Below are 62964 nucleotides of genomic sequence, written 5' to 3'. Positions count from 1 at the left end.
TTTATTTATACTTGTACACTATTATACCTATTTTCACTCAGTGCATTTTGACGGAGCCGTTTACCGGTCCAATTGTCTTAGTGAATGAGATCCGTTCCGCCCCCTCACACACATTCTTAGCACATTAGCCGTCACAAAACGCCTATAGAAACTTCATAACCAGGGAAAGTATTTTGTCTAACCACCACACGCCAGAGTACAATCCAGTCGCGAGTATTCGCAGTATAGAATTTGTGGCGTCCATGCCAGGAAAATACGTGCACAATCTGCAGCACTGAATATAATAATATCGTTATTTATACCATTTTGTAATAAGCGCTCTATTTAATAATACTGAGTAATATGCATATAGCATATATTGAGGGGGGCAAGGGGGTAGCTGGTACAGTTTTACGGGAAAATTTACAATTTACAAAGAAAAAAAGACGTTTTTACAGTTTACAGTGAAAATTGAATTTTGTAGTGAATTGTGTCATTTAGTCGTTTTACAGTTTCGAAAATGTAATTTCCCTAGATTATTCTTTACGACTTTTTTTATTTGGATGTAAATTCTTGTACGTACCGAGAACAATTACACATTTTTACAGTGTACGAAAAAAATATTTGATTGATTACGTTATACGTCTAGCCTGTGATTACAGAATTACGGAATTTATTTTTTCAATTTGTGCGAACAAACAAATATTGCATTTACGTTGAACGAAAATAACCCTCCTTGCCCCCACTATATTTCTCGCACTGCTGCTAGTGATTCAAACAGACCATTAGTGGAAGGTGTGGTGAAAAATGAAGGTAATCTGGGGCAGTTGGGGTGCATTCGCGGTTAACCACCTTTAAGGTACGCTTCCTATTAATTCGCGGGTTCTTCGGCCCTTTCCAATATTATAAGAACCCACGAAATACTCGTGATAGGAAAGTAACCATGTTACCTTTGAGCAAACCAGGGTAATATTTTTCTAACCTAATCACACGTGTTGTCACAAGGCATCGCCCGCATAAAATATAATTGTGACACGACTCCAAGTCACCCTCTGCCATTTTCTTGCATCAATCAGCGTTACTATAGCAACCGTGACGTCAAACAACACAGTTGCTTGTAAACAATTGTCTTTAACACATTGTTAAACAGCGAAGCACTGGGGAAAAGGAAATGTGAACCTATCTGGTTTCAGTGATAAACTAATGTACCCTGGAGAAGAACAGAAGGCCCGGAGGTCGTTTCCTAAGTAATATGACGTTCGCAACACAATACCCAAAAACAATAACTAAACTTTTTTGTTTTCCATTTCCATCGCTGAAATTCCTGAAGCGATCTTTTACGAGCCATGAAAAGTTTCAAATGATCTGCCTGGGTGGGTATATAGTTACAGGCAGACACTGTTTTGTCCAGTATTATTTTGTTCACTAGGAAGACAATTGAGAGATCCAAACAAACATGTGATTTGAGAGGCCCGTCGATATGCAACAAAAGTTACGTCTTCCATAGAGATTTATTTTTCTGCTCGTTGGTCTTCCCGAAGAACCCAATTTCACAAAATTCAGTAATTGTCTAAAAAATTAAGTGTGTATGTCTAAAATGTGCCAACTGTTGTTTTCTGGGTAGTAATTATATTTCAACAAAATTGTGCAACATATTTTTATCTGAATAATTGCATCTCATTATTCGGTAATTTGTTGTGTTTGAACTTGAAAGCAATAAATATACACATTTTTTACATTAGGTAGGTACAATTCAGTATGATGGGTCAAAGGTCGACCCAACCTGAAATCCGGGTTGGCAGTGGGCACTTTATTTCCAGTTTTAAAATAAAATTCAACTGGTCAAGTTTGTACATGTACCAAATTTCATTAAAATGGAAATGGGAAACAATGACTAATTATTATACAAATTAGGTAATTAGTATGCACAGATCTCAGTCAAGAAGTAATCAGGTTTGTGCATTATCTAACATCATATATGTAACAAGTTCCAATTTAAATCATCTAAGTGGTTGTTGAGATATCAGTGAGAAACAAACACACACATACATGGTAAACTCAAACACTCCCTTCACACAAGTTAATAATTGTAATACATTTAAAACCCTTATCAAATAAGTTGAGTGACCGAAATGAGATCTGTGTACCATAGATAAAGTAGTATCTGCTCTGCTCTGCATATCATATTAATTACCTTAGGAAGAGAATTATAAATCAATCTTATCCACTAACACAAAGTTTAAACCGCGGGTCCGGATGTATAAAAGGAAATATGGCCGCCAGACAAGTATCTAATCGACAGACCTAATTTATCTATTTTATAATAAATTTGATGAGGTTCATTATAAAATGTCCCTTGGTAATAAAAACTATGTTGCTATGCTATGAATTTTTGCTTATTTTGAATAGATATGAGTACAGCAACTAATTTGTTATGACGTACTTACGAGTTATTTGGAAGGGAAGTTTGACTATTATTTTTATGCAAAAAAATTGAATCTGGAAGAGATACAAAATATGGAGAAAACTATTACAACCTTATCCATTGAGAACCGAGATTGAATAACAAATGTATGAATGGATAACAATCTAATGATGCAATATATTATCTTTGCATGGTAAAAATAAGTATAAAAGTCCTGAAACAATGTAATAACATATAGGCTAAAAAAATAATAAAAAAATAATAGTACAACAACAAGTCTATGGAAAATTTGGCAAGAAAAATACTAGCCAATGTGTTCTCAAATAATACTACATGTACCATACTATAGAATAACATAATTGTATAAAAAATCCTAAAAAAATAGTACAGCAACACAGTGGCGAATCCAGCAAAATGTATTGGATTCCCCAAGCTTCGCTTAAGATATACGGAGCTTAAATCGCAGAGAAGCTATGCATAATCCAGATAATATGAATAGTCATGTGTTTGGGAGGGGCCATGGCCCCCCTGGCCCCTCTCTGGATCCGCCACTGCAGCAACATATCTAACCAAAATTTGGCAAGAAAAATACTAGCCAATGTCTTATTATTACATGCACTGTATTAATCTCAATGTCACTTATAGAATAACATGAATTTTATAAACATATCTAAAATTTGGCATGAATACAAAATACATACATGTACTATATTAATCTCAATGTACCTTTAAACAGCATAAATTGCATTAACCAAACACTATACTCAAGCAAAATAAAGTATTAGCCAGATTTGAAAAAAAGGTAAGAAACACTGCACAGATTTTTGATTTATACTCATTATAACATTATATCTGTTTATTTCTGACAAATCTTAGAGAGCATATTACTAACATCAGGTGCTCATCAGTATAAATGCTTTTATTCTGTCCACTTATTTCTACTTCTAAAAATGTTTCATTTCAGTTAAATTTTACCCCACTTGCACTTGCAATTTATACCAAAATTGAACTTGAACTTTTATACCAATTGATTTCCAATGTTGAATATGATCAGATAAACGTTATTGTAAAACAATTTTAACTCAAATTTATTAAATATCTTGAAAAATATACATAGAACATGTATCATAATCAAACTTGGCAAAGATCCCAAAATGGTTAATATGAAAATTTGAAAGAAATTGGATAAAAACTGTTATTGTAACCAAAAGAAAATGTTTTATGAGGGCGTCAACTGATATTTTTCCATTCCTATACCTTGCCTTTCAATCGATTTACATGTACTGTAAATTGCACACAAATTTACTGATATGGAAAGATATGGTAACATGCATTTTCAACTCCACATGAGTCTGATAGTCACATTCCCAGTCAGCTCAAAGTAACCATAGCAACACACCACGTTACCCTTTATCTCAGAACCCTGCAACCTACATTACAAGCTTGATTCAATTAAGATTTATTGTTCTAATCTCCACCACTGTCAACCATCCATATCTTTCTTCTGCTACAAATCACTACAATTCCATTTTTATTTTATAAACTTTCAATGATTTGCAATTGTTTCAGTTAGATTAAATCACTGCACAGACCTGAAGAGAAACTTGATACATGAATACAGGAATTACATTGGGTGCCGAAATAATTAATTTTCCTTGGACATTGAGAAGAAACATGTTAAAACATTCTCAGCGGCGTTTGCTATAACTTTGCATTTAACCGTTGGAAATTTGCAAATCACACTATATGATGAGGGCGTTTGCTTGTGATCAAATAATTCACTTCGTCCAGGTGAAGAACACTCATAGCATTAAAAAATTCATTTTTTCATGCAATTCCTTCGCTTGAATTCCAATTGAAAAGTTTTCAGAGAAACATCACTTACAAAATCAAGAGCTACAGAGCACCATATTTAACAAGATTCAGAAATATCAGGGGAAAACTACTAGTCCAGTCTGAATATTGACGACAAAATCTTATGATATTCAGCCATAAATTGAATTTGCATTCCCCAATATAACACGTGGGTAAAACGAAAAATTCAAAAACAGAAAAATATATTTTGTATACATGGTCCATTACACCCAGAGCCAAATGATTTCCAAGACTTTTTCCCAAACTTTCTTGCACCTGCCAAAGACATTTTTACCCTTAATTCAAGCCAACATCACCAAAGCTCATAAAGTTCTGAGGATATGGTAGTTCCCTGGAGAAAACAGGCCTTTCTAAAAATGAATTACTAACTATGAAGAAATTTTTCAAAGATTTTTTTATTTTTCCTTTGATTTAAAGACAACTAAAAGACTTTCCAGGCCTCAAAGAATCCAAAGACTTTCAAAGAATTTTCCCAACGCTATGGACCCTGGTATATGATTTTTACCATTCAGCACCACTGGTGAAGGTGCAAATGTCAGAACTAAACAATGCTACGAAAATTCCAAAGGATATTGGAATGTTCCAAGAGAAATAGATGTGGAGATTTTACTTTAGCATCTGCTGCAAGGTGGGAATATTTTACTACTGAGTAGCATTTGTGTACAGTTTCCATGGACAATATATCGGCTTTATTTCCTTCAAAATAGCACTTGTACTTATCAAATGACACACAAATATGATCCCAATAGCAATAATTTTAGACATTTTAGGCATTTTTTCTAATAACTATGTTTGGGTCAAATCGATAAATGAAATTCCGTTTCCAACGAGGTTTGGAAATTGCAAATGTTTTTTTCTACTTTAAGTCAAACTTACTATCACTTCAGCTGTACCCCAGGAAAGATAGCTAAAAACAACAATCTATGTGAAAATTACACAATTTCTTTCCAGAATTTAGTTGTAACGAGCCTGGATAAGTTGACAGATCAGTAATCTCAACCAAATTCATGACTAACACCTCTATGCATTGACTAATGCATAGAGGTGGGTAATGTACTGTGTGGGGTATGTACTTTATTAGTAAACATCTTTTAATTGAGGGGAACACGTGTAGTGGCATGAAGCTAGGCGATTAGGTGCCGTATGCGAGCGCCGGTTCGAGTCACGCACGCAGTACGTGTTCACTATAATTAGACGTAGTATTTACCTTGCCGTTTATTCGGTGTTATTTGCTTACTTTACTTCCTATGTCGACAGCAACTACATGTATGAGTTTTAATTATTAAAAGATGGTTGCAAGTATTGGCTATGGCTGTGACAAAAAAATGTATGCAATAAAGTGAGAACAAAATGAACAGCGAATAGAAGGAAAACTTTTATTTACATGTGCAACGTTACATAGGCGTGCGTGCCTGCCTGCCTGCGTGCCTGCCTGCGTGCGTGCCTGCTTGCCTGCATGTGTGCATTCTAGTCTTAATGTCTTTAATGTCTGCTTTATGTGGCAAAAGCTGGCCAGGTCTTCACTTTCACAACAAAAACCTAGGTACTCGTAAAAGACGACATAATATAGGCAGAGATATGCAAAATATTATTCACTCTCAAACATTTTAGTTTAAAATTATAACTACAAGTTGTATTCTTGCCTTTGTGACTAAATATGTATCACTGATGTACTGAACACTAGAAAAACAATAAATATTTATCTCATAAATGACTAATCACATTGATGTTGGAGAAAGAAAATTCATTTCCGGTTTTGAAATAAACCGATTTTTTACTTTCTGGGCTCCATCTACAGCTGAAGTCTTTGGGGGGTTATCAGGGGGAAAGAAATCCATGTCTTCTCTCTGGTGAAAGAAACTCTTTTTATTTGCTGTGAAGCCCCCTTGGACAACTCTTTGCATCAAACCCAGCTGTCTTGCATCATCCTCTCTGACACACGTGTGCTCAGGTGGATGCTGAAACTCAGGACCAATTCCAAACAGTTTCTTCACGTTGGACTGAATTAGGACTGGTACACATTTCATATTCTCCTCTTGCAAATCATGTCTGGCTCTGTCAGTGAAAATGAAATGCATGTACATTATGAAAGATTACAGAAGATGTACATCCTATTTCATGTATATACACGGGTTTGGACTTCAGATTCTAGAAAGCATCCAATTTCAAGACTAAAATTATTGCAATTGGCTTAGAGTTATATATAGGAATACTATAGGGAATATTTTAAAGATACAAAACAGAAAACTCAGAAAATGCAAGTCCTGTATATGACAAGTTCATATGGAGTATACAATAAGTAAATATTTAGGTTCTACTTTTTGAACATTTCAATCTTTCTGCCAAGCTTAAACACTGATATACCAATGTTTATATGCATGTCTAACTTAAGCCTGTTCACAATAGAATAATTTTATAAAACAAATCTTAAGCCAGCTTCAAACCTATGAGCTGATGTAACAAATATACTCCACACATAAACAACACTAGACATCAGACAGCGAATCACATTTAGTCCAGACACTATGAGATCAGTACAAGATAACAAATTCACGTACATGATTCTGTAGTAAACTGTAGGTCAATAAGATCAATAAACAACAATAACTTGCACACGAGGTAAATCAAAATTGAAAACACCTTGCACACTACATCGACGTCATCACTCTGCACAAGATCATGAGGCTAACCACAGGGGCTTGTCAACTGATGGCGAATCCCCTAGTTCGAGTGGTCAGTTGACAAGCCCATGTGAGGCTGACCAAAGGCAAGAGGTACGAATGTGAATTGGACAAATCAACTTGAATTGATTGTGAATCGGTGAAGCAGCAATGCTTAAAATGCCTGGGGAGGACACACTCACCAGGTAACATGCAATTGTTTCAGTGAAATCTTAGTATGGAAATAACATGCAGCAACCTATAATTACATGTATATATAACCAACCTTAATCTTGGTGAATGCTTTGGAGTGCACACTGGAGATGGATTCTCTGATACTGGAGTTTGCTGCCCACTTGCTATAACATCAACATCAGGGAGCTGAACTTTAGAGCCGTCGGGTAAAGTGACTGTAGCAAATTCCATTTCTTCATCCAAAAGAGGAAAACTATGTTGACGAGATAGAAAACGTGACTGTGTGGCTGGAACAACAGTAACTTCATCCTCAGAATCGGTCACTGGTGGTTCATACATGTGTGCTGTCTCATCACTTGTGGATATCAGCTCATTTTTTAAATCTAGGAAACGTGATGTCTTTTCATTAGTATCATCTGCGCTACTTTTTTGGCTGATCCCGTAAGGCATTACTTCAGTATGCGAAGGAGATGGAGACACATCAGCATGTGAAAGGGATTTCTTTTTCAAGAACTCATCTCTCTGTTTCTCTACCCCTTTATCTTTATTGGTTGACCTGATTCTGCTATCAACAGATCTGCTTCTTGGGGTCTTCCTTCGGACATTAGTTGAGGGTTTACTTTGTTGAAGATCCCTCTCTTCCTCCTCAAGAATAAGTTCATATTTCCGAGGATGTGCTCTCAATATACTGCTAAAATCAAACATTTGCGATAAATTACTACGAGATGAAATTGGCGATTGAACTTTATCATCTATGTCATATCGCTCTGGTCGAGTGATTTGCATTGTTGACTGAAGACTTGGAACATCAGGTCCAACATCATCTGCTGTATCCATTTTGTCAGGAGTTCTCAGAAGTCTGATTTTGCTGAAAGATATTACCAAATAAAATGAAAATAAAAAGCTCATATTTAACTAGCTTTATGGACATGCAATATCAGGATGGAAAACAACCTAATCATTACTCTTGGATTAAACTATTGTGTTCCTTGTAGTACACATGAATATCACGTGCATACAGCCTACATCACACATGAGTTGTATGCACATGTACATGTATGATTATTGGCTGGGCAAAGTCCAATTACCACTCTCAGACAGATTATATCTCAATAAAAAGCACATAATGTAAATAATGTCAGTCACTTTTATTAGATTTGGTTATTTTTAAGTGACTCTATCCAAACTTTGATGGTGTATTTAAAATAACAAAATCCATATCTCAGAAATTCAGTTGTCTCAAATTAGCTTGAACATGTTCAACCCAAAGAGTTCCTTTTGTACTCCCATCCCTAAACCTAACTCTAACACTCACTTCCAGTTACCAAATTCATTTGTATATGCCCTCTAGATAACTATAGATGTCCTCAGGGGCATGTATAATTAAATGGGGAGTGCTGGAGGGTAGGAGTAGAGTTAGGGTTAGGGATGGGGGGTACAAAAGGAACTCTTTCCAAAATAGCAAATAGTTTCTGATCATTTGCCATATTTTTTTATTTAAAACAGGAAATTTAACGGAAAACATTTTTAGGACAAATTTTGGGAAAAAACACAGCAAATTGCTGATGTCCAGTGAGCATCTGAAATCACTTTATCAAAATTATTGCATCATGTCCCTCATAAATTATTCATACACTCTTAAGTACACTTTTGGGTCACTTTTTACCTTTCGTGTGATGCAACTTTAGAGTACTAACGTGAATATCCTAATACATGGGTAAGGTATCAATAAAGATTACTATTATTTAACCCCCCCCCCCCCCCCGCATATTCTCATAAGTCGATGACATCATGGAACTATAAACCATGATGACATGATAGTTCCATGATGACATAGAACACTACATTATGCAAATGAAATTATTATTTTTTCAGGCAGTGGAATGCCAACTAAAAATCACCCTTTCACCTAAATGAGCATACTAACCTCGACAGATGAAATCCACTAATTTCTACAGCATCACAATAATGTCAAAGCAGACTGGGTGTATTTTGAAAATAAATCATCGACATCGTCATCGAGGTGAAAAAAAAGAGCAAACGGTGACACAGTTCACATACAATCAATTGTGAGTACATTTGTGACTTCTCTTCGTTGTGGTATCTCATACTCTATACGTAGACATCGAGGAGATATGTGAATTTGCATTGTTCTGCTAAATTTGCACGAAAAACAAATCACACAGCTAGAAATTCCACCATTACAAAATGGAACTTGGTTGAATAAGCAGCTGTCACGTGATCTCCGACGATTCGGCTGCATCCTTTTTCGCGGAAACAAAAATAAAAACAAAAAATTGTACACAAAAAGATTTTATTTATGTTCAATATTCTATTAAATAAGAAATGATCATATAATTTAGTGTACTATAATTAAAATTGAAATCTATAGAGATACTCCAGCAATCACCACATAACACTCCTGGGAAGAGGTTATTTAGACAATATGGCGGCGCAGTGGTTCAAAAATCTGGGGGTCGCAGGTAAAACTGTTGTTGTTCTCAGCGCAGGCGTAGCCGTTGCTGGTGTAGGCTGTTACTTGTTTCACAGAAATAAGGATTCATCCGAAGATGATATGGACGGTACATTTGAAGTCCTGACGACGGTAATAATTGTCTTACTCACAGTTTCGATTCCAAAAGTTTGTGTATTGATATATAAGTGGCCGCACTCGTTATGCGTTGTACTATTGAAATTACACAAATAGCAATACTAGTAACTAGTTAAGTAAGTTTCTTATTGAAACTCTGTCCTTCTATTAAACCGCATGCCATTCTAGTTGTCCGTGAACTGTCACTAGTTGTTACTCATGGCAACCATATACATGAGAATATTAAGGTATTTGAAAGACATCAAAATTAGAATGACATATACATATGCTATAGAAACAGCAACCAATTAATTAAGGGGGTGTGTGTGTGGAAAAGGAAAATGTTCACGTCAACTCAGAACTGCATAATACATGGTTACTAAAACTTTGCATAATATAATTGGGAAGAATTGAAATAAAAATAGTCATCAGGCATTCTCGCCGCCGAGTAGTTTATTGAATTACTAAAAATAGTACTGATGTATCTAATAGAATGTGTGTGAACTGTGGAAAAAGTTCATGCTCCAGTTGAGCGGAATTCAAGATGACGCAACATATGATTCGTGTGTCACCGCTGCTCAAAATGACCCGAAACAAAGTTAAACCATTTTCAGTTCATTGCCAGAAAATGATTGTCTTATCATTGAACAACATTCCGAAAATATATTATCATGAATGAGCTGTCTCGCTTCGTATAATTTGTGAAACAAACAAACATACAAAATGGCACCACCCATTGACTGGAAGTGCACCATTCTCAAACTCTTGGGGTATACCGGTACTAGTATATAGATTTCTTCCATATTCTTCTATATATACATGTACACATGTTATCTATAGAGCTCACTTTACGAGCGGCCTTCAGTTGCTCTTGCTATTATTGAATTTGTTCAATCTAATCAGCAATCTCTTTGTTTTGCTAATTAATAAGTGGGTGGTTGCAGTTGCTATGTCACTTGAAGGCTTGCCATGAGCATAGAAAATGTAGAGCTTCTGAGCGAATTTGAATTTGAATGAAAGCTGATGATTAGTATTATTCGTGTTCAGGCTACACCTAGTACCGGTAGGGGCTAAGATTTAAGCTAATCTCATATGCATATTGGCTAGACCCAATTGCGTTCATGCACAGGAGGGAAAAACATTTAGCACAGGCTAATGCACAATCAAACTTGTTAAGAATACAGATATATACAAATCTTCTTTTAAGTATTACTCAGTACAGTAAACTGGAAGGTATACATGTTAGTTCTATGGTTATAAAACAATGCCAATTCAGAAAGTGTAGATTGCGAAATAACAGGAAGTAACAGTCCATTTTTTCCCCCCAAGAAATGAATAATGTCTTGATGTGCTCATATTGGATGTCACGTTGGAAATGGGATACCAAAATGAATACTTGTGAATATAATAGTAAATTTGTTTCTTTAAGAAAATATTTTTTCCTTATTTACTTTTCTGTGAATGATAATGTTTTAAAGTTCATGCCTTACATCGCCTTCACAGATTTGTGACTTTTACCTCTTGAAGAATGAGCACTGTTAATTTCACTTTTAAAATCTCTATGCACAACATGGAAAAATGGACGGTATGTCACACCCACAAATATGGACATACATGTAGTTTGTATTATTTCAACTCTTTGACAACTGCAATGCCGATGTTTACACCAGAAATGTTTGCGTGAGGATTACCTATCACTAAGACAACAGTGTTACCCAAGTACTTCCATATATACGCAAATAACAAGATATAAATTACTGTGGAATAATTTATTTTTGTTGGAATTAATTTTCGCTGAAACGGCTTTTTGGGCGTTTTGTATGTAATTTATTTGTATGATTTTTGATGAGTTGAATGTGAAATATAGGAAAAAAGTATATTCGCTATTCGCTGGATTTTATTTTCACTGAATTATCCTTTCAGCGAAAATAGTGAAAACAAATTCCAAGCGAAAATATAGTATTCTACAGTATATGTTTTTGCAGTATTTCAAAAAACAGCCTAGACAACCCAACACACTTAATTTGATATACACAAAGATTATTTTGTAGCAATTAAGAAACATGCCTGCATCAGTGTAATATTTGTTATGTCGGCTGCATTGAGAGTTAGGACAATGTGAGAGGCAACAGCAGCTAAAGTGTTGTAGTGTTTTTTTCATTTGCAATTAAAAATAATAAGACAAATGGACAATAAAGTGTAAAGTCTGTAATTGGTGAAAATCTTTGGTCATATACGTTTGGTCATGATTCATAATTTCTACTATTATAGCAATGACTCGGTCACATGCCCGATGCAACACGTACATGTACATTTTTTTTGTACATGATTCATTCACAATTCATAATTCTTGATATTGCTACAGCCAGTAGTTCTCGCTATTTAGTTTGTGATGTCTTCGATATTACAAAAACAATGCAAAAAGTAAAAAGGTGTGTTAAAAATATTACAAATAAGATAAATACATTGAAATGAAACTAGGAGTTTTTTATTTACCAGTATAATACCTTTTACAATAGTCTAAATTATCATTGTAGATAATCAAATGTGCACTTGAAGATGTCAGCAATTTGTCACAAGACATATCACCACGTCAAATTATTGTAATTATTCATTTTTGTTTAAATTCATATTACCAGACCCGTTTAACAGCATAATTCGTGCAGGGGTTTTTCTGAACAGGGGTGCAGCGCCCTGATACTTTCAGCCGGCGCCCTCTTACCAAATTGCTGATTGACCTTTAAAAGGCATAAATATATTTCTTGAGCAGCGCACTTTTGTGCTACCGTACAACATGCAATTTTTTCAAATCTATTTTCCTCCATGAAAACTTCCCAGCAACACTAACTGACAATGATTCTGGACACCAAATACACTCAAAGTACTCTAAAAATATTTAAATGGCAATAGATACACAGTTAAAACGAAGCAGAAACCTTCCGATATGGTCGACCCGACATGTTGTTTTTGTACTAGCTTGGTCGCTCCGCTTCCTCGCCTGTGTGTGCTCCCTGTTGTTCATTTTTTTCATTGTTTGTAGTCAAAGGTCACAACCCAAAAACATGACATCAAAGTAAAACCTTTTATTTATTTATTGACTTGTGTAGTGACCTTTGAAATAGTACACTGTATGATCATTTGTTTGCCCATTTTACAGGAAGACGATTCGCCAGAAAAAAGAGTTCTTGTACTGGGACTGGATGGTTCTGGGAAGACTAGTATTTTATCATGTCTAGCAAACCAAGAAAATAAAGAAGAAACTAAGCCGACTGAAGGCTTTCATGTTATTGTAGTGCAGTCTGAGGGTGTTACACTCAATGTTTGGGAGAGTAAGTTTTCTTTAGCTTTAAGCATTGAACGGCAGAGGGTTTAAAAAGGGGGGGCAATATTATCATACGTGTACCACCAAGTCTACAACTTTATCGCTGTGTTCCATAGTGAAACTCGAAACATATGTACTGATATTTTCTAATTTATTTTGCTTATAAACATGAATAATACACCAAACTGTGCATATCAATAAGTTTTGGTCATCACCTACCTTCTCACAAGCTTCATTTGAGCTATATTATCATTTATTTATCACATGTAATTTTTTGTACCTCAAAATTCTCTACCAAAACTATGCTAAAATGGCTACCAGAGTGATGCATCAGTTGATCATCACGTCAAATAAACCACAAGTGTGATATGCCAGTAGTTTATGTTTTACATGTAATGGCATACCAAAATGCAAGCCATGTAAATGATTCTCTATTTGAGAAAATTACCTTTTTTTTGTTTCTGTATTTTCCTTGATACTACCTCATACTAAAATTTATATAAATATTTTTGACAGGTATACAACGAGATATTGCGCAATTCACAATATTTATGCCCAAGCCACAGACAAGTGCATGTATGAAGTGAATTCAGTAATACTGTAATTCTGAAATATGGAAATAATTTTAAAGCAAGTGCTTGCTCCAAAACATCGCTCTGATCTTTATCAGCTAAATACATACAGCAGATACTGTATTTGCTCTGATAGTAGTGCATCCCGAATAAAAGTGCATAAACACCAACATTTCATGTTTATTGTATACTGGTTCCTATTTTAACCATAGAAACACCTGTTTAATTTGCGTAAGTGCATGCACTACTAATGGAACTAATAGAGCAAATAGAGCATAGAAAAAGTATTCAACACTTTTCATGGTGATATAACAGCTCCTTGTCAAAACTTACTTACCCATTCACGCTAGTCACAATAAAGCATTGTATTTTCAAATAGGCGTCAACAATTATGAAACACCAAAATTGTACTCTAACTTAGGCGTCATGAAAGATTGACATTTTCCAAACGTGACGCCTAAATTAGAATACTAGCGGAGGTTTACCTCAGTTTGCTTGGCCTAAAATTTTCATTTTGTCCGCAGTTGGTGGTAGAGAAAATGTACGCTCATATTGGGATAACTTCATCCAGGACACACAAGTTTTAACATTTGTGGTGGATTCTACTGATACCAATAGATTTGCACTTGCCATGGATGAACTGAGAAAGGTTTTATCCGATGAGAGGATGGATGGAGTTCCAGTTATAGTTGTCGCAAATAAACAGGTAATCATGTCAACCTTTTGAATTTTTTTTTTAAACCTCATCTGTAAATCTTGATTGATTAGAAAAAATGTAAGGTTAATTATAATAAACATAAGAATACTACAGAATCTCACATGCAGTAAGTTATAGTGTGTACAAGAAAGAAGTACTGGGTAGTGCAGCCACCTTTTCAAACATCACATACATGGAACATGCCTTACTTTTAGGTATTGACTCTATATCTTGCAATAGAAGATAGAGTCTTGCAATAGAAGCCTTTTCAGGAATGCAAATTTCCAGATTTTATTAATTTTCCAATAAATTGTATTTCGAGGCATTAAAAAGGTTGACTGATTATTAATGATGAGGTATGGTTGTCCTAAATTATTTCAAAAATCGGGGTTTTAAAAAGTGTCATAAAATGCAAACTTTCTTTAACATTGTGCTGCATGGAATTATTTTAAAAATAGTGATTTCTGAAAAATATTAGGGACAAGTTTCTCAAAATATGTCACTAGAACACACGCAAGAATGCTTTTTTATGGTGCGATGGGACAATAGCTTAAATATTTTACATAATAGACCAATTAACACTGTCATGTGGTTTATGACAAACTCTCAACAATTATGAGTACCGATAGGCTTCTACATTAACGAAAGTTTGTATTGTGAAATGAAAACCGTCCAACAATGTAAAGAAACAAAGGCAACTTTTGAAACATATTTAATTTTGTTTGTGTTGCACACTAGTTGATGCCAGTATACAGCCTTGGATGGGCATCATTCTTAGATTATTACAGATTCTATTTTCTTGTACCATTCGTTTTATATACCCCAATGTGATCATTTCTATGCAAGGGATTATTTTCACAGGATTCATTTGTCTGATTTACAATAAAAGTACTATTTTCATTGCTTTTTTTAGGATTTACCTGGAGCAAAGAATGCAAGTGAAGTTAGAGAATTTTTAGATCTTCAGTCAGTTGCGAAAAACCGAGAAATCCATGTAGTTGAGACACAAGTACCGCTTAATTCTACACAGTTAGGCGTCAAGACTCTAGAAGAGCTGCTAAATAAACTCACAAAACATTCAACATAAATAAACTATCAAGATATGATTCATTGTTCACCAAGTACATGTATATTTTTTTGTGGGATTACTTTTAAACTGTAAAAAATATCTTAATTGCACATTGCAAGGGCTTTTGGGGTTTCATCAAAAATAGTAAAAATCTTTATCACAGTTAGTGAGAATGAGAGTTTTCTTGTAAAGGGACTTAAAAGGTGTACATACATTTCTGTATAAAGGATAGGTACCAATCTGTTAATTTCAGAAAACTTTACCATGATAAAAGTAGTAACACACCACCTGCTGAAAGCCTCCACGGATCACCAAAGTGAATAAGAAAAAAAACCAGGGTCAGCAGGTGATGTTTTAATGCACTAAATTTATGGTATATGATAGTTATAATTCTCAAAGAAGAATGGCTGATTTTGAAAACCTTGGTGACTGACGCGCATAGATGTCACGCTTAATTGGCATTCGATTCGTAAGTAAAGTTTTTTGAAATCACGATATTTCTGTTATTTTGATACTCAATTGGTCATGTGATAAAAAGGTTATCACCTGATATTGCTATTTGTAGAGCTGGTTTATGCTCATGGTGGTTATAGGATTCATTGTCCGCACACTTTGGTTTATCGATAATACTCTCCTCTGACATCACTTGTATTAACTATCTCTATGAACAAGTGATATATTGTCATGACCTCATAATAAATGCTTGATTATTTGATATATTGATTTTTAATGCAATTTTTCATTTTTTTTAAACTTTGTTTGAAAATATTTTTTTTTAAATGTATTTTTTTTTTTTTTCAAATCAGGTATACATGTATCATTTCTCCATAACCAAATGTTTAACACATTGCCAGCTGAAAGCTTTCACAAATAGCTGAAATGAATGGGGAATTTCAAATAGCTGAAATAAATGGGAAATACAGTGTCAGTAGGCTGTGTGTTAAGTTACCAATTATTAGCTCAGGACATTGTACCTTTTATGTCTTCCAAAGGATTGTATTTTCAAGCTGACTATAATTGAGTAACAGTCACCAACCCCTCTGTAGTTCAAGAAGAACACTGCTCAATATGTTGTCATAGCCATCTTTTATACACTAGGCCAACTATTTAAATCTTGTTAGCTTGTCACCAGAGCTTTATGGAGAGTCTGAGAATTGCTGGCATCATAACTCATTTAATTAATCTATACCCCGTTTGCTGTGCAGTTCATTCCTATTGATATGTGTTGTGTACATGTATGTATATTTTGTTATTTGATGCAATCTCTCCAGAAAGTGTATATCTACATTGCAACAGCCATCTAAAAGTAGTTGCTTTGTGCATATTCTCATTTGGAGCAACTCATAGCATGCACACACACGGTAATGATAATAGGAGCATGCCTTTCCCTCCAGTTGCATGTGGCAATCTAAAGCCGACACATCACTGTACCTTGACCACTAAGATATTTGGTTTGTACATTTCCTTTTATAAATACGAGAATTTGTACATGTAATTACAGTTTAATTATGTAATAATGATTTAAATGTTTATCACTGGTTGTATCACTTTTATTTCAGCTTTTTTGTATTTGTAGCCACACTGGCTTATCATGTACCAATATGTTCCCCACGATTCCATGTTCTTTTCAAAGAACTTGCCACTTTAGAGATACTGCACAGAACATAACAACTTTTAATCCGATTAAAATATAAACATGGGTACTGTTTGCCCCTTTCTTACCTCTAAATACACATAACATACCATATTTGTTCTATTAGTAGCAAATGCTAACTGATGGAAGTGCGTCTAAAGTCAAAGTCATATTTAATATGTAAACTGTTGATTTACATTCAATTTTAATAAAGCAAATACCACATTCTGGACATCTAATGTACGGTAGTTCATACCAGAAATCCTAATTGCTTGTTGACAAAAGATATCCCACAGTTTTAATATGCATACAGCAAATGAGGAGCCCACACATTTGTGGATAATCACTAATAACAATTTTCATATTTGAAATTTAGTTCTGAACTCTTCATGTGTTAAAGTCGCTCAGGTAATCAAACGAATTGCTATGGAGAAGATAAAAGTACATGTGTATTATTAGAGAACACTTGTGTTAATTGAATGTGTAGACTTTCAACAGTCCCTCTAGCCTAATGTTTTTTTTTTTAATTTAAAATGCTGCAAATGCATTATCACGTTTGATTAAATAATTTTAGTTAAAAAAATAATAAACACTAGGACAGAGGAACTGAACTGTTGACAGTCTATTGAAAATGCATAGTGTAGATTTCCTGACATTGAAATCTTCTAAATTTCAGTTTTAAAGTATTAATTATTAACTAGTTAACATTTATAAATACTGGAAATTTTTGCTGTAAATCCTGAAATATTCTCATCTGTTTTGGTGTTAATTTGTTAATGTATAAATGATTTGATTTGTGATGTGCTGTGGGAAAACCATGAATAAAATAAGATTTGGTTAATCCTCAATCATAGTTTGTCTCTGATTACACTTGATATTAGGTAACAAAATCTGTAATTGGATAGTGAAAGTTCTACCCCAAAGCACAGTCCCTCAACACCCTCAAAAAGGCCCCTGGAATGCTGCAGTTGGGGTTCGCAGCAGTCCAGGGCGCCACGTATGCCAACTTGTCAGGCTACGTCAAAGACAGCCAAGGGGCGTGTTCAGATTCACATACTTTAAACATACTTCTAATCTTTGCAGATTTGGTTGATGCAGTAAAAATATGCTTTCAATGTCATGTGATAGGTATTAAATATTAATCAAATGACGAAGCATAGACCCCATTGTATAGGAAATTGCATTTTCACAGTGGCGATGCCAGCCATTTTGCATACGAGGGAGGAGATTTAAATAACCTTTTCACTATCAGTTCCCTCTTCACAAGTTCACAAAATAGTACGGTACAATTTATAGCCAATATTTTTGAGTAAAAACTGAAAGTTTACTCAAATTTTGTCTGTTGGCTCCAAAATTAGGGTTCATTTCCAAGAATATAAAAAAGTGCAGAAAAATTTGGGCAAAATTGTCTGGTGAGGAAAAGGTTAAATAAATCCTATTGTATTTTCTACAAAAACCCACCATGGTTGCTGCGTGCGTATGTTATGCAACTCCCTTTGTGCAGATGAACTATAGACCAATGATCAGTTCAGAAAACTCTACTTGGATGTACATTGTGCAAAGAACATGTGCATGTGTACTTACATGTACAGGCCACTCGTTTCACTCTGATGCATGTTCCAATATTTAGCTCCGCTGTCGACTTTGTTGAGCGGAGCTTATCATTGTCCGTCGTCGTCCGTGTCAATGTTTTACTTTTTCGACTTCTTCTTGAAAACTACAAGCCTGAATGTTTTGATACTTGGTGTATACATGTATGTACCTTGGGGAGACCTCTCTTAGATTTGTTCATTTCATTTTGGTGAATATTTTTGTCATTTTTGATAAAAAGTAATTTTTTCGACTTCTTTTTAAAAACTGCAAGTCCAATTGCTTTATTACATATATAGGTACAACATGTGGATCTCTCTCAGATTTGTTCATTTTGTAATGATATCTTCAATTTTCTAATTTTAGTGAATATTTTTGTCATTTTTGGTAAAAAGTGATATTTTCAACTTCTTGTTAAAAACCGCAAGTCCACTTGTTTTGATATTACATATATAGGTACTACATGTGGACCTCTCTCAGATTTGTTCATTTTGTAATGATATCTTTAATTCCCTAATTTTGGTGAATATTTTTGTCATTTTTGGTAAAAAGTGATATTTTCGACTTCTTGTTAAAAACCACAAGTCCAATTGCTTTGATATTACATATATAGGTACTATATGTGGACCACTCTCAAATTTGTTCATTTCATGATGATATCTTCAATTCTCTAATTTTGATGAATATTTTTGTCATTTTTGGTAACAAGTGATATTTTCGACTTCTTGTTAAAAACAGCGAAGCTATCTCAGCCGAGAGGCTGCTTGTTTGTAGATAACTTTGAATTGAATAGCTGAAAACAACTTTTGTCCCATTCATCACGAGTAAACAACTTTCGTCACATTCTTCATGAGAGAACAAGCTTTGTCTGAAACTGGACAGGAAGTTGGTCAGTTTAAAAAACAGAAACTAACCAATTCTAGAGGCATACTTAGAACAACAGCAACAAGACAAAGAGTTGTATAACTTTTATATAACCATGCTGTTGTGGGCAGACTTTTAAAAAACACCACAAATCCAAATTTATGATGTGCAACGCAGACTTTGTGTCTTGGGTGATGTATACATGCACATTTTGCCATTGTACATGTACTTACGGTACTTTCTTTCTATGCATCACCACTACCAATATTTAATGATAAAGCAATTTTCAAAACATCTTATGTTGTCACCTAAGTATGCAATAACCTAGACTAAAGTCTTTACATTAGAATTGGTTCTGAATAGTCCATATATCAGAGGAAGATCAAATCTCGGAGCTATATGCTCATGAAGAATATCCGTCTTGTAATGAATAACGCGTGTGCAGAGAACAAATTCATTTCAATGTTGTAAAAAAGGACTGCGTCTAAATGGAAGGTGTGTCACACGGTTACACCCACCATCAAACAGCCAGGTGTAGTAAAGTATCGTAAAAAGTACTTGTCTGCTGTACTCCACAACGAATGTCCAAAACAGGGACTTGTGTTATGGAGCCGGTTCATTTGTCAGTGTGTGTTTCTGTTGATCTGACATTATTTCGAGCATTAATGGATTTCACTCAAAGACAAGTCATAAAAGTTACCATATACATGTACATGTCAATTTTTTTTCATTTCATTGATCTTTTATCGACTGGCAGCTACTTTTGTCCCAAAAATTTAAGAACCATTTCAAAGGCATGCATAGGCTGATTGGCATTGTTTAGTTATTTTTAGATTTGGATAAAATTTATTTGATTGGAGATAAATCTTTGATATGGAATGTCAGTATAATTTTTCTGATAAAACCTTTGATTTCACATTCAATTTTCCATGAAAACTCAACACAACATGTGAATTTACCATGGAAATGCATCAGAGCATGCCCTGTTGTGTTTGATTTCATGACAGTGTATACAAGTTTCTATTAGGAATTCTACCATTGTGTAATGGAGAAGTGACTGCTGAATTATTAAACCTAGGATGGTGAAGATGTTGTATGAACTGCTGAAAAATAAAGGCAGTAATTCAGCCATACCAAATGTTTAACTCAGGCTGGACAACTACTGAAATCAAATCAAGTAATTTTTGAGTAAGGTTTAAGTTGCGAGAAAAAGCAGAACAGTATAAAAGCATTTCCTCAAATGTACAGGCTGAAAGTTATCAAACTCAGTGAAATCATTATCGTCAAAACAATAATATACATAATCACAGATGCAACAGGTACATGTATATGTTAATATCTGAGGCAGAGACTTGATTCCCCTCCCTCTTCCACATAAAATACACTACTGCTCATGTAGAAATTCTACCACACACACACCTGGCAGACTTTAGCTGTCCCAGGGATTGCATGAACTGCCTAGTCTGGAAAAGGTGAAAATTTAAAGTATCTACCAGTATTTACTTGCCAAATGATGGGAAAAAAAAAATATTTGTATTATGATAATTAGCACATTAATAGCCATAGTGATTTGTCTCCCTAAGCTAACAGCAACATTCAGCTATGACTGTCAATGTGCTAAAGTTGAATTCCACGTTCCCACTGATTAATCACTATGAAAAATGATACAATCAGTTGGTTTGGCAACAAATCCTAAAATACTGAAGGTCATTGTTTCTAATCATCAAATCAAACATTACTCATTGTCACAAATCACAACTCAACATTCGTATGATGCTGATACATGGGACATGGTTTTCTATGAAACATACAAAGTGGGATAGCAACTGTATAGCAAAATTTAAATAATTACTGTAAAGTTCTTGAACGAAACAGATACTCAATTGGCAAATTCCTGTTTTCCAGGATATAATAAAGTTTCTTCACAGGGTACACAAGAACCTTGCACGCAAGGAATTGTTTGGAGTGTATGTACAGTCACAAATGAATATGACAGATACAATGATATTTGAATTACTAGTAACTAATTCACAACTTCTTTGCTTCAAAAGATCAATCATTTGATATGTTTTGAACATACCAGTTTGAAAATTGTTGTACGCTGCACCAGACTATACTATTACCAATACATGCATGAAAAACATTTCAAAATATCTGAATTTGGCTGACAACTTGTCATGCTTTCCCAACTAAAGGAGCACATAGATCAGTAAATGTAAAACAAGACATGAATGTTACAGTCCCTGTCATTTAATTATAAAATACTTGTGTTTAAATAATACATGGAACATCTGCAAACAATTGAATTAATGTGTACTCTATGTGGGTACAACTCATCATAAAGTGATTTCCCTTAATCTGATAACTGAAAACTATCATTGACCCCGGTCCAAAATCTCAAAGTACACAAGTGCAACCAAACTATGTCTCATACATGCTCAAGAAACTGCATTCATAAATCTGAATAATCCTTGATGTACCTTTACCGGTAATAACAACTTGACTTTGTTAATTCAGGTCTTTGTATATTACCAGGAACTGGGTCTGTTCCAGCATCACCACTATAATTCCCATCAAAATGTAGCCCTGACTCCCCTCTACATTTTTCTACTGAGATTGGTAATGATACGACCCATTTGTCACTGATTCAGAGCATTACAGTCTAAGCTAATTATTTATTCTGAGCATGCTCAGTTGTTCTCTCAGTGCAGTGGGGAGAGGATGAAAATCATAAAAAAGACCCACTTAGGATTTTCAGATCTGGGAAAAAAAATTATGTGCATAAGCGACTGAGACTGGTTCATCAACCTGCCAAGTTTCATCGATATCTGCTTCAGAATTTCTGAGAAAATGTTAGAGACGTCACAGAAAGAAAATTGAAATAAGAATAGTCCGCCTTTCAGGCTGCCTGAAACAGGGACTAAAAAGAACAAATTTTTCTATTCTTAAATGTTGGGGTTTATTTGGACAACAGAATGTTTACCATTTGATTCATAGAAATGTAGTCGCCATTTATAATAAAAAATCCCCAATAGTTGGTACTCGTATATTGTTGAGCTGAGTTTATCTGAGGTAACTACATGCGCCCTCACATGACAAAAATTGGTTAATCTTTTTTCTTTACAAAGAGCTTGGTAAGGTCAAAAAAAGAAAGATTTTGCTTCTCGTCCTAGGGATTTTTTTTTCGTATTAAGATTATACTACAACAAGATACAAGTTAAACATTTATTCCATAATACTCTTGAATACATGCGTTAAAGCTTGATTTGGAGCAACAAAACATCCCCCGAAACAAAACATTTACCCATTCTATATGTGAAAGACTCTACTATTAAAGAAAATGCATGAGGTCAGGTTTCAAATTGACAGTCAAACACACAATGACAATAAGCAAAACTATTTTTTTTTTGGCCAAAGCAGAAATTGGGACAGAAAAATGGACACACAACCTAAGAATGGTATTGTTTTAACAAGTTATGAACTAATAGAATGAATTTCTGAACATTTGAATGATCTCAGGACCAGTGTTTACTTAATCTGATTAAAATCTGATGTAAGTAGAGGTTAAATGTCCATCACTGGTGTACATCGCCCAAAGCTCTATGCAAGTTGTGTTCAGTTCTTGCTGGTCCAACAATCAATCAAAACTGATAATACACTTAGGGTTTCTAGCAAGACACACTCAGATTCTAATTGGTTGACAAATCTCATCAGAGGAAAGCTCCTAGAACATGACTAGTTGGACCGATGTAGTTAAAGGCGATGTACACCAGTATCCAAAATTAAGAGCAGCTAGAGCCTCGACATAAAGCAGATTTTAATGAGATTGGTTTTTACATTGAGAAGACGCTGCCAAATGCATGCTTACCCGGTAATTTCATGCAAATGCTAGTACATGTAGAATCCTATTGTTGTGGTGGTTTAATTAAAATTACAGGAATTGTCAGTCAGAAAAACTGGTACTGTAGTAAAAAGAAATTACTGTTGACCACACTAAAAAACATTATTTCAGATTTCTGATTCCTGGGAACAAAAATGCATGACAAATCATACTTGACTGTTCTTGCGTGGATAGGATGAGATGTTCACATCATGTCACATCATTTCATTAACAGCAATAAATTAGTAATTACACAGAGAGGAGTATATATTGTCTGTATGTTGTTTCACTTTTTTATCTGGCCAGGTCCTTTAGAAGCTCCTAGTGCTATGCCCATGATCAGAGCTATTACTGTAAATCCTTGTGCACCTATACGCATTCTCATCATCATCTGTGAGTTTCTAGTGTTTCCTTTTCTGAACTGTACAAGGCCCCATGTTAATGCAGTGGTCGTTGCCAGCATACCTGAAATCAATTAACATACATGTGTTGTTAGAGTAAGACACATGTGAACTTCAATAATTTGACAAATTAACTAGAGTAAGACACTGCTACATGTATACTAGCCCATATATTGATTTACTAGTATATGAAACATTTCACAGTCCTGTTGTTTGAGGGCGCCCACACATGCACATTCGTGTATAGACAAAAACTGTGAATCTGTACAGTCATGTCATGATATTTTGTTATAAATGCGTCAAACATTTATATCAGATATTTATGTAATGGGCCAACATTTTCCAGAATCCCAATGTATTTTGAGTTATGATTTTCAGCAAATAAAAATTGTGTGTATATTTTGTTTCCCACCTTGTGATTAGTATTAGCATGGAGGTATCTCTTTTCTACCTCCGTGGTATTAGGCTGTGATTAGGCTGATCGGCCAGACACAAGTACCGGTAGTAGTGATTTTGGGGGTTTCGGAACTGCATGATTAAATTTAATAATATATGCCTGTATTTTTCAATTGCTGCATATTTTAAGTGTTCTCAGACACAACGCAAGTTTTAATCATCAGCACTTTTCCCCCCAAGTCCGAAAAACTCTGTCCTCTGGGTCCCCCAAAATAGTTTTTCAGTCATGGTCGTCATCGTCTCAGTTCACTCCAAGCAGACAGTTTCCCTGGCATGGAAGAAACCATGGCATTATTAGGTGAAATAGGTATTGCGTTTATAAACGCGTTTATTCTCAAAGACGAACAGGAAGTTAGTAGAAGACAACAGATTTTTTCGTTAATGTGGGGGAAAACATAGGTGTTAATCCGAAAATTCGTTGTCTATTATTGTTTGTGATTGGTCCTGGCAACGTTTTGAGGATCTGTGAGAATAGTTCGATCGTTGTTTATTGGATTAAAAAGTTAAGCCCCCCCCCCAAAAAAAAATGTGGCAGACATCCCACCGCGTTCTTTTACTGGTCAGGTGTTTTGCAAAGTTGCGAGCCATCTTGCTAACCATAGACTGCAGAGAACAGATTCGATGTGCTAACTTTCTGAATAATTTTAAAAACCACTGTAAATACTAATTACAATCTTTTATAATTTTTGTACAGTACGATCAAGATCAAAAGATCAAAAACAACAATTTTTTGTTTGATATCAAATTGACATTTATGTAGTTTTAGACAGACTTTCGTCATTTATGTTTTGCACCGAATGTAGGACAACACAAAACCTGACGCAGACGACGTGCAACAAATGTTGTTGTGGATAAACCTACCAATAGGAATAAATGGGTTCTCTTTAACCTTCCTCGTAAGCTTCTCTTTAAAGCCTTCTTGATGATAGCGTTCCCAACCTGACAGCTCAGCCGGTAGCCCTTCCATATTTCCCGATGTACTGGTGAAAACAAAGTGAACGTACGCGTATGTCCCCTTGACCTATGACCTATGACCGATGCACTGTTTGTAGGTTAGCGTTATTTTTAACAGTTTCCGATTCTGTGAAAGAAATTTACATAACAAATAAAAATATATGTATATGCTCATCTGTTTGGTCTTAATATTGTATATTTCTAATTTGTACAATGTTTAGAGTGTGTAATCATAATTTCCAAACAAAGTGATTTTTCTCGAATAGACAGACTGACAAACTAACGACATGTTCAGTCATTCCACTCTCAAAACGTGTTGATGTAGATATTTGCAGAAGTATTTCTTGAACGATGCCAAAGAAACAATCGAAGAGGAAGAAGTATCATTACAATGTTAACAGAAAGAAAGAATGGAAGAAATCCAAAAGGCTTCCGGCCATTGGTTGGTAAGGATAGAGTTTTTTGCTACAAACGTGTGTCTCGGTCACTTATGTTTACCACAGTCCCTCTATCTCTATCTATGATAAAGGGACTGCGGGTTTACATATTGTGACATTTCCACACCATGACCATTAAAGTAGAAGCCTCATAAATGCAAATACCCTGAATTTATTCATATTGCAATAAATTGTACTCTCAGACAATATTGGCGATCACCAGCCTAATTTTCAGGAAAATAATGATTATATTTTAGTTGATAGTGGCCATTTTGTCAATTAACGCTTTTACCGTAGTCTCCCATGGCAGAAATATTATGCCATTTCTCAAATTGTAGGTTGGTGACATCCTGTAGCCTGAACAAAAATATATGTATTATGACTGATGGTGTACTTTTTGTTCTGAATTATTTAAAAATCTGGGTTTCAAAAACAATAAATAATGCAATTTTTCTTAAACATTGTGTTTATGAAATATTCTAAAAATATCAATTTTTTGAAAAATATTGGTGACATATAGGTTGGTGACATCCTGTAGTCTGAAAAAAAAATATATGTATTGTGACTGATGGTGTACTTTTTGTTCTGAATTATTTAAAAAATCTGGGTTTCAAAAACAATAAAAAATGCAATTTTTCTTAAACATTGTGTTCTATGAAATATTATTCTAAGAATAGAAATTTTTTGAAAAATATTAGGACAAGTCTCTCAATATATATCACTGTAACACACAAAAGAAAGAAATTTGTAATGCCCTGGGACAATAGCTCCAAAATTTTTTTAAACAAGACACCAATGAAAATTGTTGTGCAATTTTTGACCAACTTTTTCAAAAATTGTGAGTAGGCTTCTACCTTAAATCTTAATGGACCGTTATTATACTGTAATATTGTGCATTGATATTAATTAAGTTACTGAAAATTAGTACGGTACATCAAATGGCCACTTAAATAGAGATTGATTTAATATTTGGTGGCTGCTTTTCTACAGCACCATTGGATCATTGGATGAGTACTCTATATACATTTTTACGATCTTTCCAAATTGTTGAGGTTGATATAAATAGATCGAAGTACAATAAAATCATCAAAATTGGTCAGTATCAATTTTTAAAGATTATTATTCTGACCTATTTGTTATATATCAGTACAAATACACACATGTGATAAAAACAGTGTGTTTTCAAATATATGAATAATAAAATTATATTTGACGATTTTACCTATTAACAGTTCACAAATCAAGAAGGCATGGGACAATACGAAGTCTGTGAAACAGAATCTATCTGATATGGGCTTGGCCGTAGATCCCAACATTTCTATTCCAATTCCTACAGCTAAGGTGAGTGAAACTAACCTGTCCCTAATTTTGAAAATTACTCAAATTACCATTAGTGCATGTAAGACCTTATGTGCTCTATCGGGAGCACCATACGCTTATATAAATGCCCTGTCCATCTCTCAAAGTAACAGTGTCGTGTCCAATCAACGTAAAAACAAATTAATAATATTGAGTTGGCACTGTTCCAAACTCAACCACAGAATATGATAGAAGCGTTCTCTTGAGACCTAGACACAACCCGCTGTCATCTTTTTTCACTTGCAAGTGATTTAATGTACAACATTGGTATAAATTGTATATTGTTATGCTTTCAGTGAACACATTTCGATGATGGCCGTTACAAATTGTACAAATTGACACAGGAAATATTTTATTGAAAATAAACATCGATAATTACTGCTATTCCATATTAGCAGTGCATATGTGTACATAAATGACAAATATAAATATACAATGTATGGTCAAAATTAGTCTTATTTTTATGATCCACAGCATACAATAAATGCAATCTTTTAATACAGCAAATACACTACTCAAAATATGTTCCTACTACCGCTATAGAAGGGATATTTCTTGCTCAATAATGTTATTTTTACGTTTTCTATTTCAGCAATTACTGAAACATCAGAAACTTGAAACTATGGATCTTGCTGAAGTGAGGAAACTAGCAAGTAAAGACCATGTTGTTGAAGGTAGGAACGGCAGATAGAGGGCACTGTGACTTGTGCTGAAAGAGTCGTAGCAAAACTTTTTTTTTTTGCCATTTTTAAGACCCATTTCAAAAATTTGGTAAGGGTCAGTGTGGTATGTAAACTAGAAATAATCAGCGAACAGTTGTGGTGCTCGAATTATGCCTTTGCTTAGCTTTCTTACTTTGTGAATTTGTTGCTAAAATGCCTGTGCAATGCCCACCCACACCTTTCCCATTTTAGATCTGTGTCCTACTGAAATGGGCAGTTATTGATTTTTTTTGCTGAAAATGATTACTCATATCCAAGTAAATTTGGGATATTTCTCGTGTTGTAGCCATGCAGTTATTTGCATATAATTTGCGTACATTTACATAATAATAGAAATTGACCAGAGCACATTTACACCCACACAATAAACAACATATATTTTCAAAAACAAAGTGGCAGATATTTATTTGCTTCACACAGTGTTATAAACACTTTTATTTTGGGCACTTTTGTAATATTAATGAGCTCTGTCACAGTGCAAATATTTTTTTTTTGGAGTCAAAATATTAAGTTTCACAATTTAGAAGAGTTTGAATTTAAAAATGAAACATTCTCGAAATGCAAGCAAATAAATTGTAAAAGGTTAAATGAAACTCATTTAAAACGTTTCAGCCACGATTATGTTAACGACTTTCATGATCTTATTTATTACAAAATTCTCCTTCAAAAAAATCGACCACGTAATTATTTGCCGGATTGCTGGTTATTATTCAGACTATCGGCTTCTACAAGTTTACATTTACAATATTAATGAACGAATAAATAACACTTCCAAACGATCGTCAAAGTTACGATGTGACAAAACTAACTTTGATCGGGAGAAATTATTTTTGATCACTCAATCACACAGACCCGCCATGATAGTTATGACGCATTAGTTGACCGGTATGTGTCCTTTGACCTTGTGGGTCAAAAACGCCATTAACCAATCATAATGCCGAATGGTAATGCCGGTAGAACCTTAAGTTTTCCGAATGATCGTGATCATAAAAATTACATTGCGGTAGTAAAGCGATGTCGTAGCACGATGTGTTGGTGTGGATTTCAGATGAAAACTGCATGATGGTTTTCGAAAGAGGTGATTAGCAATTTTTAATAGGTAAAAGACGTCTTGAAAGAAGAGTTTTTACATGATTCACGATGATAACAGTTCAAATGTATTTTACCCAATCACACAATAAACACTTTGTTTTTTCTTGAGTAGCGTAAACTGATCATGAACTCCGCTTTGCCCATGTTACATTGGGGTGGAATTGATTTTGAAAGAATTTTAGCTTTCAATCTAAAGACTGCGTCTATCGTCGGAAAGTATTTACTTGTAAAGAGGTGCTAATTTTACAAAATTGACTTGTATTGTTTAAAGCCGCTACCACATCGCGCGACTATGTCTATTGTTTACAAATTATTATCCACGACTGGCAGGATGCGTGTCGGTCGGTACGTAAGTATGATAACAATATGACAATAGTCCTGGTCGGAAGCGTTTCCGTGGTGGTCTCTAATTTTGAGTGCCGGTCGGGCCGACCAGCGTGACGAGATGCCCAATAAAAAAAGCACTGTGGCGGTCTTGCTAATCACCATGGCGGTGTCAGACCGGTGTGGCGGCAAATTGAAGCACTGTGGCGGGGACCGCCTTGCTGTTTACATCCTGGGGAGAACACTGTGTTTGATTTGGTGGTTACAGACACCACAAGCTTCACTGCTCTAAAATTTCAAGATTTGATCACTTATCATTTTTCATGATGATCACAAGTATTAGTGGGATGTGTTCAGTGAGAATGCAGTTCAAGCTATGCATGCATGGAATGAAGAACACATAAGATCTATGTCATATATATTTCTTGAATTCTCAACTGCTCTATATAATGAGCATTTTAGGTTATCCCCTCAGCTAGATGCTTCTAGTAAATATTGCATATTTTCTTTCATGATTTTCCTCATTTCTTGTTATCTATAACTTATAACTATAGATAGCCATATTCATAATTAAGTGGGATTTGTAACTATGTTAAAATGATTTGTAAAATGTTGTTTGTTCTACTGGGAGAAAATTGAACTGTAGCACTGGACAATAATCCTTGCATAATTATCATTGTGCACTGATGTTGTGCATTTAAGATATAGGTACAGGTTGGCCCTTCAAGCTCTGTTAACTAAATAAGTGACATTTAAGTCTTATTTATGTATTGCATTTACTGATAAACAATGATTTATTTGTTGTTAGAGCTTGTGAAAGAAGCTAGTTTGCCAGAAAAGAAAGCACACACCAGGTTTTCAAGACCAGAAGTGTCATATTGTACATATATGATTGACAAGTATGGAGAGGATTATAAGGTAGAGTTGAATGAGAATAAATATGTGCAAACAATTTTACACTTTTTTAAATTGTGTCTCCTTCTAGAATTACCTTGATCATATTGAAGCCCAGAAATGTACCAAAATTTGGACCATCCTTGGCCTTTGTAGACTTGAGCAATCAACATGTGACGAAAATCTCTAAAAGCCACAACATTGTTTAGTCTCGTATTTCAGTATTTGAGCTACAAATATAATGTGAAATATTAAATAAAAAATAAATTATATTTATACAGCTAGATAATTGCAAATATTATACTGTATTTATTCTATTAGTAGTGTATGCGCTTACTATGGTTACAGTAATATCGGTATTTTAATGATTCAGTATACATAAAATGTGATTTTTGCTTCTATTGGAGATGCTCTCCTAATAGAGCAAATACAGTAAATGGGTTTTGAATGCTAATGTTCAATCTTTGTTTTTTTTTTATGTAGGCAATGGCAAGGGATCGAAAGAATTATTATCAAGAAACACCAAAACAGATTAAACAAAAAATAAAGACTTTTAAATCAACGGAACAGTACACTAAATATGTGGAAGAGAAAAATCCAGAATCAACAGGAAGTCAATCAATGGATACATGATGTCCACAGGTCAGCTATATGAAAGTGTTTCATTTGGTTAATTCCTAGTGAGAAAAACATTAACCCTTTGCACACCATAGATACTTTGTTGCAACAATGTTGCAGGGCCCATTACTAATTTGCATTTTTTACTCCCATTACCCAAAACTTCTTTACCAATTCAGTGTGAGCCAGGTAGGTTGACATGTACACAGGGAAAAGAAGACTAGGACACTGTAGTTTCATTTCATTTAAAAAAACAAACATTTTATTCACTTGGTTTCTAATTTATTATAAAAAAATATTACTCAATGCTGTAGCACACAGGCATGGTACCTGATAAAGCAGTCATCTTTACACAGAAATACATTACAAAACTTGCACCCAAATGAAATCTCCACAGAATAATCCTTAGGAGTTTTCTTACCAATTCTAGAACAATATTTACAAGAACGTTTCTTTCGCTTGGAATTTGGTTGCATCATTTCACACTTATGAGTAGGGAGGTTGGCGTAACTCAAGCTGTTTTCAACACCAAGTGACTGTGGTTCACGGCAAATGTGATATCCCAGAGTTCAATGCGTTTTGTACCATCCAATATACACTTTATCTCCGCACGAGGGCGCAATTTCAAATTGAAAGAAAAACTAGCATACACGCTATTACCATTCTAGGACTTCAATTGACCCACCAGCCTCATTCCCAACTTGATACTGGAATTCTCATTTTTTTGATGTATTTAAAGTTTTTTACCCGGATCGTTTTAACCATTTCAATAAATAGTTATAGACTATAATTGATTATGCGAAATTACTGCATTTTTGGTGGTTTTTGGCCTACTCCTCTCACTGTTATGTTAGAATTACCGCGAGAGTGCCTCCCATGGATTGTCAACATGGCGGCTCACAAAGTTACGTTCGGTAAGTCCTTTTTTTTTACGTTTTACACACAAAAAAAGCAATTTTTAGAAAATAACGTTCGATTTCTTCCATTGTTGGCGCCTTTTTTGTTGCAAAAATGCTGGTCGTGAAAATGAAAAACGTAATTTTGTTAGGGATTTTGAGAGCTTTACAACGATATGTAGATCGACCATATACACGTTATGTCCCTCATAGGAGTAGTGAATAAAGTGTCATAATGTATTTTGTCATTAATTTGCATACCATATATACACTATTGAGATAATATATACACTATTGAGATACTATGGGTATAGGGATAAAATGAACATTTTCCATGTATCTGATTTTGATACCAATGCATTTCATTCGTTTCTCTCAATATTATTTTCTGACATATTATTCATAATAAATTATGTAATATTAAAGTGAGAATATACTAAATATAGTTAATAACAAATGATTTTCAAAAAAAATGTGCCACGCCCCTCCACTTGCCCCATTTCTCCAGTAAACGTGACACACATTGATGTGTTTGAAGTTGAAGAATTAATACCTAGAAAATAGTGTCATTACAAATTTGACAATTTAGGCTGACTTTAGAATAGTTTTACCAAGTGTAAATAATAATTTATTATTATGACAGATTTTTTATATTAAATATTGAGATTAGTTTAATAACAAATGATTTTCAAAGAAAATGTGCCAGGCCCCCTCCACATGCCCCATTTTTTACAGTCAAAGACTTCATAGAAAATAGTGTCATTACAAATTTGACAATTAAGGCTGACTTTGGAATAGTTTTACCAAGTGTAAATAATAATTATTATGACAGATTTTTGATATTAAATATTGAGATTAGTAATGCATCTTGTGTTTTGTTTCAGATCTTTTGTGCTGAACTTACCATGGACAGTTTGCATGTGACGAGTGATACCTGGCTTGATTTTATATACAACATGGAGATGTGATGCGCATAGTGTGCATTTGTATTCCTTGTGTGTGCCAAATAAAATTTCAAAATGTGATTCAGCAGAATCCAACAAATTCACTTCAATGTGTTCAGTGTATTTAATTTCAAATGCTAGTGAAGCTGCTTCAAGTTTCTTATCAAGTTTGTTAAGATCATCCTTTTTAGTAACTTGAAGTAACTTTGCTGAATGATTTGCTTCATTAATTTCAACCTTGGTATCAAATTGGTCGACCAGTTTTGTTTCATATTGCTTCACATCATGTTTTTGATCTTTTGTATAAATTCCAGTTGTTGGTCGATCTTTTGAGTCTCGTTGAAGAGCTTGTCAATTAGTTTACCCACGTTTCTCAATGTAGCATGAAGGTGATCCATAGTGTATTCATTTATGGGGTCATACTTTATAAGAGGATGATTACTCTGACCATTACTTTTTTTTTCTGCCCATGAATTCATATCCGCAAGAGTGATAGACATATCCCATTCATGATTTGGATTGTGACATTTATGAACTGTAGCCAAACATAAATTGCAGAAAAAACTGGTATTCTTTCTCTGCAAGACCAAACTTTTATACTTTTCATCTCGTTCCAGTTTTCTACAGTATTTCATCCCCTTTATACCATGTTGGGCAAATTTTTCAGTGCATGCCAGAACAGGAAGAATATCAACCTCTATCAGTGCATCACTCTCTGAGGCATTTATAATGGCAAATGGAATGCGGCTTGCATCAGAAGACTGGATTTGGATTTCTCCATACTTCATTACCATTATATTTTATCAGATGTATAGCACCACTGATGGCAAATTGAAATTTTGGGACACTCCCTTGAAATCTTGGAAAGTGTGGCCACCCTCACCTACAACTATTTCTAACTTCTGTCTCTCATTTTCATCATCAAGGTCATAATCCAATTTCTTTTCAGTCAATATGTTGAGGACACTTCTCCAAACCAGGCCTTCAATATCATGAACAAACCAGCCCTTTTTATTTTGAGAGGCAGTTTCTGACACCATAGTGTGGAACCGTTTCAAATTATTTCACAAAGTGGTTAATTTGATCATTCAATTTAACAGAAGGAGGCAGAATATCTGATGTAATGGCTTCCTTGAAAAATGATACAGATAATACTGATTTGGCAAATGTTTTATCTTTATTTAATCGTAATTGCCAAAGGGCACTCTCATCAAATCCAGACAACTTTTCACCTACTGCCTGGTGCTGATTTAAGATTTTACTGATGTAGGCTCGACTCTCAGTGGCTTTCTTAGAAATTGCTGATCTTTTCGTGCTAAATAGAACTGCAAGAGAGACTTCCAAATATTTTTTTGAATCATCCCATTCGTGACCCTTTAAATTTTCCAGCAAATTTCTCACCACTTGCCTTACTTGAGATGGCCCTTTTTGAATGATCAAATCGGAAAGTTGCCCTATTTCATTAGCAACGAGCGATCTCGCCTTCATCAGCTTAAATCTGTGAAAAGCACGGCTGGCAATAGAGCTTGCAGTCATTCCCATAACGAACAAATCATTCGACGCAATAGCATAAAATCGCCTACAAACCATTCGAAGTGAGCACATCGTTTTAACTTTCTCGAACTGTGAACTATAGTCATCACTGTCATTAAAAAAGCAACAAAACGCGAATATTCGAGTCAAAATCTCGGAAGAAAGATCAGAAAGCGAACGACTTTGTGTGCCGACGGACAACATCGGCGATCGAGTGAGCAGTTGAAGCCAATTTCCCACGTAATTTTGCGGCTAAACTTGCCTGCTTGACTCTTTTGGATACTCTTAGCATGATTGTGTAGGAATACGTCCAGAAAATGTGATATTGGTACAATAAATCGCACGATAAGCGCATGGAAGGCAAACCCGGAAACAACTCAAGCGCTAAAAACGTTTTTTGCGCAGAACGATGCCAGAATTTCAGTTCTGCGGATAGCAATATGCGTTGGTACAGAACGTGTTGAATTCTGGGTAAAACCTCGTACCGTGTGGTTGTGGCCCACGTTTTTTACGGCCGAATTGGGTTATCTTTGGTCAGAAATAAGCAGCCGTATATGGTCGCATTCGGGCGCAAAGGGTTAAAAGGAAATTAAATATGACAACGAATGTGTAAAAACAAATGTATTTAACTTTGCTGACTCTAGAGGGAGTATACATATAATATAGCATATCACATGTACCTTGAAGGTATCATACAACTAATTAGATTTAAATAGACATTTCACACTAAAAACTGGTTTTAAAGATGGAAATATTGTTAAAACTTTCTGAAATCACATTTATGTAATAAAATTGTCACCAGAAATGCACATTCCTCATGCATGGAAATTAGATTCACCATTGTATCAATAATAATTTAACCAAAATAAGAATTTTACTCAGGATAAAACCGTACCTACCGTTAAAATCCTATTATAAACTGCATACCTAATAGTAACCGCACCCCCGATTTTGGCTTCAGTATTAAAGAGATCTCAACAAAAATTGAAAACATGAAAAGTACCTATTACTAACCGCACCCCCAATTCAACAAGACCGTGACTGACTTTGTTTCAACCAGCTGGTACATTGTTCTTAATCCTCTTCATTTGTTTCAACAACGTGCCTAAAAATATTCACACCTCTTTGTTGTTCAGTAGTGTTAGGATGTCAAACACGCAGTGAAACTGCTTTTGTTCTTGCGAAAAACTGTTAAATTCTTTTTCAATGCTCAGTTTATCTTTCGAAAACAACTAATTTCTTGATTTAAAAAAAGTCATGTCGTTTTCCCATGGAAATCAAAGCCAAAAGATTGCACTACATTATCGGTAAATCGCTTCCGTGTTTCGTTCACCATGAAGTCGGTGACCTGTCATTAACATATTTAAATGAACTAAGGTAATTAGAACACGTGGGCACCATCCAGGCTTTTGATTGGTTAATTAGCGACTTAACCTATCCGGTCAAGTAACGTCCTGTAAACTCCTGTCATAATATACTTTCCGTTACGAAGAAAATAAAAAAAAATGCATATTACATTAAATATACTGAGTATTTTTTTTAATGTGAACAGTTTTTTTTGTGACGTGACGCTTATCGCTCTTCCCTGACATCTAAATTGGACGCTTATATTCAAAAGATTGCACGGTGTATTGTTTGTTTTGTGCAAGTGATGTGGAAAATTTAGTGATTTAGTGATTGCAATATGTACGTAACAGAAACTGCACCCCGAACTTGAGCTGTTGATCCCAATTTTTTATTTGATACATTGTAATATAAACTGCGGTTTATATTAGGATTTTAATGGTACAAGCACGTGGCAAGAACAAAAAATACTTTAAAACGATACATTGATCTTTACAGGCACAAACTAAAAGCATCATTAGGTGGTAAGGAATTTAGTGAACATGAGGCACCAGCCATTTTGTTGAAAGTTCAATATTTAGTTCATCATCTTGACATAGACCTCTTTTCCTTAATGAAGGGAATCTGCAAACAAAACATATCTGCTGATATTTGTTGAAAGGGAATCATTTTTTGTCATGCCGATTGGTACATCAAAAAGGACATTATTGCACATGCATGCTTATATTGCACCCCATATTCAGTATGCACACATGCAAAATGCTGTATTTTTTATTCCGGGAAAGTGGTCTAAATATACTCGTATACCCTGAATTACCTGGGATGTGATTTCTCTATTTCAACTGTGGTGGCATACTAACAAAAGCCAGTTTCTTGCAATGTACTTACGTTCAAAGTACTATATGAAGGCAATTTTACGGAACCTTGTACTTTGATATGTCAAGAAGGTTTAGACAGGTTTTCAGATTACATAGTGTCCAATGTAGACCGTTTATTTTGTTTACACAGGGTCCACTGTAAGGGGCTCGTACTGCATTTGTATAAAATAACGTTACTCTGGAATTTATTTGAGGAAAAAAATACTTTTATTCTTTGAGCACTGCATCGACACATAGTGAAATATTAATTTACACGTAATTATAAAACTGTATTTCTGAGACTATCGTAAATTGCATATCAATTGCTTTTAATGGTGAAAAAAAAACTAAACAGTGACTTTTTTGTGTTTCAAGAGGCAGTAAACAAACACACTTCTTTCAAGTTAAAGCAAAATATAAAACAAATCTTATTATTTTTGGACGGAATAGTAATGAAGGCTGTTAGAGTAAATCTGGAGAGGTTTTAACAACTCTAAATAAAAGAAATCTCACACATCAGACCACAAGGAACACGTTTCACAAAGCCGCATGCTAAAACAGGTTAACTGGTACACTCTGTACTGTACTGATAAAATGCCATTATTGTAACTTTTTAAACTATATCTCCATAGAGTATAAAGGGCGTTTGCGAAATAAAGTGGTTTTATTCCTGTTTGAATTGTACTCATCTTTACATTTCAAACTGACCAAATTATTCAAAGTAAACTTGACCATTACATTGCACAGTTTGGCCTATCACTGCCCTGCTAATCAATTTTCCAAAAACTTGACTTATTTATTCTCCTGGTAAATTAATGTTTTAAAATCGCTTGTCTCGGTAGATCAGCCACCTCCCTGTTCCCATCAACTATATAGTCTTTCTATATTACATTACTAACAGATTTACTTGCTTCAAAAAAACGCAGTTAAATGCACTTAAACTTGTGTATCTCAAACTATGCTGGAAGTTGTTGTGTATTCTATGAATTGGTTGCATCATAAGGTGCCCTCTCCAACACCATTGCTTAAAACATACAGATCAAAATACAGTTTTTGTGAGTGTAAAATGGACGGAATTCACATACTGCTTAAAAAGTATTCCAAGAAACTAATATACATATATCACATTGTACAATAAAGTGTCCATGACATGTTGTAAATATCAGTTACGTTACTGTCCAAAGTGCATGCATGCATGCATGATTTCTTTGAAACCAATACATTTTATCAGTATTTGGTGAACTATAAGCAAATATTTCAAAAAATACCTTTTAAGTAAAACATTGAAATGAATGATATAATATTAATTAATTAACACATGTCTCTAAAATGTAATATTTTGAAATCTACAAATACTATGATAGAATGTGAGCAGACAGAATTTCCATTTCTTGGGAAAGCAGTTTGTCTATAATATTTCAGATAGATTGTTAATGATGACACACATTTAGGAGACTATCATTATCATGCCAGAACACTGAAAATTATTGTCAAATTATCAACAGAAATCATTTCTCAATTGTATGCATTGTTAATGTTTCTAAGACTATCAAAGCTTTCTGAGTTACATTTATATATATATAATTTCAAATATTTCCATATATATATATGTAATATTTCCATGGTGACAAAAGTCTCTGCATTCCCATGATGCATTATGTTGCACCATCAACAATGAATCTAAATTAGGAAGACAAAACATTATAGACATTCATTCATTAAAGGGAGTGGGTGAGAATGAACAGAAACAAAACTGTAAATTATAATAATAAACACCTTCAGACAATGTTCATTTTTATTGAATATTCTCAGCGCTGAATTGGTTGAGAAAGTTCTTCCACCCGCGGGGGACATCTTGCTTTCTTCGCTGCCTCACTGACGGTGAAGGCATCAGGATTGAATTGCACGTGGTCCATGGTGGCGCGTATAATTGGACGTGAAAGTTCTTCCATTCTTGGTGTTGGGACCGCTCGCTTGGCTCCTTTAGTCACAGGCCACTGTATTGTGCGAGCTGGTAGGTAACCATCGACAACCCCTTTGAACTTGGCTAATTCCATCTGGCGTGATGTTGCAGCAGCATGTCGGGCACTTTTCGAAACCTGTTAGAAAGAAACTCAATCACGTTATACGCGTGTTCACATGGGTCATTAAAAACAGTTTACTGTAAAATACTTTATTGTAGCTGGAATTAATTTTTGCTGAAAAGGCCTTTTGGGTGTTTTGTATGGAATTTATTTTCACTGATTTTTGATGAGTTGAATGTGAAATATAGGAAAAAGGTTATATTCGCTAGATTTTACTTTCACTGACTCCTCCTTTCAGCGAAAATTTATTCCAAGCGAAAATAAAGTATTTTACAGTACTTGGTATGATTTGCAGCGCCCTCTGTGACAAATATGTGAAAATCGTTTGTTTATATATTGTCATGGGTTGGGTTTTTATCATAAACTTGGTATACCTGAATTTGTGCACAAATGTACATGTTTTGATATGATTGTTTATAGCAGTCGTGTAGCGTATGTACTAGTAGTATATCCTAGATTCAACCAACTCATCGTGTTTCACATTTTGAGTGCCAAAGACAACTTTTATCTGTTTACACATAATAAAACCTCTTTCAAGGCCTTTAGCCATTTCATTCAAAGTTACCCACAAAATATTGAAAAATACATAAAAATTCATGACCAAAATTTTGTAAAATCAATATGACACTGAAAGGGTTCAATTTGATGTATAAACACTTACTGGCCACATAGGTCCTCTGAATGGTCCATCTGGTCGACTTTTTGGTCTTGATAAAGTTTCTAGTCTTGGTGTAGCACTACTGGCGAGTGCGGACTTGGTCACTTTACTTTCAACCTACAAAATTAAAAAAGGCATTTCTATGAAAACAAATTGATATTGCCAATAATACAAAGTGAAATATTTGAAGACAATACAAACCAATTTTTCAATAAACAGATATCATATTATCTCTATTAGTAGCACCTGCGTTAACATAAATGACACGGGTATGTCCATGTTCAAACTATGTTGTATTTCAATAATCCAGTATATATAAAAAAAATTATATTTTTGAGTACGCCTCCATTAGAAATGCCTGTGTATAAAAGCAAATATTGTAGAATTGATTTCTCAATTCTTGTTGTCTGGTTCTGAATTGTTTACTCGTTATGTAAAATGTCACATATGAAATACCATAGTGATTGTATTGCTCATAGACATGAATAAATGTTGATTACAAACCTCTCTGGCTGGTTGGTAATCTCTGTGAGGAGTCTTTGCTCGAGCCAATCTTCCTGTCCTCTCGCGCTCTGCTGATTTCCTGGCCGTGTCTGTTACATTCCAGATTGGCGACTCTCTACCACAGCTGAATGTATGTTCTGGTCTATAATTATAATAAACAATATTTATATTAATGCAATTTTGTTATTATTTGAAAATTCATTTTTTCATTCTTTCAAGAGTATTAGTAACACTTATGGAAACGCCCAAAACACATGCTTTTCTAGGAGTGTTTAAAAATTAAATATGGAGTCAGTTTTTACTTGAAATAGTAAATTATCACCCAAAATTTTAATTTTTGCATATAGTATAATAATAAAATACAGTTAATTATTATGTTATATTGTAGACAATGAAAGCAATAATTCTATTGACACTACTAAGTTGAAACACTGCAGACATTCACATGACCTACAATTGAAACGAGCTCCATCGACTACGGACACGCTTCACAAACACCAATGTTTGGTACATGAACAATGCTCATTAAACATAGTTGACTATTAACTGTAAATTTAATTAGTTAATTGAAAATGCTGTCAATGCAATGCAAGTCTACATGATTAAAGGCTTGGCTCGTCATTAAAAAGGTTCAATGTAATTTTATTTTCAACGGTACAATGACGGCTGTTGAAGATGTCCTATTATATGCGACTTCAGCTGAATGTGTGATAAAATTCAATGAGCATTGTACCGAGGCGATTGAGGAAAAGAACAATATTATAATACTTGCATTGATTTTAGTTTTTACTAACACTGGACTGTAAAACTCTTTGGGGAGAGGAAATGCTTTGTATCACACCCCCTTTCATCAGTTTTACCTTTGTTGATTTTAGACTAGAACCACTCAAATTCGTGCTGTTATGCAATGGACGTACACCCCCCAACCTAATCTTATGTTTATCTCAATGTCGTGATATAGTTGTTCATAATTCTTCTCCACCTTCCAAGTAACACTACAGCACTTACCTATCATCTTTAAAATCTGCTGGTGCCTTTTTATAATTAGACAATTGTTTAATTCTGTGAGTTGATTTACCCTTCATTGCGTATGGACTAACATGCCACACAACAGATCCACGGCCGCAACTATACTCAAATTCTGGCCTGTAATTATAAAGTATATGAGAATTGGCATTGTTAGACATTATTCCATCATCGTCTCAAGTGAAATTATTCCATTGTCTCAGGTGAAATTTTACATTGTCTCAGATGAAATTATTCCGTCATCCTCTCAGTCCGAAAATGGGGACTTATAATTTGGTCTCTGTGCGTCCATGTGTTCGTGCGTTCGTCCGGAGTCATATCTCAGAATCCCTTGGACCGATTCCGTTCATTCTTTGCATGTGGCTAGTACTTTATGTGGGACATATGCACATGCAGTGGTTTAGCGATTCGATTCAAAATGGCCGACTGGCAGCCATCTTGTTTTTTGAAAATGTTGTATTTTGGACATGCTTTGTTAGTTTTCATTCAAACTTGGTACATAGATCATACATGTTAGGACACATGTCCATGATGATTTATTTCACAATTGGATCAAAGATGGCCGACTGGCAGCCATCTTGTTTTTTGAAAATGTTGTATTTTGGACATGCTTTGTCAGTTTTCATTCAAAAATTTAGTACATAGATCATACATGTTAGGATACATGTCCCTGGCCGTCCGTGAGTTCCTGAGTCTGTTCGTCCGTCCGTGTGTCTGTGCGTCAGTCTATCCAACGTCATATTTCAGAATCCTGTGGACCGATTCCATTCATTCTTTGCATGTGCCTAGTACCTTATGTGGGACATATGCAATGCAGTGGTTTAGCAATTCGATTCAAAATGGCCGACTGGCAGCCATCTTGTTTTTTGAAAATGTTGTATTTTGGGCATGCTTTGTCAGTTGTCATTCAAGCTTGGTACATAGATTATACATGTTAGGATACATGTCCATGACAATTTATTTCGCAATTGGATCAAAGATGGTCGACTGACAGCTATCTTGTTTTTTTATATGCGGTATCTTGGACGTGCTCCGTCAGTTTTCATTCAAATTTGGCACATACATGTACTTTATACATGTTAGGATGCATGTCCATGACAATTTGTTTCAAAGGATGGCCGATTGACAGCCATCTTGTTTTTTGAAAATGTTGTATTTTGGGCATGCTTTGTCAGTTGTCATTCAAGCTTGGTACATAGATTATACATGTTAGGATACATGTCCATGACAATTTATTTCGCAATTGGATCAAAGATGGTCGACTGACAGCTATCTTGTTTTTTTATATGCGGTATCTTGGACGTGCTCCGTCAGTTTTCATTCAAATTTGGCACATACATGTACTTTATACATGTTAGGATGCATGTCCATGACAATTTGTTTCAAAGGATGGCCGATTGACAGCCATCTGACTTTTTGGCCTTACTACTATATTTCCACAATTTATGTACCATTTTCATTCGTATTTGGCACATACATCATACATATCAGTGTGTTTCATAATCAGATCAAAGATGGCTGAATAACGGCCGTTTTTATTTTGGCCATATTACTATGACACGAAACACGTGTTTTGATGTAAATAAACAATCTGTTGTATATGTCACTTGGAACTCAAGTTTCAAGGACACCCTGCAATAACCCCTCCGCTTTAATATGACGAGCACAAAGAGAACTAAACGGGGACTGTGTCATTTTCAATGACTTGTTCCATCATCGTCTCAGGTGAAATTATTCCATCATCGTCTCAGGTGAAATTATTCCATCATCGTCTCAGGTGAAATTATTCCATCATCGTCTCAGGTGAAATTATTCCATCATCGTCTCAGGTGAAATTATTCCATCATCGTCTCAGGTGAAATTATTCCATCATCGTCTCAGGTGAAATTATTCCATCATCGTCTCAGGTGAAATTATTCCATCATCGTCTCAGGTGAAATTATTCCATCATCGTCTCAGGTGAAATTATTCCATCATCGTCTCAGGTGATTCTATCAGTATTTATGAAGAAACCAAGGGAAACTAAAATGGCGTCTTCTTTGTAGATTTGGTAATATTCGGTAGCTTTGGCCATATACGTTAATTTGACATCATTGCATTTTTAGCTATATTGGAGACCAGCCAGTAGCACTAGATTTATCTACCATGGGCTTAGTTCTGATTATGTAGTCATACTGTTTGCGTTGTACTTAGTATTGTACACTTTGATCCGAGCTCTCTTCATACATGTAGCAAATGATTTGAGCAGTATCAAAGCCTGTAGAAACTAAATCAATGTATGAACATCCTACCCTGTCTTAGAAATACCCGGTGAATTACCGGTACATGCAAAAAACGTTATTGATTCAGTGCTAAGTTTCAAATGGGGATTTGATATTAACAGTACAAGTATGGAGTCTCACCTGTTTAGTATTTCTTCCGTTTGAAAATTTCTCTTTGGTTCGGCTAGATGTTCAAGACGTGGTGTAGCCTCAGCTGATCGAGCTGATTTTGATATTGGCCACATCGGATCCTGATTGCCCCATACTAAATTTGGTCTATAAAATAATGAACAATTAATTCTGCATTCTCCTCATACAAACATTGAGACAATGTAGTAAATTCTATGTTTTGTCGATGAGCACTGCAGACATGGTGCAAAGTGGTGAATATACAATACGGTTGGTAACGTTGCAAGGAAGTCTCATTTTACTATTATCAAATGCTTGGGAAATCAAAAGCCACATGATTTAGCCATAATAACAATATTTTTTGCAACCTATATAGTTGTAATGCTACTTTCGAAGTACGCAATATTAGGAAATGGAACAAATATTGCATTGCATATATTTGTAAGCATTGTGATGGCATTGAATGTGAGGGATTCAATGCAGTTACCATTTACATTTGAACTTGGGGCCCCAAAATAATGATTTTGCTTCTCATCTTGGGGAAAATTGAAAAATGATGCAGTTTTAATTATTATTTTACTAAAAGTATTCGATACCATAACAACATTATGTTCATTTAACACTATCAACAAAATATGCTCTGAAACATTGTCAAATCACACTTCATTGATATGCGAAATTGACAAAAGAAAATAGATGCAATGACAAGAAGCAAAACCTTTATTTTGGCCTAAGTAACACAGCAACAAACATCTCTCAGAAATAAGGATGTCACCAATACCCAGGGGTTGTAAGTAAAACAAAGCAAATAAAATCACAAAACAGTGTGACCATTTCTGGTCAAATAATCCTGAACTTTCATTCTATGACATGATGAAAGTCAAGGCCAGTGCCAAATGAAGACAAAACATAGAATTTACTTGAATGGAGACATGCAATAAATATACCCCTCTGCAATGCGAGAGAGATACCCACCCAAAATTGGTTAACCAGATGCATTTATTTTCTTTGGGCTGGGCTAATTCGCAAATCCTATCCCTGAAAAACAATAATAAAAATATAGTGGCACAAATTAACAAAACTTATTTAATTGTGAACCAACTTAGTCATAATTGCAGCAATAGATTTATTACTAAAAATGACTTCCATTGTTTTCCTGAAAATAAAACGAACTAAAATTTTGGATTTCTTTTTATTATAGCTCACTTTAGAGAGGAATTACTGTTCTCCTTAGACAGGTATTACCATTCACCTTAGATAGGTATTACTGTTCTCCTTAGACAGGTATTACTGTTCACATAGAGAGGTATTACTGTTCACCCTAGACAGGTATTACTGTTCACCTTAGACAGGTATTACTGGTTGCCTTACAGAGGTATTACTGTTCACATAGAGAGGTATTACTGTTCACCCTAGACAGGTATTACTGTTCACCCTAGACAGGTATTAATGTTCACCTTAGACAGGTATTACTGGTTGCCTTACAGAGGTATTACTGTTCGCCTTACAGAGGTATTACCGTTCTCCTTAGACAGGTATTACCGTTCACCTTAGACAGGTAATACTGTTCACCTTAGACAGGTAATACTGTTCACCTTAGACAGGTAATACTGTTCACCTTAGACAGGTAATACTGTTCGCCTTAGACAAGTATTACTGGTTGCCTTACAGAGGTATTACTGTTCGCCTTACAGAGGTATTACTGTTCTCCTTAGACAGGTATTACCGTTCACCTTAGACAGGTAATACTGTTCACCTTAGACAGGTAATACTGTTCGCCTTAGACGGGTATTACTGGTTGCCTTACAGAGGTATTACTGTTCACCTTAGACAGGTATTACTGTTCGCCTTAGACAAGTACAGTACGATTCAAGCATAACTAAACATTTAGCCAGCTTTAAGAGAGCTTAACCTTTATCTGTTCGAATAAATATAAAAGTACCTGGGGCTGGCAGGTTAAAGGTTAAAGCTAGGTTAGCGTGCTTATAAAACTGCCACATATCTAAATTGTGATTTCTCTGCCTAAATACGTCTCATATTAGTAACCAGTATACTTACTAAAGGGTAACTACAAAGAATAAGTTGCTTTAAAAAATAGTTAGACTAATAGTAATCTAGACCACGCTAGTGTAAACATGTAGTTGCCATGGCAACTGTGCTGGATTATGTGCGGGCATACAATGTTATGTTGTTGCCATAGAAACTTGCATTATGGGTAGGCAGGTTGTTTTTTTTTTCATCAGGAAAATCATCTACCATATAAAGCTTAATTATTTGCTGGGTTTTACTTTGTCGCTTATTTCGTTTATTAAATTAAATTAAAACTCAGTCACAATAAATATGCAAAGTTAAGAACTGAATGTTTTGTTCTTTTCAAAATGCAGAGAAATTAAAACCTAGCAAATATTTCTGCAACATCAAATCTGCTTTAATTAAACGCAGAGAATATTTTCCCCACTACTGTATTGTAATTAATTCACTACGGAGCCTCATTAGTTGAGCAGCAATGTCTACAATTGCGTCACACCAGTCGTCAATTACGCCTCTCTCACCTTATACCCATTGAAAGTATTCAATAGAACGTAACTTGTGTATGACACAGAGGTTAATTACACTGCTTACAATTCAGTTTCTGTACAAGACTCTCACAAACCTTTTCTTGTCACAAGCTTTTTTTTTTTTTCGTGAGAGATGGACAGACAGACAATTTGTGGCAGATAAAAAAACAAACACCCATTTCAAGAAAGTTGTTCCAGTTGGCGTGAGAAAGGTCAAAGGTCATGCACGGTTCTTGATTGTTATTAAATTTTTCAACTTTGCTGAACTGCCTACATGTGCTATGCCTGATTCTACAGACGATCTGCCACTCCACCAAGTCGAGACAATGGCCTGTTGCCATGCAGTGTAATCTAGGCAATTAACAATGATGTTTAATTTGAATTTAATGAAAAACTATTTTTAAAAATGATTTGAAACAGAACATAAAATTAAGCATGAAACGCATCAGTGAATTAAATTTCCCATGTATGATTGTTTGTCACTAGTTATCAAACTATGAGAACCTAGACAACGACTAGCCAAAGCTGTGGAATCTGGATCCATGTAAAACTAATCCCAGATTTCTAAAACAGAAACTAAGGATACCGCTAAATCCCATCAATAACTAGATTAACACACCTCACCTAGTATTATTCAAACCTATTCACCTAACACATGTAAAACGCATACTTATAGTGACTTTTAATCATTTCGGCATTGTCGCATGCAATAATGACCCGTGCTGAATTTATACATTGTTGTAAGTGAACCGAGTCGGGCACAATTATGACAAGTAATTTAAACTACTGTGATTGTATAAATGAGAGAAGATGCAAAATAAAGACGTTGACCAAATGTTCACTTAATCTCAGCATTGCTTTGTGCTATACTGCGTGTTGTGTGTGTTAGGTTTAAATTACTGTGTCTAAGCTATGGTTACTATTATGTACACACTGAAAGAAACATTATCTGGCATTATCGTAGCTGGTTCAGTTGTCATACTAGTTGTGATTGGCTTAAATAATAACAGTATCTTTTTATTTCCCGAATTCCACTGCAGAGTCAGCATACACAGATGTAATTCCATGATTACCATTGCTGTAAACACTGCATATACCGAGTGATGCCAAAACAATAACATTTCTTAGATACAAACTGTACACCATACCAAATGGAATTCACACTTTTCATTGTAGTCATTTTGGTCGTGATGAATTTTTAAATCATGTTACCAAAAGTCAATTAATGAATATTTTTCAGACTTCTCTAAATAAAAGCACTTCAGTCATCAAACCATGTGGCCTTTGATACAATTCCCATAGATGTATACAATGAATGTAAAATAAATTTGTATTCACATAACATACGATTGAATATTGAGCAGCAACTACATGTATGATGCTTTAAATTTGATTGATTAGGATAAACTCTCGCTAGAGATAACTACATGCATTTTAATAATTTTAGTCCTTGTCGGATGGAGTCTGAAATGGGAACTTGTATTTTGAGTTTCGTCTGTCTATCTGTCTGCCTGCCTGCCTGTCTGCGTGTGTTTCAAAAAAGGGTTTATCCACAGAAAATACATTTTTATAATGCTGTAAATGAAACTAAACATATATCAACAAAAACACATCATGTATATTTTGGTAATTAAATTTCCAGTCACCACTTCTCATCCTATTACAGTCGGGTCTTGTGTGACATATACAACTCATGTCAAATACAATTGAATGACTGATATACTTTAATTCAATGCAATTAATTTGTATACATTTTGGTGTTTATTAATATCATTGGTACTAATTTGCATAATACATGTACAAGTTATGATGTTTTCATCTCAAATTCTATTCAATGTTGTCTTTAACCAACAAAGATAAAGCAATCTTTATGTCTGAATAGGAATAATATAGACCCCTCTTTGGGGGTAAATATAATCCCTTTGCGTGACACCGAAGTGTAAAATGACCTCTGGTATCAATTATTGGGTCATCAATTGTACATTAATGGCCCTTGGTATGTTTCTAAGTACCCGTCGATTACAGCAATGATTGCTATGGAGTCTGTGGATATACATGTTATGCTATACTAAGATCACTAATAACAACACTCTTCAAACTGTCTGAATTTAGTGTACTTTGTTCCCAACATTTGGGTCCGTCACAATTCTTGCGTATCTCTCTGAACATGCCCAACATCGCAATGGTTATTTCAATTTTAGCTCCACTTCTGAATTTTGATTATAAATTTCAATATCTCAATCGACCATCACAAGTTTATACAAAAAATATTCTGTTTGATGTACATCAGTGACTTTTTTAAAACTCATTCGATTGATTGTTGCGTATATAAGTCAACACATGCAGAAAAGAAATGCACCAAACGAATACAACTTATTCCGAATTTTGTAGTATTTCCCTGCCAAATATTAGTGTAATAATTGAGTTACTGTGTGAATTATGAGATGATCAGTTACAAATGAGACTGTTTGTCATTGAAAAAAAAAATTAACCTAAAATACCATGTAACACTGAAACCTATTACCAGTGCATGTAGTCTGCAACACGACCTTTTAATACAGGGTGGGCAACATGTAGTTATGTAAACTATATTTTTAGGCGTGGATGATCTTTGTTCTAAACATAGACCTTAGAATGATCTCATTCTAAGGTCTATGTTCTAAAGCAGCTATTTATCAAATCTACACATGTCACTGATATAAACTGAAATATATTTACTTACACCCCTTCCAATCCCCCATCTCCATATTGTGAAATAAATTTACCCAGAAATGATAAAATTTAGGTGTTAATTTATTTTTGTATTATATAATAGATATATAAACAGTATCAACATACATACCATACAGCACATTTTTATTTTATGTTTTTTAAATGCATTTTAATTTAGACCTGTGTAAAATTGTTGACAATGCGTCTCAAAGTGATGACATTTGGGGGGGGGGGGGGTTGAGGTGCTAGAGGTAGTAGATATATTATCAAGCACATAGTGTGCAAGATGACTGTTGTGCATGCTATGTCCTTGATTGATGTTTCAATGGAAAAAAACATACAAATCAGATGAGTATACAGACAATGATATCCCCAGGAATCCCGTAATCTTTTTCTTTCAATGTGGTTTCATGAAAATCAGCATGTGTCCTTTACCCTTATCAGTTAACAGTGTATACTGTTTTTGTTTTGAAGTTAGCTAATCAATCTTCATAAGTAGTTGTCCAAAGGTTCATTTCTATTTACTTATAATATATATTACTTTATATAACACGTATTTAAAATTATGTAACTTACATTCCTCGGATGTAGCGTCCGTTGTACGGTCGTCTTTCAACTGAAAAAGAAAGGAAAAAAATTCATTAAAATAAGATCACAGATTTTAAATTCAGCTCAGTGAAGTCACAGACACAGTAAAAGACGTGTATGTATAGAAATAATAACCATCATTGTCAGTTGAATCCTGTCCATTTATAGGAGGCAGCTTTACGGCCGTTTCTTGGTTTTCTTTCCCTTCTTTGCGTGTCATTGTTGTTGACTTCAAGTTTCTACATTTGACGCAATTAAATCAAGTCAGTGTACGAGCTAATAATGCTGATGTCAAAGATAAGACGACTGGGGTACAATCAACACAGTTGTTGAGCTCACTGCCTGTATAAATGTCCTGTGGTCTAGACAGCAAGTTAATCCTGTTGAAGATAGTTTCTAAATGTTGTCCATTCTGTTATGCAATACTTGTCTATGAATTCCTCGAACAGCTCGTGGTATCGTTCAAGGTTTGAATCGTTGCTAAGATAGTTATTACTTGTAAACTGCCCAGTCCGCTTGTTGCTCTGTCTGATCTGCCTAAGATATCAAAGGGTTGCTATGGGCATAATTTATTCTGCTCCAGGGGTGGGTATTGTTGTGAGACGACAGGTGAAAATGCCACCACCTTTCTTTCACGACAATAAGTCTGCACTGGTCCATAAATTAACAAAGCTAAACTACTGTAGTTAATGTAAGCTAACTAATAAAAACTGTGTTCGGATAAGAATGTCAGACAAGCAGGCAGGTGTTAGCTGTCAACGCTAAAGCTACTCGTTTATTATTCATTGACTTCTAAAGAAATACTTCTAATAACATTCCGCTTCATATTTGTGGTTGATTTGTTGAGCGAAATCACATATCCGCATAACTGATAATTGCTATTGAATTTCATTTCTGAAACTAAAATATCCTTTACTTAAATGGAAATTACTGTCTGAGGCTTAATTTTTGCTTTTATTTTTGCTGATAGCTATCTGTGCTTAAATTAAAACCTAGTGAATATTCAAAGTTAAGAAAAGAATCTATTTTCTTCACGAATTAGAAAAAATTTAACACAGAGTGAATATTTTTCCCTGAACAGTACCGGTAACTCACGTTGGTGGAAAAAAAACATTAATTGAATGATCCCATTGGCTGAGAGTGTTGATCAGCACTTTTGAAAAAATATCAAAAATATGCAGGTTTATTTGCGGAATGATAAAAAAATTTGACTTAGACTTTCAAAGAGTTAAACAGTACGTTTGTTTCAAATTATTTCCATATACATTCCCAGTATCTAGTATGAGTGTTCAAGATTTCACATAACGTATAGGCACAAATTGGCATAGAGAAATAAAAAACATATTTTAATAAAAATAATAATTATACAGGTGTGAGTGAAATAAGAGAAGATATATAGAGAGAAAAAATATCAAAATTTAATAGAAAAACATAATAAGCATGTTAGCCCTATTTTTTTTTACAAATTTACTGTAAATAAACATGATTCACTTTACTATTTATATGATAACCTTATTTTGAGTTTTAAGATTTTAAAACAGTTATGTATTTTTCTATTTTCATTAAATTGTTTTCTTGTTTTTATTATTAACATATGGTAAACATCCTTTGCACAAAGTCATGTAATTCTATCAACAATGCAAATTTAGATTATTTTTTCTGTTTGAAAATTATTTCAAAGATATTCTCAGATTTACACCTTGCCTGTACCTCACAATAAAATCCAGTATATAAGACTATTAATATTAAAAGCAGTTAAGTACATCAGTTCATTTACATATATGAACATTAATATTCAACCATCTGAAGTCCTGAACAAAAATATATTACTAGACACTGAATATTATTATTCATAATGCATAGTTTGTTTTCAGTTATTAATTATTTCCTGTGGTTGTCATGAATTTCATAAAATCATTATTTTCTTAATTTACAGGTACCAAATATAAGGATATCATGCCAGTCATCAAGATGGTCTATTATAAACAGGAAAAATATTTGAAGAGCTGAGCTGAATATTAACTTGAGATTTTATACATTTATCTGTTGTCCTAAGGCACTTTGTGTATTTTATGTAAAGAATTAAATATTTCTTTTACAAATAATACATTATTCCATTAGTAATGAATCTGGTTGTGTAAATTACGTTGATATGTTCACTTACATTTCTGACTTTCCGAGGTCTTTATGAATGGTCTATAAACGCATTGCATGTGTTATTGTGTAATTATTCGCAAAAACATTCAATTCTGACGTAACAAATATGTAAATGAGTTGTGTCTATGAACAAAATAAGTCGTATTTGAATTGTCATAAAATCAAATTTATGTGTGCTTCTTCAAAAATGCATTCACTGAATTACTGAATTCATTGTTTTATGTACTGCTCTATGTGCTATAGGTTCTTCATTTCTGTTAGTGCACACACGTGAGAAAAGCTATTTTTAATCACTGGCAGATTTTGTTAAAATTTTCTTATATTTTCTTAAGTTTTAATGGTTTACTTTGAAAATGACATAATTAGTCCCTGTCATCAATAGTTTTTTAGACATGTTTGGGCTGAATTCTTTCAAACTTTTTTTTTACATCACTCATGGTAGGATAGTGAAAAATGAAATTTTGTTTTGCAATTTGATTCAAAATGGCTGACTGGTGTTCTACCCATTTTACAGAAAAACTATCTCACACGCACACCTATGGAGATTTCATTCAAACTTTGTATGAACTTCACACATGATGCACACTAGTTTGTTTCATGATTTGATTCAAAATAGCCAAATGGTTTTATTTTCATGTGTGTGTCCTCATCCATGCATTAACAGATTTTATCCAAAGTAAGTATACAGACAACACATAATTTTGTGTCAAACATTAATTCAGCTAAATACAAACAGGGACCATGTCATTGACAATGATTATTTTTTCGAATACAAACCAAAAGATAATTTACAGAACTATTTTCTGAATAGCAACGGAAGATATGCGGGGCAGTAAAATGTTCACGACAGCTATATTGTATTACATAAACCAACTAAGACTGCACTCCTATTGTTACCTAGCTAGTCATTCATCCAGCGGATATTATCATGATTGTGTAGTTGTTAGTCGCTGGCAGTCATCCAAGCCTCCCACACCTGAACACAATTCAACATAGCTTATAATTTATAAAATCAATACAGTGTGTGTTAAACGACTGACCCAATGAACATCTGTATGACTGCGGTGTTTTATAATTTGATACGGTTGAGTTTACAGAAACAAATGTTATCGCCAGCTTAGAGCCCGTCTAGTAGTTGCACCTATTGTATATCAGGTTACTTATTTGTTTGCTTAGATACAGTTGAAATCATGTAGCAGTGGATTGCAGGAGAGGTGTTTAGTTAAAAATCTATAGTGATAAATAGTTCAGAATGAATAAGGTTTTCTGAATCGCTCACTTTTGAATATTCAATGTTTTCACCCAGTGAACAGCAAAGTCATTGTTTTTGTCATCTTGTTATGAAATAAACCTATACATTTTTTTTCAAACATTTTGATTTGATCCATTTGCTACAAAATTATAGAAAATGTTACACTAAAAGTTCAAAACTATCAAATTTGGTGTTAGTATAGCAGTGCATGGTATAATGGACTGAACTGCGAATACATATTTACATTCTACAGTACAAGATATGAACTTGATGCACCTTTCTGATAATCACTTTTTAATAAGTCACATAATCCTGTATTGCTTATTTTTAATATTAATATTAGTTTTTAGTAGCCAACATCTGCTAGGTCAACATACATTCATTTTCTCACAAATTTTGATGATGAAAATCCAGGAATTTTGCAACTTCTGCTTTTACAGCCTTTTTTCCCCCACACGTGAAAATGTGCTATGCAAGATGGCACCAGTGAAAAAAAAACAAAAACATTTTGCTAAATTAAAATTATAGTTTTTTTTGCTTGGCACTAATTAAGGCACAGTGTAATCTTGACTTGGCATATACGAGTAGTATTCACAGTATTCAAATCGTGAAAATAAATTAATAATATAACTGGGGATGACCTGGCATTGAAATCTCCTGATCTGGGAGACTATCCTGGTCAAAACAAAATATAGTATTTATTTATAATAAAGTATATGCTGTTGTGCGTCATACAAGGTAATCCCGTCTGACTGAGCACTGAAGAAGATATTTTTATCTGGTCTCTTGAGATTCAGCGTCATATTACAATTAATAACATTTTCTAATATTATTTTTAATCATCTTCTGACTATCGTCTCCACTATCAATTAAACTTCAATTTTGTCTCTTTTGTCGTACAAAAATAACATCAATGCAAAAATAACAGACATTTTGAGTTGTCGTGAATATAATCAGTAAGAATAAATTTAGTTGTGGCATTTCTTAAATTATAATAGAGAAAAATGTTAGATGGCCTTCATTCCAGGCTGTATACTGAAGTTACGTACTACGCTGTGAAATATCCCGAGAACTTCAAGCAATATGCAAAACAGGTCAATATTATGGTATTGTAAGTTTATAATTAAGGTTTTTATGTCGTCATAGAAATAACGTTGACATCTAACATGTACATGACAATTATTCAGGTATCTAACGTTGAACTTAAATTTTCTATTTCATTCATATACCTAAAGAGTTAAAGTTGGTCTCGCTTAATTACAAAAAATAAATAAAAAAAAAGTAAGTTGCTTACTGGAGTTAGTCGAAGATCTTGGTTTACTCCGGGATGGCATGTCTTCAGTGTTACAGGTAACTGAATGCTGGGGCTATTATACAATGGTTTAACATAGAGAGAAAACACTGTCGATTGTCTCCAAGTTAATAACACGGCCAATAAAAATGAGCAGGGGTAATATAGCAACCAATAACATTGCCATCTACTCGGTATCTATGGTGATGACCTCTGCTGTTGTAGCTACGCTATTTCAATGAATTGTGTGTGAATTAATGAAGTCTTAAAAATGATATGCTCTTAAATTTAATTTTTTAAAAGTATATATGTTATGAGTAGTTTTTAAAATAGTTTGTTCTGTAAATGGTTTACTTGTTTACTAGTTAGTCTCTTGTGGGCTTCTAACAATTTAGATTAATAGCGTAAATAATTTACACTGAAATAGTACAATATTATCAAGTATCAAGCCAGTATAGTACACCACTATAGCAGGTCACCGGCATATACTGTAGACCTTTTTTCTTTTTTAATGCCAATAAACATGTGTTGGCATGTTGCAAATAACTGGTGATGAGTTGAATTTGGTGACAGAGACCAGGACCCCCAAGCCCCTTCAGCCATGAGGAGTTTCATGCATTGACAGAGACGTCCCTGTATAGTCACTGAACATAAAACAACCTACAGTTTTTCCTGATTGTAGTCAAGTCTGTGTATTGTGATGGGAGTAATTTATAGAGGGTCGTTACATGCTTTAATTATGTGTGGTGATTGCACAATTAAAAATACTTGCCAGGACAATGATGTATTGTTAATTTCATTAACTGTTATTCAGGGTTGGTCAATAACTTCTTGGGTCATCTTGGTTACCACATGTAATACTAGTACATAGGCGGCTGGTTTTGTTCACCCCATGTCCATTTCACATCCCTCCAACTGCTAAATCCACAGTCTTAATATTATAATTTTAGTGAATTCAGAAGTGATTAGAATGAGGGAAATGAACGTATAATTGATAGGCCACCGCCGTCAGATCTTTCAGCTCAGAATTAGTGAAAATGCTTACATTCTAATCCATAAAACGTGCTGTATACAGTTGAACTGTCTTAGCCTTATTTCATCTGCTCAGTAAGATGTTACACTGAGGGCGCTATTTCCACTCTCATTGAACATTGAAGCGGAGAATGTTTCTTCTGTTCTGGTCAATTGAGTGTGTGCCTACTGTATATATACCGTACGCATTTATTAGTAATTTACTCAAATTGTACAATGATGGGACATCCTCAAATTTACATTAATTATTTAAAATACGTCAAAAATAATACACAAGTTGCGGGAAAACAAAATCATAGCTATTGGGGGTCAAAATTCTATTGAATGTACTACAAAAACGATGTTCGGTAAATTAGACATTGTCGCATAATCAATACTAGTATTCACGTGTTATTTGCATAGAACAGAATGTAATCTTTCTTTGCTGATGGGGGGATTTATAAATGACGTTGTTTATTTCACTCCAAAGTACGTCTACGTTGGGCATTCGAACAACTACAGTTGATAAATCTTTCAAGTTCAATAAACACACTGATTGAAAGGCCAAGTTGTCACTGAAACAGAACAACGCCGAATCTGCTGATAGACAAACGTGTTACGGAACAAAATGTTTGCCACTGTACAATACAGTATTGTCATGTTCGTTTAGTGTGTATGCATGGCGGCATTTGGTTGAGTGAACCCCTGACCGTCTGAACTGTTACGATAAAAGTGTCTAGGGTGGTCATTCGTTGAAAATATCGAAGTATGGAAGATGACTGTTTGACTATGGCAAGAGTGCAACTATAAAGTCACATTTGGGATAGTGTTTAGCAGTCGTCATGGTGACATAAATAAATGTCAAGTGTGTAAAAGTGAATATGTACCCAGATGAAATCTGGCGTGTGAATTTGACCGTGACGCCAAGCGTGAATAAACTTTAAAAAGGTAAACGATAAACTTAGCAACAATGTTGCCAAGGTCAAACCTATAATTGTATCACTCCATTACATTGTTTACAGAAAAACAACACTGCTAGGCAAAATATCAAAATATTTGTGTTTTAATCATAATGATGTTTAATCAAAATAGCCCATGATATTGATGTACAGTTAGTTTCATATGTAAGTTACCCTGGTTAGAATACGACCACCTGTTGAATGGCGGTTAATAACACTGTGACCACGGCATGTAATCAAATATTTTAACTGTGAATTACAATGTATGGTTATTTATCTTGTCTGTTAGACTCCTACATGGGCGTTACGTAACCCACTGTGACGTACTAGTAACTTAAAACGGCGCGAGTGTCAACTACAATCAACTTGTTCGCGGCTGACAATAGCCAGCGCTTAACGACATAGCGGCGGGTACGTGTAATAAAATGTTCACCGGTATATCAAAAGTAGTCTGGCAAATTTGGGGGTTAACACAATCAGGCGAGTTTATTTGTGTCCAACCTCCGACTAATAATAGATTGGTCTATTAGTAGCCTTATGTCCAATCGACGATGTCTGTCATGCAAATAACTGCAGGCACCGTATTATAGTCAGTTATCCATTGACATTACACATTCCTATCACATTCACTGCACGGTGCACGGCTCAAATTGTATTGATCAAGAGATCATTCAGGTATACGACCATAAAACTTAATGGAAAGTGGTAAACAAATAAAACGTGGGTACGTATGCAGCATCGCAGCGACAGTGTCATGTTCCTGCTGTGCTTGTCGCCCGGGCTTGTTCTCTCTCTAAACACTCTGCAGATTTCAGGGAGAACAAATCAACTACACAGGTCGTGAAATTGGAACTTACCTTGCATCGTGGCTATTCTAATTATTGGTTGAAGGCAGTGCTTAACGTAGTTTTCAGCCAAGCCCTCTTGGACCGGCACACTTGTAAGTTGTCAGTACTGCGGAAGTATGGTAATTATAAAGCTGTGCCACTCCGCTTTATTCATTTGGAACGTACATAAGCGCGCTGGCACAAAGCGTCTCATGGTAACGCTTCATAGTAACAATATGGTAATTAATATTATCACGTGACATGGCCTATTGTTTGAAAAGCGGGCACAGAATGAAGGCCTAGCGAGGCGATACCGTGATATCGCGTTACTCAGTGGGGGGATTCGAACCATTGTGTACACTAGTATGAGGTACGTGTTTGAGAAACAAAATACGCCATTCATACCGGACGGAACTGCCAAACATACTGTTTATATAAAACAGAAGGTGGTGACATGACCGCGGCGCACGGTGATGACACGTCTCGTTGATTCGAGTTCCCAGGTCGAGTGCCAACTTGAAGCCGAGCTGAAACCATTACGGCCCGGAGTTACGGACTATCTGTATGTTTTTCGGGCAGGGTTATATTGAATGTATATAGTAAGAGAATATAGTAAACCACATTTTTTTCTTAAATTTTGTTCAAGCTTGTATTACGGTAAAAAGTAGATTTACATTTGCAATCTTACTTTTACTTTTGAAAATGAATTTATATTTTAATATTTACTTTTATTTTTGAAAATGAATTTATATTTTAATATTTACTTTTACTTTTGAAAATGAATTTATATTTTAAATTTTACTTTTATTTTTGTAAATGAATTTATATTTTAAAATTTATACTTTTATTTTTGAAAATGAATTTATATTTTAAAATTTACTTTTTGTTTTCGAAAATGAATTTACTTGAAAACATCCTTTTATTTTTGAAAATAAATTTACATTTGTAATTTCACTTTACTTGTGAAAAATAATTTAAAATCGCCTTTTCACCTGAGAATGGCTTTGGTTTATCATTTTCATTTTGATTTTGTTAGCCCTTTGCTCCTTGATCTATAACCTTTGATCTTAACTGTTTATATGACTAGTCATTTCAACGACGCTGCAAAGAGGGTATATTGAAAAGGTGTACCGATATTTTACACGTTTTTACTGAGTCAGAAAAGAGAATGTTGGGAATTTCTCGTCGAGCGTCTGAATTGAGATGGTCGTTGGCCGGTTTGACTGGCATTTCCAACGAGGATCGCCGACTAAAAGCGTGGATATATAAAGTTTGGCCGATAAATGTTGGCTGCTGTGATCGTCACGGTCGCCACGCTGCTTCGCAGCTTTGCGTTTAAATTATAGCTATCCATACTTCATTGCCTCTCTATGGGCTCGTTTGAATTGAAACATGGCTTTTCAAAAATAATCCTCTAAATGCAAAACAAAATAACCCAAGTATAAAAACATCAAAAACAAACCCTATTCGCCAGAGGATATCCCGGAAATCTGAACGCCATGTACATGTAAATGGGACACATTCACCTCGGAGATGAGGCGTGGGGGGGGGGGGTCACATTTTGTTGTCTTTTAATATAACCACATAATGATGACTAATTCTTACTGAAATATTATTTTAGACACAATTGCATGACCCTACACAAGGGGACAAGGCTGTCACCTAAAATGTGATGTCATTAAATGAAACCCAAGTATGAACGTCAAATAAATCCCATTATTTGTTTTAATGGTAGCAAATCGTGTTAATAAAAAAACAATGCGGTAAAATTACCCCTTTCCTCAGTGTGTCCTTATAGTCTATGCAATGATATAATAAAGGCAATACGATTATATTTAAACATAATTGTATTCACAGAACTCCTGCACCAAGCGCCCCTGATTACCTGGATAACAAAGTTGCATAACATACTCTTACAGAATAAACTGAACATATACATAAGAAATATACCGGTATTTACATTTAAAGCGACCGTTTCAGGCATTGTGACTGTAACGTTTCCAGTTCATTTCAGTAACATATAATTGATTTGGAAAGATGATAAAACGTATACATCCGTGGAACATATCTTAATGAATAAAACAAAAAAGAATCCAATAAATGAAGACTCAGGAAGTTTGTTATTATATTGATGTGTGTTACAGTTCCGTAATACGAAGGTTAATATTGTGGTTGTTGTTTATTTTTCGGGGTTGTAGGGTTTCGAGTAAGTAAAATAATTCTATTTTTGAATACTAGTATATAGTTTGGAAAACATATGCGGCTGTAGATTTGCTATTAATTTGTATCAGTGTGCAGTTCATTGTGATGAGAGACTAGTGTACAAAGAGGGTGAAGAGTCCGCGTGCAGTGTACAATATGTTGTCCTAATTACGCGCTATGATAATGTTCAAGATGTTTTTTAGGTGAATGTTTGGCAATCAATTGAATTCCTTTTGTTGTGCAGTCGCTCTTCGTTTATAGCAAACTTCTTTATTGGCGTACTAGATCTAAACATTATTGACGCTTTGAACAGGTCTTCCTTTTACCAAATTATGACGTCACCAAAGTGATTCGTCGCTAAAGGGCGCGATGTATTGAATTAGTTGTAAAAGTATCTACGCATTACATCCACGCCGTTATGTACGGTAACTAATTAAGAGCGCCATTTACGTCGAATACATGATTTATTTTCAATTACGATTTGTGACGACCCCTGATGTCAATAATCACAAATACCATTCAAGTTTTCATTAGATTCGAAACTTATCCCATGGGCCCTTGCGTGAACACCCTGTTCCCAGTGGCTTATTCATTTTGCATGACTTTTAATAAAGAGATATTTAAACTACTTAGGTGCAATATATTTTAGGCGATATAAATATCACGTTTGAATTTTGCTTTGTCCTTCTACACACATTACGGTACCAGCGCCACCAACGGCTGTTATTAATCAATCAAGAAGACTGATTTTGTAACGTTATTGATGATCTTTAAACATATTTGTCGTATTTTTCTTAACAGCAGATCTGATATTAATTAGTACTGGTAGTCTGACAGGTGTTCTCATTTTCTATTCTTCTTCTTTCTTCTTGTTAATTTGTCGTTAGGACGCATTTTATTGGTGGAGATTGCACGATGTGTACACGAGAACAGTAAATTGTTATTTTCTGTAAATTTGTATAACGATCCTGTAAAAATATGGCCGTAACACTAAAATGTAAAATTCGGGTGCTAAATATGTTTGTTCACCTTTTCACTATGGTTTGTGTCAAGAGCCACGGCAGGTTAAGCCATTTGATAAGATTATCCTTCTTTTCTTTTTTTTCAACTTTTATATTTTCAATGAATTTCAGTTGAATTGCTTCACGACCAGTCTGAGTAAGTTCAATATACTGCGTGGGCATTTTATTTTATTTTATACCGGACATAAATGCACCGAATATCTATGCCAACAAATCTTTCCCCCGGAAATAACATGCTCAGCAAAATTAATAGTCCATATTTATCCCGAGGCTGAGAAAAAGCGAGAAAGCTGTTAATAGAAAAAGATATATAGCGCCATCAACGGTGAAATACCGAAATCACTTCCAGTGAATTTCTTGTCTGATACACTCCTCTAACACGTGATTTCAATTCAAACATGCCCCAGCCATGTTCTTCGCTCATCTGGACATGATGTTGCAAATGTTTTTTTTTTTTAAAAAACATTAAAATTGCAAATGATTTAAATCAGTATCCTGGGGAGTCGTTTAGTCTTTGTCGGGTTTTACAGGTATTTCGAAATTATTTCTTTTAGATGCCCCAAATAAAATACTTTGATACACATTTCACAGCATTTTGTTTTATTTTCTAACAAGACATAGCGAATTTTATCCCGATGTTCCCGGGTTATTTCTGTCAGGTTATGAATACTCTATACTTAATCAGAAGGCTGAAAACGTGCAGTCCATGGGCTCAAACAAACGGACTAGTGCGTAAGAAGACACAGTGACGGTACGATATACTTTTCTAATGGAAATACCAAATCCACCCGTAACGCAATACACCATGCCATCAGTGAGATGCAACAGGGGTTAATGCAACATATGTAATTCACATACACATATCTAATGTAGTTGGTGCACCCATACGCAGGGCCTTCTAAGTAGTCCAAATTTATACACATCTATCTTCTGCCATGGTAACATCTCAGACTACTACAATAGTCTGCGGTGACATACAGTATGCCTCCGCCACCGTGACGTGCTTTTACCGCACGAAACCTTTTCAAAGGAAAGAATCTGGTTGACATAGTTACAGTTTCCGTCTATGAACACGACATTTCACGCAAACAGAAACTACAAACGAACGACTGGGTGATTAAAATTGCGCACAAAGACGGGTCTTTACATTTTGTTGTCCCATCAATAATATTCGCACACGTAATCACGTTTCATTGTAGTTTATATGATTTAAACAACATTTGTACTGTTTCAGTGTCTATGTGCAGTTTAATTTACAATATTACCCCCACCGTAGAATTGTAAATAATTCCAAACAAACGGAAGTCGCAAAATAGGTAGAGTAATCATGAATAGTATACAACGTACGGAAGTAACACTCAGTGAAATGGCCCTGGCGCGCCCTCGTTCGCCCTTGATTAAGTATAGAGTTTACTAAAAACAGAATTTTTCGTGATTATAAAAGCAAATACGTAATTGAATAGAATTCGCCCTTGATCTGGAAAGGTTGAGTCGATGGTTTGATAACTGCATCATGTCAAGATCGATAATCGCGTGAGTCATGGTAGAATTGATTGCTGTGTTAGTCGATAATTTTGCGCAATACGTGTTCTTTGTGATTATCCCAGTTACTGTGAAGATCGACCATAATACTACCCAGTCCAACTGTGTGTCGTAAACACGATTATGTGGCGGGGGATGCGTATGCAGAAGTTGAATCATGACGTTTTGAGATACCAGCAATGTCTGTCTCTCATAATCGACTATACATGTACGACCGGCCATATCGGTATTAATACACAGCAAACTGAAGCCCTTTCGATAACGGTACTCATGTTTTAAGGGTCAGTGACCCGACCCACATTCGCGACCCCCCACGAGATATTACACGCAAAGTGGTTCAATATATATCACATTGACGGTTAGTAAACATCCACAATTAAATTTCAATTAAATATGCGGCGCCTAAACTTACCTTTTGATTTTCTCAATCAGTGGCAGTTGCCAGGACACATGACCATGCACAATTAATTACAATGTTAATATAGGCATTTCCAGCTTTATTCCACAATTCCTCATTATTTGGCACGTGATTTCGGTTAACAAATCAATGCATTAATGCTCAGGCACAATACAACGAAAATGATTTCGATTTTCAAGAATTGAATTGAACAAAAACTTCGTAATTATAAATTAGAGAAGTCAGCTAATTGATTGAAATTGAAACATTGAAACAGACGTTAAATTAAATTGGATAATGCTAAAAAATGATGGGATAAACAAGTCACGTGATCCTTTCGCTCTCAGTAAGATCTCGGCTTCCATTTGAAAATAATGTCTTCTTGCCCTGTTCTGCCCGGTTCTGCATGGTTCTCCATAATTCTCTGTCTTTTGCTGTTCTGATATTCTCATTCTCGCTGACTAGAAAGCGGGCCTTTGTCTCCCTTTCTCTTCCTTCAATTTATCATGTTACTGTCACATTTTCCAGTTCTACTTTTCTCAAAATATGCCATAAAAATGTCAATTACCTTTTTTTCATTGTTTCAACAAGTTTTCTTTTTGTGTCTGCCTTAGCCAGTACTTCCTCATTTGGATTGTAATATATTTAAGATACACGGAGCATTCTTCTGTAAAACCACATATTGCCCCAAATTCACCGCCGTGTGTGAGGGTAGGGAATGTATAGCAATCCAATACAGTACTCTTAGTTTTGTTTTCTTCGGTAATTGTCTAATGTTTAAGTATAATTCCCATTTTATCAAAAATAGTTTTTTACATTCCGATCCTCTTTCTTTATTTCACTGTCACTTCTTCTATTGAAATTGAAAGCAAAATTAACAATGAATAGCGAGATAAAGTCGGAGTGGTAATCACTTTTTTTGAGTTGACTGTTTTATTGTGATAAACGAAATAGAATCACACTACAGATATCGTCCATATCTGACTAATCATTCACAGTGTTACGCACTGATGTTATGTGTATTTGAATTCAGCGAAACACAAAACATTTAGAAGTTATGAAAGCCTGGCTAAAGGGAAGCCTTTATACCACCTTAACAGGCCGATTGCCGCCTTGGATGACCATTACATAAGACATTTATTTAGACATGTGTCAATACAATGTTTTTAATTATGAAGTCTTGTTTGATACGTCACGTCTGTCTTCTCTCATTCGATCACCCAGGCAAAGCGGGAAACTGTACAATTTACAATTGTCCTTCCTCGGCAGTAAAATGGACTTAGTACTTACAGTTACGGTTGGAATTTGGGAAACATTGTCGTATTCCGTTTATATATTGAAGTTATCAGAATTGAATTCATGTGTTTCTGTTATCATACATAACCCCCCAACGATAACGTGAATGTATTTCGCAGAGTCGTTTTATTAAATCACAGTCACACTGTTTGTGATCATTGAAATTCTCAATACGACAACGCAATCTGTGAATGGCAATAGTCGATTGATCACCCAATTCGCCACTGTCATTAATTGATCGTGAATTGAACATTCCGGTAACTGAGTTTAAAATCTATTAATTCTTCGACATCTGCACATGATGTT

At 34.7% G+C, this 62964-nt stretch overlaps 5 protein-coding genes across 10 annotated transcripts; 2 read left to right on the top strand and 3 right to left on the bottom strand.

Moving 5' to 3' along the window:
• Nucleotides 1–5641: 5641 nt before the first annotated feature.
• LOC100373741 (uncharacterized) lies at nt 5642–9343 on the bottom strand. Its single transcript, XM_002739990.2, has 3 exons — nt 9062–9343; nt 7226–8002; nt 5642–6334 (listed from the first exon to the last, which is right to left on the bottom strand). The coding sequence occupies exons 2-3, from the start codon at nt 7969–7971 to the stop codon at nt 5998–6000; spliced, it is 1083 nt and encodes a 360-aa protein (XP_002740036.1). The 5' UTR covers nt 7972–8002; nt 9062–9343; the 3' UTR covers nt 5642–5997.
• A 222-nt stretch (nt 9344–9565) lies between these two features.
• LOC100373889 (ADP-ribosylation factor-like protein 3) lies at nt 9566–17865 on the top strand. Its single transcript, XM_002739991.4, has 4 exons — nt 9566–9739; nt 12882–13053; nt 14143–14324; nt 15229–17865. The coding sequence occupies exons 1-4, from the start codon at nt 9581–9583 to the stop codon at nt 15400–15402; spliced, it is 687 nt and encodes a 228-aa protein (XP_002740037.1). The 5' UTR covers nt 9566–9580; the 3' UTR covers nt 15403–17865.
• Nucleotides 17866–23270: 5405 nt separating this feature from the next.
• On the bottom strand, nt 23271–25246 carry LOC100374043 (HIG1 domain family member 2A, mitochondrial-like). Its single transcript, XM_002739992.4, has 2 exons — nt 25070–25246; nt 23271–23816 (listed from the first exon to the last, which is right to left on the bottom strand). Exons 1-2 carry the CDS (start codon nt 25173–25175, stop codon nt 23638–23640), a joined length of 285 nt encoding a protein of 94 aa, XP_002740038.1. The 5' UTR covers nt 25176–25246; the 3' UTR covers nt 23271–23637.
• Nucleotides 25247–25447: 201 nt separating this feature from the next.
• On the top strand, nt 25448–50807 carry LOC100373289 (nucleolar protein 16-like). Its single transcript, XM_002739987.3, has 6 exons — nt 25448–25608; nt 26832–26940; nt 27551–27632; nt 29905–30014; nt 30474–30632; nt 50639–50807. The coding sequence occupies exons 1-5, from the start codon at nt 25514–25516 to the stop codon at nt 30621–30623; spliced, it is 546 nt and encodes a 181-aa protein (XP_002740033.1). The 5' UTR covers nt 25448–25513; the 3' UTR covers nt 30624–30632; nt 50639–50807.
• LOC100374195 (sperm microtubule associated protein 2-like) lies at nt 37315–56383 on the bottom strand. 6 transcript variants are annotated; one of them, XM_085504449.1, is made up of 8 exons: nt 56230–56383; nt 48691–48730; nt 43820–43882; nt 42857–42991; nt 40437–40574; nt 39429–39570; nt 38928–39041; nt 37315–38281 (listed from the first exon to the last, which is right to left on the bottom strand). In XM_085504449.1, exons 1-8 carry the CDS (start codon nt 56234–56236, stop codon nt 37991–37993), a joined length of 930 nt encoding a protein of 309 aa, XP_085360575.1. In that variant the 5' UTR covers nt 56237–56383; the 3' UTR covers nt 37315–37990. The 6 variants fall into 6 exon arrangements, with proteins under 6 accessions (XP_085360575.1, XP_085360573.1, XP_085360572.1 ...); XM_085504447.1 differs by lacking the exon at nt 56230–56383 and adding an exon at nt 53406–53516; XM_085504446.1 differs by lacking the exon at nt 56230–56383 and adding an exon at nt 48838–49219.
• Between the last annotated feature and the right edge of the window lie 6581 nt (nt 56384–62964).

This window comes from Saccoglossus kowalevskii, chromosome 10 (genome assembly GCF_978046115.1).
Source record: "Saccoglossus kowalevskii chromosome 10, keSacKowa6.1, whole genome shotgun sequence".
Lineage (NCBI taxonomy): Eukaryota > Metazoa > Hemichordata > Enteropneusta > Harrimaniidae > Saccoglossus > Saccoglossus kowalevskii.
Note: the sequence above shows the minus strand (reverse complement) of the source record. Positions and strands in the feature narration are given on the sequence as shown.

Excerpts from the sequence above, each read along its gene's own strand:
- LOC100374043 (XM_002739992.4), bottom strand. The coding sequence starts at position 25,175 with ATGGAAGGGCTACCGGCTGAGCTGTCAGGTTGGGAACGCTATCATCAA. Across the intron at positions 23,817-25,069 it reads GAACCCATTTATTCCTATTG|GTATGCTGGCAACGACCACT; the intron begins GTAGGTTTATCC and ends AATTGATTTCAG.
- LOC100373741 (XM_002739990.2), bottom strand. The coding sequence starts at position 7,971 with ATGGATACAGCAGATGATGTTGGACCTGATGTTCCAAGTCTTCAGTCA. Across the intron at positions 6,335-7,225 it reads AAGCATTCACCAAGATTAAG|AGCCAGACATGATTTGCAAG; the intron begins GTTGGTTATATA and ends TTTCACTGACAG.
- LOC100373889 (XM_002739991.4), top strand. The coding sequence starts at position 9,581 with ATGGCGGCGCAGTGGTTCAAAAATCTGGGGGTCGCAGGTAAAACTGTT. Across the intron at positions 13,054-14,142 it reads TACACTCAATGTTTGGGAGA|TTGGTGGTAGAGAAAATGTA; the intron begins GTAAGTTTTCTT and ends TTTTGTCCGCAG. Across the intron at positions 14,325-15,228 it reads TAGTTGTCGCAAATAAACAG|GATTTACCTGGAGCAAAGAA; the intron begins GTAATCATGTCA and ends TGCTTTTTTTAG.
- LOC100373289 (XM_002739987.3), top strand. The coding sequence starts at position 25,514 with ATGCCAAAGAAACAATCGAAGAGGAAGAAGTATCATTACAATGTTAAC. Across the intron at positions 26,941-27,550 it reads TTCCAATTCCTACAGCTAAG|CAATTACTGAAACATCAGAA; the intron begins GTGAGTGAAACT and ends TTTCTATTTCAG. Across the intron at positions 27,633-29,904 it reads TAAAGACCATGTTGTTGAAG|AGCTTGTGAAAGAAGCTAGT; the intron begins GTAGGAACGGCA and ends ATTTGTTGTTAG.
- LOC100374195 (XM_085504446.1), bottom strand. The coding sequence starts at position 48,922 with ATGACACGCAAAGAAGGGAAAGAAAACCAAGAAACGGCCGTAAAGCTG. Across the intron at positions 48,731-48,837 it reads GGATTCAACTGACAATGATG|TTGAAAGACGACCGTACAAC; the intron begins GTTATTATTTCT and ends TTTCTTTTTCAG. Across the intron at positions 40,575-42,856 it reads ACGGAAGAAATACTAAACAG|GCCAGAATTTGAGTATAGTT; the intron begins GTGAGACTCCAT and ends TTATAATTACAG.